The sequence below is a fragment of the Salvia splendens genome, chromosome 14 (assembly GCF_004379255.2).
Source record: "Salvia splendens isolate huo1 chromosome 14, SspV2, whole genome shotgun sequence".
Classification (NCBI taxonomy): Eukaryota; Viridiplantae; Streptophyta; class Magnoliopsida; order Lamiales; family Lamiaceae; genus Salvia; species Salvia splendens.
Genome location: NC_056045.1, coordinates 17,027,214 through 17,099,302, shown reverse-complemented (window position 1 = coordinate 17,099,302; position 72,089 = coordinate 17,027,214). Strand labels below are relative to the sequence as shown.

Here is a 72,089-nt window from a genome sequence, read left to right as displayed (position 1 = left end):
TAATCCCTAAAACATGCTTGCTACGGAGTTAGCCAATTTACCTCATTGATTCACTTAAGAATCGAAGATGGCTTGCGTCTTCTCCACGTGAAAATCTTGAGAACTCGACCTCGGATCTTCTGACTAGTTTCTGGGACTGTAAACTGATATTTGTGTGGGCAAATCTCACCATAATACTAGGACTTGAATAAAGAAGACAGAATCCTGCTCACGGAAGGAGAGCAAATTTCGTTTCTCTCTCTAGGATGAGGGGGACGAAAATTGTGTATGTACACAAGTGTATTTTTTGTCTCCTTTATTCTCCTATTTATATTATGTCGCATAATGGGCACAGTAAGGAATCTAAGGAAGAATTTGGATATGGCGTCACCCAATTAGCTTTTTACTAATTAAATTGAACCCACAATTTAATACCAGCTTATATTGGAATATTACAAGCAGCCACTAAAGAAGTAATATTGCACTGCCTTTCCAAATCCGAAATTACAAGTATTCCGGGTTTCCTTTTTATGTGTGTACTTTATTTCCCGTGCTTAAGTAAAATCCATTAATTAATTAATGTCTGCTATGGACTTAATTAATTAACATATTTTAATCTCCAAGAGTGGACTTAACAAGAAACTCTTATTGATTATTCATAGAATAATCAAACTCCAACTAGCTAGGTTCTGAATAATAAAACCTTGTTTCGAGCTCCTCTTGTGGATGTTATCAAACGAGATTCATCTCGCGCACGATTCAACATAATAGCAATCCTAGCATCGCTAGATATTGATCGCCACTACCGAATATATACCAGGATCGTTGGGTGACGAAAAACCCGCACCTTTTGGTAAGTCAAAGTAGTAGATACTTAATATCGTATGCTCAAGCTAACGTACATTGATTAAGAAATTAATTGTCAAGACCTCATCTTTCAGTAGATAGCATAAAGACTCATCTTGCTGTTTAGATCCAATTCAGTACTATACCACACCAACGTCATCTTATTTCAATAAGGCTTAAAAATAATCGGACTGACATTGCAACCTTTCACGATAGGTAGTATAGGCCTATCTAGGTTGTAAAATTCATATTTTTCTTTATTCAGAACTGACCGTGTTACCTTAAATTGGACGACGCCCACAACCGGTCTACTAAAACAAAGACTTAGACTTTGTTACCTTTGCTTATACATTTAAATATACAATAAACAACCATTAAATGTAAAACATAACAACATTATGACAAAAAATAATCCATTGGAAAATAATAATTAGAGTTTTACAGTATTCAATCACTCGAAAGGTGATTTTTAGTATACAAACCCTAACAATCTCCCACTTATACTCAAAACAGCTTTCAAGTATAAAAAATGTCGTGCACACGTCTAAAATTTCTCCCACTTATACTGAAAGCGAGTTGAGGTCTTGAATGAGTCGAACTCCCATCCATTCAACGTGGCGTTCGAACGGTTTCACCGCCAATGCCTTGTAAAAGGATCTGCCAGGTTGTTCTCTGACGCAATCTTGACCACTTGTATGTCTCCTCTCTGCACTATATCTCTAATGATATGATTCTTCCGCTCTATGTGTTTGCTCGCTTTGTGAGCTCTTGGTTCTTTCGAGTTTGCCACAACACCAGAATTGTCACAATAAATAGTGATGGTCTTGGGCAGATTCGAAACCACACCTAAATCCATAAGGAAGTTCTTGAACCATACTGCCTCTTTTGCAGCCTTAGAAGCGGCCACATACTTGGCTTCCATGGTCGAGTCCGCGATGCATTTCTGCTTCACACTCTTCCAAATTACGGCTCCACCTCCTAAGGTGAACACATATCCTGAAGTAGATTTTCTTGAGTCCTGATCAACTTGAAAATCTGAGTCAGTATATCCCTAAGGACAGAGCTCGGCTGCTTTGTAAATTAGACCATAGTCCTTAGTCCGTTTAAGGTACTTGAGTATGTTCTTTACGGCAGTCCAATGTCCTTAGCCCGGATTCGACTGATATCTTGCTACCATGCCAACAACAAAGCAAATATCAGGTCTCGTACAAAGCATAGTATACATGAGACTTCCAACTGCCGAAGCATATGGAATCCTTCTCATTTTTTGTATCTCAGACGGCGTTTTGGGGCACATCTCTTGAGATAAATGGATGCCGTGTCTAAAAGGTAAGAACCCTTTATTTGCGTCATGCATGCTAAAACGGCTAAGTACTGTGTTGATGTAAGGTTCTTGAGATAAGCACAACATCTTCTTTTCTCGATTCCGAAGAACTTTGATCCCGAGGATGTGTCCCACGTCTCCCATATCCTTCATCTCGAACTGGTTTGATAACCAAGTTCTTACTGATGACAACATCTTTTTATTATTTCCAATTAGAAGAATGTCATCTACATATAAAACTAAGAACACCACATTACCCTTTTCAATCTTCTTATACACGCAGTTTTCATTTGGGCACTTTTCGAATCCAAACTTGTGAATAGTTTGATCGAAACACTGGTTCCACGATCTAGATGCTTGCTTAAGGTCATAGATAGCCTTCTTAAGCTTCCAAACCATGTGTTCCTTTCCCTTTATGGCATATCCCTCAGGTTGTTCCATGTAGATGGTCTCCTCAAGACCGCCGTTCAGAAACGCAGTCTTAACAACCATCTGCCATACATCCCAATCCATATAAGCTGCAATAGACAATAGTATCCGGATCGATTTGAGCATGGCCACCGGGGAGTAAGTCTCGTCGTAATCGACACCTTCCTTTTGGGTATTCCCCTTGGCTACTATTCTTGCCTTGAAGACTTTAGCTCATCCATCGGGGTCCACGTTTGCGTTTATATATCCACTTACTCCCAATGGCAGTACAACCTTCGGGTAGAACGGAAAAATCGTAGACGTCTTTGTCTATCATAGATTGTAGTTCCGAATCCATTTCTTTCACCCATTCGCAATGATCTGCATCTGCCAGCGCCTCCGCAAAGTTCCAGGGATCTAATACATTGCTGTCCGGGGAGTGATCCATAGATTCCCCCAAACCAATGTATCTATCTGGGTCATGAGTGACCCTCCCACTGCGGCGCGACACTACAATGCTTGGAGTAGAAGTTGAAGTTTCTGGAATTGTTTGTACACTAGGTACGGGTTCTTGGTTAATGGAACTTGTGACAGAAGTTAGCTCATCAAGAGCCATCACTGCTGGGTTTATGATTCATTACATAGTCTTCCTCTAAGAATGTCGTGTGAGTACTCACAATAACTTTCTTGTCTCGGAGACTAAAGAATTCATAAGCTTTCGATCCTTTAGGGTACCCTATAAACAAACATACCTCCGTCCTTGATCCTAGCTTAGTTGGATCCTTTTCCAAAACATGAGTCGGGCAACCCCAAATCTTGAGATGTGCTAGATTGGGCTTGCGCCCAGTCCACAACTCATAAGGAGTAGTAGGCACGGATTTTGATGGTGAGTTGTCTAAAATATGGCTTGCAGAAAGCAAGGCATGGCCCCAAAACGAAATAGGTAGCCGTGCAAAACTCATCATCGACCGGACCATGTTTAGCAAGGTCCTGTTCCTTCTTTCAGCCGCGCCGTTCTGCTGGGGCGTGACCGGCGCAGTCAGTTGGGATTCAATTCCTGACTCCGATAAGTAGCCCAAAAACTCGGCACTGAGGTATTCGCCTCCACGATCAAATCGCAGGCTTTTGATACTCTTTCCATGATACTTCTCCACATGAGCATTAAAGTCCTTGAACTTGTCAAAAGACTCTGACTTGTGGCGCATCAAATAGACATATCCAATTTTCGAGAAGTCATCAATAAATGTGATGAAATATCGAAAACCACCTCTTGCTTCTGTAGACATTGGTCCACATACATCGGAATGAACGAGCTCAAGTACTTCCTTGGCCCTATTGCCCTTAGCCTGAAAAGGCCTCTTGGTCATCTTGCCTTCTAAGCATGACTCACACTTATGAAAGGGTTTCTCCTCTAGACCTTTAATAAGGTCTTGTTTCACAAGAGAATGGATCCTCCTTTCATTGGCATGACCAAGTCTATGGTGCCATAAATACGTTTCGTTCATTGAACTTGAAAGTTCTTTTCGTTTCTTTGAAATTTTCGATATTGTATTGAGTTCTGATTTGCGATTATCAAACTGTGTAGAAGTGATTGTGAACAAATTGTTTTCCATGATACCACGACAGATATAAGAACCATCTTTCTTAATAACGCAATTGTGATTAAAAGAAATCAAATATCCATCAAAAACCAATTTAGAAACTGAAATTAAATTTCTTCTAAAAGGAGGTATCAACAAAACATTCTTCAAAATAAAAAATATATCACTACTAAAACGCAAATAAACGTCTCCCACTGTAACGGCCGCCACTTTTGTAGCATCGCCCAGATGGACATCGATCTCACGATCACGTAACCATCTTGTCACCTGCGTTAAGTCAGGATCAAAACAAATATGATTAGTTGCTCCTGTGTCAATAACCCAATAACCCAAGTGCAAGTAGATGTCGAGGCCAAACATGACTTGACTACTAGAGCTTGGTGCATACCTGTAGCCTTGCTCTTTTTAGGACAGTCTGGCTTCCAATACCCCTTTTCCCCACACTTTAAACACTTCCCCGTGGGCTTCTTGTTTGCCCTCTTCTTCTTCTTTCCCTTAGCCATCTTGGCCGCTCCTGAGTTTGGTGCCGTCCTTTTTCCTGTGCTAGGCTTGGAGCCAGAGGAACGAGGCGCCAAAGTCATCATGGCCGCCTTAGCCTAAACCATAAGGTCCTCTTCTGACTGAAGTTCAGTCAATAGCTCGGCCAATGTGTAATTCTTTTTGTTCATCTCGAAATTGAGCTTGAACTACTGGAAGCTAAGGGGAAGACTTTGAAAGATGATAGTTACTTGGGATTCGGGATCGATCGTCCCTCTCAAAACCTCAATCTGGTTGAGGTGACCCATCATCTCAAGGACATGGTCCCTCACAGACGAGCCTTCCTTTATTGTCATCGACATGATACTCCGAAAGGCTTGAGACTTAGCCGTTCGATTCTGAGTACCAAAAATATTCTTGAGATTTTGCATGATCTCGGCGGCTGTTTCCATGGCAGAATGCTGATGCTTGAGTACTGAAGACATAGAAGTCAACATGTAGCACTTAGCCATCTCATTCACCTTATGCCACCGTCTGTGTACATCTCTGACTCATGCCGCAGCATTAGCCGGCGGCACTGGAGGTTGCGGGGTTGTGAGTACAAAGATGTACTCATCTGCTGCAAGAACGATGTCCAAGTTTTATTTCCATTCTATGTAATTTTGGCCCTCGGGTTTGTTTTCTTTAAGAATTGCAGAAAGAGGATTGAATGACATCTTGACGATTTGATTTGCACTGCAAACAAAGTATTTACTATTTGTCATAAACTTATGTAAGAAGTTTGATTAGATTAACCATAAAACTTTTTCAAAATCTTACAACTGTAAAAATTAAAATTTTGTACCCTCCAGAGGAGGTCAATACGCATTGGAATCTTATAATTTTACTGGTCACAACACCGACGAATAGTCCAGAGTCCACATAATGGCATGGCCGCCTAATGTTGCCTGAGCAAGACCATCGAATTTAGCATTACAGAGTCTTATTTCTACAACACACTCCCATGACAATGCTTATGTGATGCTAACAAGATCAAGCTATCTCATAAATCCTGTGTGAACTTCTGAATCTCGTAGTTTCTTAGGATTATTGTCCCCACATTATGGCTGGCGATAATATTGGAAACCACATTCTAGTTCATACTATTTATTTTTGAGAAGTCCGCCCTAATGAACTCGCTATTTCTTAGAATTATTGTCCCTACATTATGGGTGGCGATAATATTGGAAAAAAAACTTCATAAATTGCAGACCAATTGATGGAGACCATATACAAACGTTGAGTTCGTAATTATAGCTTAGATATATGGGTTATGGTTTTTCTTTAATTATCCTTAGCCTTGAGGCAGATTAAGGCTTAATTAAATTCTGTTGGTATTTAATTTACTGGATAATTAAATCTTTTATTTTCATTGGTATCTTCCTTTAGGAAACTATTGTTCTAGAATTTAATTTTTATTCATGTCTACTATAAGATATATCTAAAATAATTAAGTTATTTAATTCCTAATAAGACACCAAAAATTAAATACAAATTATTTCCATGTTCAAAATTAGGAAGAGAAGTTTTATTATTTTAATGTATTCATACATATCTATCCTAATTAGGATTCTAGAAATATAAATATTAGGAAACTATTAAATTATTCTTGTCCATATAATCTAGGAATAAAATAATATTACTTATTTCCATAGATATAGATAATAATAAAAATATTCCCAAAATCTAGGGAAATCTTCCCAAAAGATTTTATTTCCATTAAATAATAATATTTTAATGATATCTTTTAATTTAAAAATTAAATAATCATTAAAATAATCTTTCATCCTTATCTCATCGCACGAGGTTTGCACGAACGATGAACAACGAAGATCCGACGAGTTCAACGCCGGATCATGACGCATCGAGCCTGACCACACCTCGGCCAGCTGCACGCACGTATAGGGCTGCTGCTCTCGGCCCGTCGGTCCCTACTGCTCGTCGTCTCGGCACGTCGGGTGACGCAGCTGCTCGGCCAGCAGCGTGCACGACAGTGCCGCTGCTCTCGGCTGGTGTTCGTCGCCCGTCTCGGCACACCGAGACCTGAAACTCCCACTGCTTCGGCCTGTTACCCGCACGAAGGCGCGTCGCTCTCGGCCAGCGGCTGGAGCCTCATCTCGGCCACTTTCCACCTTGGGTTCGGGGCATGCTGGCTCAGCGTCTCGACGGCTCACGGAGGAGCCACCACGCCACGCCTCTGCTGCGTTTGTCGATGCAGTTCCGGAATCTGCATTGGGATTCCGCGGTCTCGGTCGGCGGTGCGCACGAGCCCTAGCTCGTCTGCGCGTCGCCCCATGATCACCGCCCTCTGCTCCCACTGTCTTGACATCCCTATCCCGATCACGCGTGGTGCGATCCCTCTCGGCGCGTGCGCCGACGAATCGCACGTCTCGTACGATCGAAAAATTCACGTTTTTTGATTCGATAGTTCTTGATTTCATCATGCATAGTAAATAAACAAAACACCAAGAACATGCTTTGCAATCAAATAATACATGCATACATGAATTTCGTGAAATTTAAATCCAAATAATCAGAGCCAAAGACTGGCTCTGATACCAATTAAAGGGGTTGGTAGCGGAAGCGTGCGTTTCTAACGGATCACATAAACTCTATTCGCGTAATTATCACATGTATCATGCTCATAACTTGAATTTTAAACATGTTTTAGCACAAATAATCCCTAAAACATGCTTGCTACGGAGTTAGCCAATTTACCTCGTTGATTCACTTAAGAATCGAAGATGGCTTGCGTCTTCTCCACGTGAAAATCTTGAGAACTCGACCTCGGATCTTCTGACTAGTTTCTCGGACTGTAAACTGATATTTGTGTGGGAAAATCTCACCAGAATACTAGGACTTGAATAAAGAAGACAGAATCCTGCTCACGGAGGAGAGCAAATTTCGTTTCTCTCTCTAGGATGAGGGGGGACGAAAATTGTGTATGTGCACAAGTGTATTTTCTGTCTCCTTTATTCTCCTATTTATATTAAGTCGCATATTGGGCCCAGTCAGGGATCTAAGGAAGAATTTGGATATGGCCTCACCCAATTAGCTTTTTACTAATTAAATTGAACCCACAATTTAATACAAGCTTATATTGGAATATTACAAGCAGCCACTATAGAAGTAATATTGCACTGCCTTTCCAAATCCGAAATTACAAGTATTCCGGGTTTCCTTTTTATGTGTGTACTTTATTTCCCTTGATTAAGATAGAAACATCAATTAATTAATTAATGTCTGCTATGGACTTAATTAATTAACATATTTTAATCTCCAAGTGTGGACTTAACAAGAAACTCTTATTTATTATTCATAGAGTAATCAAACTCCAACTAGCTAGGTTCCGAATAATAAAACCTTGTTTCGAGCTCCTCTTGTGGATGTTATCAAATGAGACTCACCTCGCACACGATTCAACATAATAGCAATCCTAGCATCGCTAGATATTGATCGCCACTACCCAATATACCAGGATCGTTGGGTGACGAAAAACCTGCACCTATTGGTAAGTCAAAGTAGTAGATACTCAATATCGTATGCTCAATGCTAACGTACATTGATTAAGAAATTAATTGTCAAGACCTCATCTTTCAGTAGATAGCATAAAGACTCGTCTTGTTGTTTAGATCTAATTCAGTGCTATTTCACACCAACGTCATCTTATTTATTTCAATAAGGCTTAGAAATAATCGAACTGGCATTGCAACCATTCACGATAGGTAGTCTAGGCCTATCTAGGTTGTGAAATTCTTATTTTTCTTTGTTTAGAACTGACCGTGTTACCTTAAATTGGACGACGCCCACAACTTGTTTACTAAAACAAAGACTTAGACTTTGTTACGTTTGCTTATACATTTAAATATGTAATAAACATCCATTAAATGTAAAACATAACAACATTATGCCAAAAATAATCTGTTGCATTCATTGGAAAATAATAATTAGAGTTTTACAGTATTCAATCACTCGAAAGGTGATTTCTAGTATACAAACCCTAACACCATATAGCTTGATCCATCCGCTTTCTTGTCTTGCGTTTTCCCACCAGGACTAAAGTAAATAAAACCTAAAGGTTGAATCCCTGTAGCCTTGATGAAGTCTTGAATTCTTCTTCAACCCATTGCACAATGAAGCACTCTAACTTTTAAGCTCTGGAAATATTTTTGCAAAGAGAAGATCTCTTTGATGAAGCTTTGGGGAGTATTTATAGGGAGGAAATCACATCTCTTCAAATAAGGAAAAGAGTTGCAAAATATGGTAAATTTTGGAGAGAAAGTAGAGCGAAAATGCTCACCGCTTTTTCCCAGCGGGCCCCTGCAGCTTGGCCAGTGGTCGCTGCGGGTTGGTCCGAGGCTTCTGTCTCTTGGGCAGCGGTCGCTGGCAATCATCCCGCAACTCTCTGGACTCTTTGTAGCGGTCGCCACGAACTTCCTAGCGGTCGCTAAGCGTGTCTTGTCTTTCATGCACAACTTTCCCAGAGCGGGCCGCTACTGAATTAGCGGTCGTTGGGCGCCAGCGGTCGCTGGCTGTGTTGTAGCGGACCGCTGGACATGCAAAACAACTCCAAATTTCTAACTTCGCGTTTTGACTCTCTTTTTAGGCTCAAATATGCACATTTCTCACCAAACATGTCAAAATACCAAAATAGACAAAATATGCAAATAATAGATATGTAATGCAACTTTGACATTAAAAATGAACGAAATAGTGACCTTAAAATAGTGCTAAATCCGAACCTATCACCAACCTTTCCAGATTATCACCACAATCACAATTCGCAATCATCCATCTCGGTGGGATTCGACCCTTGTTCCACTATACTAGCCTGTGGAAGAAGTTTGAGAAAATTGTTGATACTGGGTTGTAGGTAGTCGTGCCAGCGACACAACTAGGTTGGGAATCACCTCCTGAATACATGAGCATGCACCAACCTGCTCTTTCAGGGCCCAATATGTGACTTAATATAAATAGGAGAATAAAGGAGACAGAAAATACACTAATTTTTTTCTCAAATTTTCGTCCTTCTCCTCTCACACATAGTGGATGATTTTTCCTCTTCTTTCCTACTCCGTGAGTGATTTCTATCTTCTTTATTTAAGTCCTAGTCTTCTGACTAGATCAGCTCACACTGATATCAACATATAGTCCGGTAACCAGTCAGAAGATTCGTGATTTAGTACTCAAGATCTTCACGTGGAGAAAGCGAGAGTCATTTTCGATTCTTTGGAGAATCTTCAAGGTAAAATGGTAATCCATAGAAAAGCATGTTTTAGGTTTCAATTAACCTTAAAGCGTGATTTGATTCAAGTTATGAGCATGATACGTGTGATAATTGTGCGAATAATATTTATCTAAATAATCTAGTAAATAGATAAAAATTATTATGTAATTGATTGATGATGCGCTTCCGCTGCCAACCCCTTTAGAAGCAGCTTGCTCGAACTATTGAACTCATGGGCCAACTGTTGTCGTTTTTTGGGGGTAAATTCTAACTGATCAATTAAACAAGGGTTAGAACCGAGCTCATATTCAAAGGAAATCATAAATATTCAATTAAAGAAGTTCATATTCAACAACCCTACTATAAATTAGGAGTAATCCCAAGCTCTAGCCACCCATGTTAGTCACAATAACAAAGAAACAAGATAAATATACCACGGGGGACAATGCTTGGGTGGATGAAGCTTCAATCTTGCTCTCCTTCTTCAAGTGTGGCTTCCAAACTCCAATTCTATATCAAAAATCGTTCCAGCCTCCAAAAGTCGCTTTGGAAGTCATGCCCTAGCTATTTAAATAGTTAGGGCTTGAAAACAGGCCCAGTAACATTTTCCAGATCGGGCGTTGTTTTGCTCAGAAATCACCCGATCGGGCTGTTTTTGCCCGTCCTGTGCGTTTTTCACTACAATGCGCAGTCTTCGTAAATCAGCCATATCTTCTTCTAATGGACTTCGATTGAGGTGTGCGAGGTATCCACGTGAAGCTCTTTCGAAGAAATTCAATGGTGGCCTTGTAGAAGCATTTTAAATTAATCTTGGAGGACTGATTATTGTTCAGACTCGGACCTTTTTTCCTTTCACCTCTCTCTCTTAGAACTTGGTCTTTTGTCCTACAATATATCAAAATGAGTCCATTTTTTGCTTTAAAAGTGTGTTAAGATAATGAAATAAAGGACTTCATTTTGATTCACATCAAATACCCCCAAACTTAAGTCTTGCTCATCCCGAGCAAGTTAAACAATTTAGCACTCTGTAAACCTAGATAATCTTGCTTCTCATATCACGCCAACCCACACGAGTCCTCAAAACTTATTGGATTGACCCTACATTCACTCGCAAGAAGGACTTTGGAACATGCAATGTGCACCAATCAACCGACCAACCACCTAAGAGCTTGTTCCTCCACTACACCAATTTATGCTCGAGTAGCGCCGAAGGAGTCTCAAGCCATCATAATTAGATCATCAAAGGGAGTTCTTCTGGCTATTCTATTATTTTTTTTAAGACACTCATGGCGTCTCCCTCAAACTTAGGCAAAACTTATCACTAACAAGTTATTGTGACATATGAATCAAAAGGACTTTAATCATTGGGATGTTGTGGGCTTTTGGTCAAGGTGAGATCATATTTGGCTAAGTGACTCACTACCAATTTTATAGCACTAGCACATCCATTACAATTCTCACATCTCAGTTACAACACAACACACAAACCCAAACTTAAGATTTTTCATCATCTCAAAATTAACAAACCAACACTTTTATTCTGTTTTCATTTTTCATTCAAATTCCTATTAGCCTGAGGCTTTTTCAATCATGAAAGGCTCTTTTATCACAATTTTTTTCTCTTTTTTTGCTGCACCATTTAACACCTAATATCTCAAACACAAGCCTTCTCTTGTGATACGACCCCACGTGGAGGGCCATGACGAGGTCCATGGCTAGGCTACAACGTGCGGGGCTTTCTACTTTCATTCAAAAGGCCATGCGGGTGGAGTCTATGAAGACCGAGGAGCACGCGACGAGGATCATGCTGAAAAGTGAGGGCTAAGAGCATCCACCCGGCCGAGTGGCTTCGGATGCACTACAACAGGGTACCAAGACAACTACCCGACCAGGTGGCCTGTCAGAGGCATGCGCGAGTCAGGAAGGTCTACCCAAGAGGGTGGCTTTTGGTTGACCAATTCACCCGGCCGAGTGACACGTCGAAGGAAGCAGGGAGTCAGGGTGTTGCACCCGACTGGGTGCCTAGCACCGCTAAGGCCACCTGGCCGGGTGACGTGTCGAAGGAAGCAGAGAATCAGAAAGTTTCACCCGATCGGGTGACTTAGCACCCCTAAGTCCACCCGGGCCAGGTAGAGTGACGCAACACTAGATTTTGTGGGCCTCTTCCTTGAATTTTGGGCCTTACTATAAATAGCACCTTTTATCATTTTATTCATTAGTTGATGATTGAAATTATATGCTTGAGATATTTGTTCCACTTGAAGAGGTTTTTCTATCAAATTCCTAGTTATAGGTTGTTTGAATCCATCAATTCTTAGAGAAGCATGGATCAAGTAGAGGTATACTTTGAGGATTGTGGTTTCCTTGAAGGCTTAGCCATGAATGCTTGTTAGTATAGTGTAAGTGCCTTAGGTTATTCCATCAATGACATTTCATCTTTTATTCCATATTATCTTGTGTTGATCTTCCTTCTCTTAGCTTAGATTCAATAGTTATTGTTGTATCTATGTTTTATCTTTGATTGCTTGAGAAATTGAAAACCATTTCATAAAAGTTAATAGATCAAACATCATCAAAGGATATAAATCTTGGGTTAATGGATCACAATCTATATGGATCTTTATCATTTGGTATCTAGAGCCTAGTACCCACAAGGTGTTTGATCTATTGTTTCTTTGATTTTTTTTAGCCTTTGTATGTTCTTTGTTTTTAGCCTATATTTGATTGTTGATCGGATTGATCTATTGTTGTTGGATTTAGCTTAAATTGTGTGTGAAGATACCTTGATATGTTAGCTACTTGCCTGCAAAAAGTCACCCAAAAATACCTTCGTTTGCCTATGGATCTGATCGATTGAATATAGGCCGCCCGATGCCTTGGGCACGCCATCGTCCGCCACTGTGGGTGCGTCCGCGCCCTATAGATCGTCCGCGGACGATATGCGGATGATAGGGCATCGTCCGCGCCATCGTCCGCCCACTGTGGGCGACGCGGACAATGGTGCGAACGATGCAACGCGTTTTTAATTTTTATTTTTTTAATTCCAAAAATTTATTTATATAAATATCCCCTAGCCCACCTTCATGTAACCTTTCCATTCACTTTTCCCCTCTCAAATTATACTATAAAATAGATTCCGGTGAATACTCAAGTCCGAATAGTCCGATGTTTTTAATCAATGTAGGATTTGTCGTTTTTAATTAATCGTGGTATTTTTTTAATTATTTTGCATTGACAGATTTAAAAACATTTAAATTAATTAACAACAAAACAATAGTGAAACCTATAGGGCAGCCTTTAGGGCGGGGCGCCCCACTGCAGGTGGAAGGGTAGGCGGATAAGATGTTGACGTGGCGATGCATAGGACGGGCTTTAGGGCGCCCCACTGCTGATGATCTTAAAGCTTGAAACCTACTTGCTAATATGGGTTTATGTTTCATGTTAGCTAAGAACATCTCCAATGGCGGCGTCGGCACCGGCACGCCGATTTTTCGCGGACGCCGGTGCTGACGCCGAACCATTGCAGCCGGCGTCGGCGAAATCGGCGTCAAAATCGGCGTGCCCACGCCAATCCGCACGGCGCCATTGTAGGCCCCGGATCGGCGTCATACCGGCGTCAGATTTTAATTATTTTTTTTTATTTTTCGAAACACTATACATACGCGCTTTGGACTTCAGTTTCATTCGCACCACTTGTTTTAACGAGTACTCTCTCTATCTTAATTTCTGTACAAGATCAACAACGAGAAATGAATAATACCGATGGTAGTGGTTGGGATGCTGAAGAGTACGAGCGTATGATGAACAAAGAGCTACATACCTATACGAGCCGTGAGGTTGATCGATGGCGGCAGAGTTATATGCAGCCGGCGGTACCTCGCCCACGACCAGTTGTCCACCGTCGAGAAGTGGTTGATCGTGATCATGTAGCTGCACATCAGCGCCTGTTCACAGATTACTTCGCAGAGCAGCCGCGTTTTAACGCCAACCATTTCAGGCGTCGTTTTAGGATAAGGCGGGACTTGTTTATGCGTATTGTTAACGCTTTGGAGCATCGATATCTGTATTTCCGCTTCAAGCACATGCCGACATGCGTCAAACGGATGCTCATACTCGACTCCAAAAAGATTTAATTGAAGAGTTGTGGGCGCGGAGGATTGCAAGACGTTAGTTTTTATTTAAAATTATGTAATTTTTTTAAATGTACTTTTTAATTTAAATGAAAATAGTATATTTTCGAGTATATGTGTCGTATATTTAATTTCGTATTTTGTGTGATTGTTAATTGTTTGTTTTTCATAATTGAGTGATGTGGCTGGGCTATTGCATATCCAGTTGCATGTCCAGATGATGTGGCAGGAGGATTTTAGTGTTGATGATGTGGCAGTGGCAAAGCTATGGGAGGGCTATTGCATGCCAGAACTACTTTAGATGCTAAGTACCCTAAATACTTAAATGCAACAAGAAATTAATGGAGTTCTTCTACTCAGATTCCAGTAGTTTCTATATTTTGGTCGCTGCCAGATTTGCTGAGGCAGATTTAGCTTTCCTTGGTCAGTTGCCTCTTTCAGCTAACTTTGAAGAATAATTTCGAAAATGAGTCACAAAATAAACTGAATCCAGATAATATATAACAGGTGTAAAAACATTATACAAAAATCTAGATCTAACTAACAAATTTGGTAATCACTCTTGAAAATCAATTTACACAAATTCGTCTTCAAATTGGTATCAGATCCCTCTCCACCATTAGATTTCCTTCCGAATCTCTGATCCAATCTCTTCTTCGCTTCACGCGCGGCATCATCAAGTATATAACCGTCGCATCTCACCGGATTCGTCGTCTCCGCAGATTTTTCAGATCTGAAGTGATATTCCTTGTGATTGGCTGCGTACAGAGAGAATGAAGATGGCCGGGAAGTGGTGCCCGTGTTTATGTGAACCCTTCTTCTTCTTGCGGCCTCAACGCCGGGGAGCATGCCGGACATATTCTCTGAATTTTGGCCGGAAAATGTGTGTTTGTGTATTTGTGAGAGGAGCAAATGTATATATTGAATACGGGAATGGAATATGTTTATGGCACAAGAAATTTCTTTCGTGCTTCCGAAAATTATTTTTTTAAGTATTCGGAACTTTCCTGTTTGTTTCCTAAATCAAGAGGTGGTATCTTGATTCACGTGCCAAAAAAGTTGGTTTCGACTTTCCTGCCTAACTTTTTTTTAAGTCGTTTTTTTATATAGTTTTGGTGAAACTCTACCTCTTGTTCCCTTATCCCTTATTAATTGAAACTGATTGAATTGATATGAATTTTAAAAATTGAAAAATAAGGAAAAATAAGTTATTGTAATATAAATTCTATTTTTATATATTCATGAAATAACAAAATTATTTTCATTGTTTCTGCTCTATTGTCTACTTTCTATATAAATTCTACCATAGTTGGTCAACGAGAAGCCATGTGTGAATTATGCATTATCCAATAACCGAGCCAAAGGCCCTTGATCCCCCCTCCTCCCGGTAACAATGTGTTAGACAATTAATAATGGTGGCCTATCTTCGGAACTCATCTCAGGTCCTATCTCCATTTTCTCCTACCACGTCAACAGACTCATCTCAGAGTCTATCTCCCTACAATGAAAGCCCATCACATAGCCTATCTCAGAGTCTATCTCCCTACAATGAGAGCTCATCACATAGCCTATCTCAGATCTCATCCATTTCCACATTAGTACTATTTTATTTTATTTTTAATATCAATGTCAAAATAATTTAATTGAGTTAAAATACATAATAAATTAATTCTTTGATGTGTTACAATATAGAAAAAGAATACAACGAGAAGTAAATTTCAATATAATGACAATAAAACACCAGTTCCTACGTGACCACAGTTCTTCAATCATATCACGTTGGAGTCCACAATGGGCTTCAACTTGGCACATGTCAACAAATGCCTGAAGACGCCCATCATCGTTGTATGATGGACCCTAACAATGAGACACCCGATGACACTCGATTGGATTTTGAGGTATTTATAATAGGGGAAGAAATTTAATATATTAAAAAAAATTGAAATCCCCCCCCCTCCCCCGGGCAATGGGAGTCGAATGGCAGGGCGATCGCACATCGGCTGAGGCAACGGGGTGGCCGGGGCGTAGGTGATTGGGTGTGTTCATCCGCTCCCTCTCAACAATGGGAGACGGTGGGAGTCGGTGGGCCCCCGTTGCTTCTGCTATCGGCATTCATTGCTAATGCTCTTAGGAGGTGTTTGGTTTGGCAAATAGGAGTATTAAATGTCCAAAAACTAACCCTTTCTCATGTTTTGTTTGGCAAATACCATTTCAGTTGGGCCTCCATTAATGAGTCCGGCCCGTCTCATTATTGCCCATTTCATTAGTTAAGGTATCTCCCAAATTTTGAAACAAACGTTTTTTTGGCTCGGAGTGTTCACTTTATTAGAAACCTGAAATGACCCAAATGTCCTTATCTTCTTCAATCACCTAACAATTTCAATCCTCTTTTTACAATTTCAAGTTGTTGCCTGCTCTCGCCTTCTCTCTGCAGATTCATCAATTAGCATCGGTTTCTTTTGGGACTTCGAATTAAATACCCACGACGACCAAGGTAAGCTTCCACCTGCATATTTGAATCCTAATTTCGTGAGTGAAGCCTACAAATTTATCTTGTGGGTTTCGATTCTACAGTTTCAGATTTGTAACGATAATGGGGTGGCCTTGGGGCGTAGGTGATTGGGTGTGTTCATCCGCTACCTCTCCACAATGGGAGCCGGTGGGACTCAATGGGCCCCATTGCGTCTGCTATCGGCATTAATTGCTAATGCTCTTAGAGAAATATCCCTAACATATATCTAAATATAAAAGACCAACTACCATAGGCCACAAATGATGAAATGAACCACACAAATCAAAATCACACAAATCTAATTAACTGAACTTTCAAAAAATTAACATTGGTAGACAATTAGCTGCTCAAATCCACACTGATATTTGAGTACTTGAATCTTCAACTTTTCTGGAATAAACTAATTCACTAGCGTATATGAGAACTAAAATATGATTTTTAACCTAATATTTGTAAGGTACAAAAGCATATACTTCTTCCATTCAAGATGACCACCTTTCTTTTTTCATTTATTCTAATCAAGATGGTCACTATCCAATTTTGAAAATAACCTCCTTCTCCTCATTAAAATATTCAAATACATTTTTCATCTCTACTTTATTCCACCTAATAACATTTCCTAAAATCCCGTGCCACTCAAGAATGTGGTCATCTTGAGTGGGATGGAGGGAGTATAGATACCCACGGTTCATGAACCGGTAATTATGGTTTGGAACCGCCGGTTTTGGTTTTGGAAATTGTCGAACCGGAACCGAACCGTGAGGGTGTTTCACGGTTTCGGTTCCGGTTCCGGTTCCAAAGCCGACGGTTACAGTTTCGTTTCAGAACCATCGGTTTTTCGCCGTTTTTTTACGGTCCGGAACTGCCGATTTCTGGCGGTTTTTTGCGGTTTCCGGCTAGATTTCACGGTTTTCCGAGGGTTTTTCACTGTTCTGATTTGAAACCATCCGGAACCAGAACCGGCCCGCGGTTCAAAATATGGCGGTTCCGATTCAAGAAAAAAAGTCAGGTTCGGGTTCGAAATCGGAACCGGCGGTTACGATTCTGCGGTTAACCGTCGGAACCGAAAACCTTGGGCATCTCTAGGAGGGAGTACTATTTCTCTTTTGAGTGAATTATGCAAATGGTTCCTGAACTATGCGTTTTGCACATAAATGGTACATAAACTTTAAAAATATCGTGGGTAGTACTTGAACTAAGGTGTAATCACATTTTTTATATTTTTCACTATTCATCACAATTTTGCACCAAAAATGCCCCCAAGGCATGAAGGGCATTTATGAACTTTTATTTCTAGGTACTAGATTTTATATTTTCTTTCTCTCTTTATTAGTACTAAATGTGATATTTTCTTATAGTTTAAATACTTAAAAGGATATTGTTCATTTCATTTTTTTAATCAATTTATGTCAATCATCTTTCTCTCTCTTTCTCTAACACTTTTAGAAACTAAAAAATTAAAATAGAAAATATTGCTATGAATTTATTAAATATGAAATAAAATTTAAATTATAAATTTAATTATCAAAATAACTTGTAGCTAAATTTAATTTTGATTCTGATTAGATTGGTTTTTTAATACTAAATATTAATAAAATTAGTATTAATTAAAAATTAAAAATTTAGTTTTAATTAAAAAATAATAATTTTTAATATTAAAAAAAATAATCAAATCACAATCAAAATTAAATTTTGCTATAAATTATTTTAATAATAAATATAATTTTAATTTTTATAATTATTATATTTAAGAATTTCATACTATTTTTTATTTTAATTTTTTACTTCCTAAAAGTTTTGGAGAAAGAGAGAGAAAGAGGATCTGACATAAAATGAAGTAAATAATACTTCCTCCGTCCCAAAGAAGATGACTCATTCCTTAGGCGGCACGAGATTTTATGTAGTATTATTTTGTATGTTAAGTGGAGAAGTAAAGTAAGAGTGAGGGAATAAAGTAGAAATAAAGGTGTTTCCATTTTTAGTAATAGGTCATCTTGATTGGGATAAACCAAAATGAAAGTGAGTCATCTTCAATGGGACGGAGGGAGTACTATCATTTTAGGTACTCAAACTATAAGAAAATATCATATTTAGTACTAGAGAAAGATAAAGAAAATATCAAATTTAGTACCTATATATGAAAGTCCAAAAATGTCCTTCATGCTTTGGGGACATTTTGGGTGTAAAATTGTGATGAATAGTGAAAAAGTACCATAAATGTGATTACACCTTTGTTCATGGACTACCCACGATATTTTTAAAGTTTAGGTACCATTTGCGTGTAAAATGCATAGTTCGGATATCATGTGCGTAGTTCACTCTTCTCTTTTTTGTGGTAAAGAACAAAAATATTAGTTCTCTTTTGGTAAAGGAGAGAAATACTCCCTTCGTCCTATTGAAGATGACTCACTTTCCTTTTTAATTTGTTCCACTTAAGATGACTCATTACTAAAAATAGAAACTCATTCATTTTTATTTTATTCTCTCTCTTTCACTTTATCCTCTCCACCTAACACACAAAATAAAAGTGTACAAAATTTCATGTCGTCTAAGAAATGAGTCATCTTCTTAAGACGGCCATGCCGTCTGGATCATCTTCCATGGGAGGGGTACTCCACATATCCACATATGATACTTGGTTTGAAATATGATAAAACAATACTTTGACTCAGAGCTATAATACTGCCAAATCGCCCTTCAAATGTTTTGCATCTAAAAGTCTTTTTCTAATTTTCCTATTCAGCCTAAGAGCATCCACAACAAGGGCGGAAGAGCCGGCGTCCGTCCGCGCCACTGGCACAGTGGTGTCTCGCCGCCGCTGCGCTCGCGCCGCGCCAGCGAGCAGGACACGTGGCGTTGGGCGATTGGGCAACGACATAGCCGTTGCCTTTAAATATTTTTTTATTTAAAATCGGTTTTTAATTAAAAAAACCGATAAAAATTAAAAAAAAATTCACTTCCCAAAAAAAATATATCCGTTTATTACCGTTTTTCACACCTTTTTAATTTTTTTTTTATTTTTTTCCCCCAAAAATACACACTTTCATTTATAAATATCCCCACTTTCACACCCAAAAATTCACATTAAACTACACAATTCTCATCTTCATTCTCCAATATCCATTCTCATCTTCATTTTCACATATCCATTTTCATCTTCATTCTCTCATACCCTACAACATAACAATGTCCGGCCAAGGCGATGACTACCCTCCCTCTCACGGTTGGAACCCCGAATGGTTTGGTGGACAACCGTTTCCTAGTCCGAAAATGGAATATTTTGCCCCTCCTCAAACCCAAGATTCGGCCGTTACGGATGGCTACCGGCCATACCCTATCGACGACCAAGGTGTATCCCAAGGGCGATACGGGTGGACACCGGAGCCTAGGCCGACCGCCCCCTCCCAAACTCCGCCAGCTCCTACTCGTAGGGGTGTCCGAACACCGTACACTCCGGCGGAGATGGATAAATTGTTCAAGGCGTACTTCGAAATCTCCGAAGATGCGGCGGTTGGCACGAACCAATCCGACGATCACTTTTGGTAGCGCTTCTCTCGCCGGTACAATGCAAACCGGCCGCCGGGAACGATTGAGCGCAACGAGAGTATGGTGTGCAACTGCATCGGCCGAGCCAATGAAGAAATTGGCAAGTTTAATGGCTATTTCCTCCAGGAGACGCGGAATGCCGAGACCGGCCAGAGCGAGGTCGACATCATCACTGCCGCGCTGAGCACCTACCAATCCATGAACGACAAGTCGTTCAAGTACCTCAACGTTTGGCAGGAAACGCGGTTGCACCCGAAGTATATGGGAGGCGTAACATCCTCCTCTAGCGGCTCCTCCAAACGGTCAAGGTCGGTATCCCTATCCGACGCCGGCTCCTAAGAAGTGGCTAGCCAACTTGCCGGAGCTAACTTGGGTAGCCCCGACGCCGAACCAAGCGGTTCCCGACGCCGACCGCAAGGAAGGAAGAAGGCGGCGGCCGACCGCCGTCGGGCCGCGACTCCATCTGCCCCCGCTCCCTATGTGCCACCTCCACCCTCGAACAACTTGTTGTGGATGCTCTTACACCAACTCAATATGACCGATAGGTCAACTATGACCCCCACGCAACTTCAAACGCACGAGACCATGATATTGGGTCTCCAAAAACAATTGGGGTTAGTGCCGCCGGATGAGTAGTCTTCCTCGGGTAATATTAGCCAATAATTATGTAATTTTTAATTTTTAGGAGTTTACTTATGTAATTTTTAATTTTTATTATTTTAATTATGTAATTTTTAATTTTTAGGATTTTAATTATGTCTTTTTTATTTTATTTGTAATTTGTAATATTTATTGTGGTTTTTTAATGAATTTTAGTATTATGGAAATGCTTTTGTTTAATTGAATTTTAAATTAATTGTGCTCGTCCTTGCGGAAGAGCACAGTTGTGGGTGTTGTGCTCTTGCCAGAGAGCTGGCTGAAAAAGTGGGACCGGGCCCACAACCGTGCCGCTGGCAAGAGCACGGTTGTGGATGCTCTAACCGTTTTAAATCCTCGGTCAGTTGTCTTACTTTCGTCCATTTAGTATCTTTTGTCATCAATTGGTATAAAACTGACAAAATTATATCCCCGATTAAAAGTAATATTTATTTTTAGAATAAATTTTAAGAAATATTAAAAATTAATGGAAAAAAATTAATGATATATGAGTTTCATTTATGTATATTAGTTTTAAATGAAATGTGAGTATGATGAGTTAGGGAATTTAAAGCCTATTACAATTTATAGTGGAGTAAAAAGATACCGGGACACTTATTCGCGGACAAATCGAAATGAAAAAATAGAACTTCTATTCACGGACAGAGAAAGTATTACGAAATGTTATAGTCAATTGTGTCATCTTTGTATAATACTCTAATTAAACATAAAAATAATCTAAACACATAGTCATAGATGCAAATAATACTCCCCCGTCCTTTAATATAGAAACTCTTTCCTTTTTGTCTTGTCTTCTAAAAATAAAAACTTTACATTTAAGGAAATTTTGTTTCTTCTTAATAAAATGTGACCCATTTTCTAATAACACATTATTCTTTTTCTCTCTGTTACCATATCAATTTTGTATAAAAATATGTGTTGTTTTATAAGTTTCTATTTTTATCTCTATTATATAATGAGCTTTCATCAATATTTGATCCTGATCTACATCTACAAGAATTTATATGTATGTATTTAGCAAAAATAACCCGTTTCCTCGTAGTAAGTGATACTCCCTTCGTCCCCAAAGAGGATGAACATTTGGTTCAGCATGAGTTTTAATATATAGTTGGAAAAATAAGATAGATCTACAAAGAAAAAGTTTTAAAGTATTATTAGTGGAGAATGGGTCCACCTCATTAGAGAGAAATGAGTTTCCAAAATTAGAAAATGAGTTTCAGGGACAGACTAAAAAGAAAATAGTTCATACTCTTCAGGGATAGTGGAAGTATGATGGTATTAAAAACATCTAAATCTCCGCACTGTGTGTGCAAGTATTGAACCCACGAACATGACCATTGCGCAAGGATGACACGTATTAATCAAGTATGCTATGTGGCTATAAATTTCCTAAAATAATTAATAAAATATGTATACTCCGTTCGTGCATGAAAAATAATCTCATTTTTTCATTTTTGGATGTCCACAAAAAATAATTTCATTTCTAAAAATTGAAAGTTAATCTCATACTTTTTTGATGCATTTAGAAAGGCTCAAAACCAAAAATGGCGAGTAGATGCCCAACGTATAAAAGAGATTCAACATGCTACCAAAACAGCAAAGTAACAACTGACAAAAGGCCTACAGAACCACAAAAAAAGTAGACACCACAACAACCAAGCAACAAGATGCAACCAAAGAAAGAAGAGAGAGAAAAGTCTACAAATAGTGGGTTAGAAAATTTATTGGAATATGTGGTTCGTCCGCGATTAAAAGTCCCGATTCACTTTTACTATAAATTGTAGGTAGATCCTAGATTCCACTAACTCATTCCACTCACATTTTATTTTTTCCTACGTCCTCGAAAAATAGAAACTTTTGAAATGACACGGGTTTAAATATATAATTGGTAAAATAAGAGAGACGAGGAGAAATGTAGAGAAAAAATGGTGGAAGTACTCATAAAAAAAGGTTGAAACTCCAACCCAAAGGCACCCCACATCCCGACTGACAGTATTGTGAGGGGTGTTCAATCAGGGTACACAGTGGCCCGCCAAGTGGGAGAGCCGTTAACCCACTGTCATATCATAAACCCACCTCCCAAGCCTCACACTTGTGCCTGAGAGATGGTGCAACTACACGATAGTAGTGGGAATCAGACTACCTCAGCCTCTCCCCTAAAGTCTTTGGTTGCACCGTCTACGCCCACATTCCTAAACATGAAAGAACGAAACTCTCTCCATGCGCAATAAACGGTGTCTTTGTAGGGTATGGGGTGAACCAAAAGGGGTACAGATGCTACGATCCCAACACCAAAAAAGTCATTACCACCATGGTTTTTCTTGGAAACCGAGTTTTTCTACCACACCCACCTTAGTAGTCAGGGGGAGAGTGATCTAGATAGTACCATAGACTATCTAAGTTGGGTTGTGCCAGTTCCAAGCTCCTCGATTGAGGAACCAACAGATCCAGTGGTCACTTCTGCCGAGCCAGTCTTACCACGAGAGTCTCCTCAACCATGCCCCAATGATCCTTCTCCGACGATATCCGAATCCGAGGTAATATTTGAACCGAGTACAATTGAGATTCAAGTTTCCACTGACCTTCCTGAAACAGAGGAACAAGACAATACAGTTGATGGAGACACAGGAAGATATGTGCTCCCCTGTCGGAGTACAAGGGGAGTTTCTCCGAAACGATATTCCCCAGAGAAGATTGGAAAAAGGAGCCGTTATGTCGTGGCAAACTTTGTGCAAGGGAATCTAACCAAAATGGCTCGGGCATTTGAGGCTGCACTATATGAAGAAGAAGAAATCCCACAGACGGCCGAAGAGGCAATGAAACATAAACGATGGAAGGACGCAATGATGGTGGAAATGAAGGCGTTGATGAAGAACAGTACATGGGTAAGGAGCAAGCTACCCAACGGAGCAAAAACAGTTGGATGCAGATGGGTATTCACGATAAAGAGGAAACCGGATGGCACCATCGACAGATACAAAGCCCGCCTCGTGGCGAAAGGATATACCCAGACTCATGGTGTAGATTATGATGAGACATTCTCACCAGTGGCAAAAATCAACACTGTCAGAGTACTATTCTCTATTGCAGCTAACAAGGATTGGCCACTTCATCAGTTTGATGTGACCAACGCGTTTCTCCATGGAGAATTGCCAAAACCTGTGTACATGGAACCTCCACCTGGTTTCTCCGAGGACTTTCTAGATGGAGAAGTATGCCAGCTAAAGAAGACATTGTATGGGTTAAAACAATCCCCAAGGGCATGGTTTGGCAGGTTTACAGAAGTGATGAAGAAGTACGACTACGAACAGAGCAACTCAAACCATACGTTGTTTATCAAGAAGAAGAATGGCAAGATCACGTGTTTGATTATATACGTGGATGACATGATCATTACCGGAGATGACGAGGGAGAGATAGCCGAGCTAAGGAAGAATCTGTTTCATGAATTCGAGATGAAGGATCTCGGCCTTCTCAAATATTTCTTGGGAATTGAGGTACTAAGGTAAAAAAAGGGGAAATTCATAAATCAGAAGAAGTATGTACTCGATCTGTTGGCAGAAGTTGGGATGGTCGATTACAAACCCGCAGATACCCTGATAGTACATAATCATGGACTACAGATAAGGGAAGGAGCAAGACAAGCCGACAGGGGGAGATACCAACGACTGGTTGGGAAGCTCATCTATCTATCCCACACGAGGCCCGATATTGCATATGCAGTCGGTGTGGTAAGCCAATTCATGCATGCACCCCAAGAGGAACATTAGGAAGCAGTCTTGAGGTTTGTCCGATATTTGAAGGGAACGGCGGAACATGGGCTTATGTTTGCAAAACATGGACATATGGAGATACATGGCTTTACTGACGCAGATTGGGCAGGAAATCCAAATGACAGAAAATCCACTGCCGGGTACTTCACCTTTGTGGGAGGGAATCTTGTAACATGGAGGAGTAAGAAGCAGACGGTAGTAGCTCTATCCAGCGCAGAGGCAGAATTTAGAGGAATCAAGAGTGGACTGACAGAGATATTGTGGTTACGAAAACGGATGACAGAATTGGATCTCCGAACAGCTCTTCCATGCAGGCTGTTCTGCGATAATAAGGCGGCCATAAGTATCTCCGGAAACCCAGTACAACATGATCGAACCAAACATGTGGAGGTGGACAGACACTTCATCAAAGAGAACATTGAAGCCAAGGTAGTAGAAATGCCCTATGTCAAGTCGGAAGATCAACTGGCAGACATCTTGACAAAGGCAGTGAACTCGAAGTCGTTCCATGAAGTACTGTGCAAGCTAAGTATTGGGAATCCCATTACCTAGCTTGAGGGGGAGTGTTAGAAGAAGATCACACAGCATAATTAGAAGATCACAAGAGATCACCACAAATCAAGGGAGATTATTTGGAGGAATATTGAACCATAAATAGAACATAGCAATAATGCTAATATAGGTTTACCTTATTTGTAAATATCATAGCTTATATAACATTGTATGATCTGTGTTCACAAGTACGATAAATAAGAAAACCTTTTCCCTATATTGAGTTTCAACAGTCCTCTTCTTGTTTTAATGGTTCGCCCTATTGCAAAGATGAAGGCGAATCAGGGTTTAATGTTTAGGGCAAATATGCTCATCTTAAACGTGGGACAACAAATTTAAGCTAAACCTGAATACATAGATAGTAAACAAAACTGAATCATTGAACTTGACATGCTCAAAATAGATTATAAATAATACTCCTCCGTCACATATAAATAGACCATATTTCCTTTTTCGATATGTACAAATTAAAAATATCATTTTCTCCTTCTCTTTTACTTTAGTATTATTTATGGGTCCTACTATTCACTACACAATTTCAACTATTTTTTATCTTTCTCTCTTACTTTACCAATTATGCATTAAAACTCGTGCTAATACTAAATGGCCTATTTCTATAGGACGGAGGGAGTAATAGATCGATACACATGTATGTCAACATCCACAACACCCCACTTCACCCACATCTTCTACAACAATCTCATGACTTTCCCACATCTTCAAGACTTCAACAAGGCTAAGGGAATCAACAACATGACTTGTTGCTAGCTCGGACTCGTCTCTCCCAGACGAGCCTGCATCGAACCAGCGATGCGGCCATCTTGTCTCGCAGAAAGTAAGTTGGTAGACTGCGCATCTTCTATAACATTTTGTGATTCAAACATAAAATTAAAATTTAATCTAGTGGTAAATATGTCTTGAAAAATCATTGAGGTTTTAGGGTTCAAACCCAAACCCAACATTTTATTTTTAACTTTTACTCTTATTATAATCTCTCATTTTATTGCATTCTTTGTTTTTTTATGCTTATGCTTTTTCTTTTCTAATTCTAGCATGTTTATACTTTTGTTATTATGTGAATTTAATTTGAATAATATTTGCATTTATGATTTAATGTGAATTTAATTTGAATATTATATTAAATATTTTATTAAAATTGATTTTCATGTGAATATTTTATTTTTATTGAATCTTACTGTATTTTAATTAAATTAAAATATCATTTAATTAAGTTCCATAATAAATAAATTAAAATATAAATTGAATAGAATCTAAATATTGAGACCCATAAATAATGAAGGAAAGAAATGGTTATGAGATGGAGGGCTGCAGATGTTGTCTCTTGATTAAGAGTTGAAGTAAAAAGTGGTGTAAGACTCATGAATAAATTTAGGGATGTCATTGGGCTAACCCGCTCGGGTTCGGGCCAATCCTTCGGGTTGTCGGGCTATTAGGGTGTGGGTTATTCGGGTTGTAAATTTTTGGGTTATAAATTTTCGGCCCTAACCCTAAATCTTCGGGTTTCGAGCTAACCCACGGGCTATTCGGGTCAGAAGTGATCTTATGTGTTACTTTCTATCCAATCCAATATTCCAACTTATAAAAAAACAGATTGTTGCAAATAATAAAGTACTATCAGAGTGATCAAGAGAAAGAAAATAATAGCAATTGAAAATTAAAACAAAATACATAAACATATCGCTAATTAGTAGCACGCGTGAATCTGACTAAAATTAAATGAAAATTATGCATTTCAAAGGAATTGAATGACATTCTTAAGAATTGAATACCCGAAAAATTAAATTCAAAGAAGTTAAAAAAGATAGTGTTGATGGTAGTAGGCCAAAAAATAAACTACATGGAGGCGAGTAGGACCATTTTCCGACTCTCGTTAGTATTTATTTTTCTTAATAATGATTAATGGAAATTAGTCGGCTAAATCTGTGGAATTTGAGCTGGATTACATTATTAAAAAGAAAAAAAATTATAATTATAATCAAAAAAATCCAGCCCAATTATAACTAGTTTTCACTATTTTTTACCCAATAAAATAGAGTAAATTTGGGTGATTTATTTTGAATTTTATATTTATGTTACCACGGTGTTTTACTTTCTTTTTTTTTCCATTTGGAGGTGGTGGCATATTGGACATTGCACTCTCTTATGTCAGTGACTTTTGACAAAAAGAACTAGCAAGAATATTATTTAATCTTATTTCTCTCATGAATTTCTTCGTGGATTTTGATCAGTATTTTCCATCTTAATAATGGAAGTGGGGACTAGAATTTACAAATTCATGTTATAGTATTTTATCAGTCCCACGCCTCTATATATCTCTACATAATGCATAAAAATAGAGACAGGCAAAGCTACATGTATAGAAAAAAAGGGGGATTACAAAATAAATAAAGATTCTTAAACATCAAGTGTTAACTAAAACATTTATAGTTTGTTTTGTTCTATCCTAGTTTCTCCGTATAAAAACTATTACAAAATTAAACTAAACATATTGTATGAATATACTATCATATAAGTAGTGATCTAGGGCAAGAGCCCCTTACGTCTATAACTAGAGAACAAATCATAGCCACAAGATCAAGAAAATCAAGAGCTAGTATTAATACGTGTAATTTTCTAATTTAAGGAGAAATTAATTCCCTCAATCACAAATTTACTCCATAATAACAAGGAGGGGGTATTATGGTAATTTTGTAAAAGCTTGATACCAAAATCAGGTTAGGTCGCCCAGCAGAAGCTTCTAATCCCCTTCCTCTGCATCTTCCGCAACGGCACCGGCGTCTCCAACGGCCGCCCCGTCTACACCGTGGTCTCTGGCACATCGCCGCCGAGGTCTAATGCGAATCTAATGCGAAGGAGCTTGACCCGGCGGAGTTGAGAAAGATGCTCATCCGGAGCAAGAACAATGCTAAATGAACCCATGGAGACGGCGCGGTCTCGTTCGGCCCGGCCTGGCCCGATATGAACACGAAGAATGCATTAGCTAGTGGAATTTGATTTAATTTTAGCAGAAATTGCCTGCTCATGTTGTTCGTCGTTCCTACTATTATTATTTTCGTTGCTATCTTATTATTATTAAAATATAGTACTAGTATTAAAATTCAATATTTTGATCAATTTTACTTTTCATGTTCTAGAAGTTTCCGTATTAAAGTGAGTTACTTTGCCTTTGGTTTCAATTGTTTTTCGTGTGAAACGTTTAGGTTTAAATGAGTTACTTTGCCTTCGGTATGGAGTTGATTATGATTTTCAATTTTATTGAAAGAGTGATGTGTTTTGTAAACAAGAGTGAAGTAAAATCATGCTAAGAGTGATGTGTTTTGTACACAAGAGTGAAGTAAAATCATACTAAGAGTGATGTGTTTTGTAAACAAGAGTGAAGTAAAATCAGGTTAAGAGTGATGTGTTTTGTAAACAAGAGCGAAGTAAAATCATTCTAAGAGTGAAATTTAGGGGAAATTATTTGTACAATCTGAAGCAACGAGGAATTGTGTCGAAGCTGTTGTGCAAAATAATTTGCAACAAAATCGAAACCTAGCAAGAGAAGAGTCCGAAGAAAAAACATTGATGCTCCAGGGAAATCCAAAGCCCTCAATGAACGAGAAAGATGAAATATTTAGTAAGGGTAAATGTGAAGAATGAGAAGACCGGTAGGAAGAATCAATCTATTGGAAACATGAATCTATATAATCTATGGATTGTTAAAACAAATTGTTGAATGACGAGAGAGAAAGTTAAGAAGTGTTGAATTTGGGGGAGAAGAGAAGTCAAGTCTTAAGAACATGTGAGTCAAAAGTTGAAGTAAAAGTTTGTTCCTCACCTCCTTCGCCCGCGTAACTGATTCAAATTTAATAATGTAATTTCCAAAAATACCCTTGATCACTAGTTATACATTTAAAATTAGTTATATCTTGATCACTAACCTACGATCATAACACAAGATGATATTTCAAGACCTGTCTAGCAAGATCAAATGCCCCACTTTGCTTATATATCAGGTGGAGATTGTAAGCTGCTTCGAGACAAAGATCATAGTAGCCTGGCATTTTGATCTTGGTGGCATTTTGATTCTCATACGGGAGCGTTGGAACGGGATAATCCATTTCGCGGGCGGTCAGTGCCTTCTCGTAGTATTGAGCAGCCAAAGAAACAAGGCCAACATGATGGTACGACCGAGCAATGTTGTACAATGCCTCCTGCAAGAGAATTTAGAATGTAAAGTCATACTTCGATGGATTCAATAATCTTAACTCGTTCTATCTTATCATCCTTCAATTGTATCATATGTCATTGCCAATCTAAACTACCACCCAAAAAGTAAACTCCCCCTAACATGGGAATTAGAATCTAAAAAGATAGTAGACTGAGAGAGAACTTATAAGAAACAAACCTGACTGTCTCCACAAAGGCGCAAGTTGTTATAGAGGAAAGTCTGGTGCTTGTTTTGAAGTCGGAGGCCAAGGGACTAATTTATCAAGGCGGTTCCTAAAAAAATATTAAGAACATAAATGAATTTCACCTTTTTCTGAAGCAAGCATAATAAAAACTATAATTTATACTGATCTTTAATTCTAGGAGTTTGTTGCGTCTTGATAATCGATTCATTCTGAATATGTGATGAACAGACTTGAGGAAGCAAAATAAAAATTGTATCTTGCATGAAATTCAATAATCTAATTTGCACCGACTATTACCTGAGTATTACTTTGTAGCAGTGATTCCAAGCAGAAAAACTGTAAGGGTCTCGACTAACAAAGTCACTTACTAAATCCCACCCGTGTGCAGGATCAGCAATTAAAGCTTCTAATTCTACAAGCGAAACAGGTCACGAAACACATTAGACCTTTTAAGAGTTATTGTTATTTTATGAAAACATAACAAAATTTGTACAGGCAAAGATGAGCATAGCCTATAAAAGCGGAAAATTTCAACAAACAAAACTTACGAGCTCCAATAGTTCGAACCTCCTTCTTTATTTGAACAGGTAATGCATCCAGTTTTAAGCTGATTTTTACAATCCCTAGTGCACTCGAATACCTTCTCAATGAAGATAATGACTTGCATAACTACAAAAATACAAATTACAAAGAATATCAGACTGTAATCAAGAAGTTTGATTCGTTTAATAAAATGCGGTTCCTGTGCAATGTCATGGGATCACGGATAGGTGTTGTGTTCGTTTGTACACGGTCGTGGATGGGTTAACGGGAACTTGACTGGTCGATAAGATAACAGGTATACAAAATCATACAGACATGCAAAGAGGGGGAGACAAACAATAAGAAAAGGATTGCAAAGAGACTTACATCTACAATCAACAGATGTTATGGAGTGATAAGGCAGTAAGAACCAATGGATAAACAACTCAAAGATAAAGAACAGAAAATGACTCTCAAGCTTTTGTAAACAAGAACCAACAGAACTTGGAAATAAAATAGATATTAATCCTCTCACCGAGGCCTCGGTTTTCACCGCCTAATAGCTTTGATCTCTCTGGATACATTCTTCAAGCTCCCCTATGAAATATATAGGAGTGCAGTAGACAATAATCCCACCAAATTTGCTCTAATTAATTCAATTATTCAATCAATCCCTAATTTATTCAAATCCCATGAAATCCTAACTTTCTTAATTTAAAACTAAATCAAAGATAATGCAATAGGCCTAGAAATCAGCAATCACTTGGATCCAATCACCATCATTTCCATTCCTAGTAATCGATATCAATTGCCTCCCGGATTAAAACAGCCTTGTCCACAAGGCTGAGGGCCGAGATTCTCGTCCATCCCTGCTTCGAAGCTCTCATCCGCATCATTATCATCATCATTGAGCACAATTACTTGGAGAGTTTTGGGTGGACAGCGATGCGTTGGGCTGTACTTGAGGCCGCATTGGAAACATGTGCCTGCGGCCCTATGTTTGTTGTATTCCTCCTGAGACATGTTTCTGAACCGGTGATTGGGATGCTGCCCTGAGGACAACGGGAATGATGAGGCTGAGTCCGAGTGTGAGAAAGTGGAATTGGGGGTACCAGAGTTGGGCACTGCGGTGGAATTGGGCGAGTAGGTTGCTGGATGTTGGGGTGGCCGAGGGTGTGCCTGAGGGTGACTCGAACGCTGTATAGAGGAACGTTGAGTGGAGAAATTACCTGAGTCATTCTTAATCGGACAGGTTAGAGGCGTCGACATACGCTCGATACGTTTGGCCATCTTAACTGCATCCGAATAAGTTGTTGGATCACTTAACTGTAGCCGAATATCAGAATATGTGGTTTAAGCTTTGCTAAAAAGAAACCCAGGAATTGGTTGTCGGTAAGATTGGGCAGCTGGGCTAAGTGTGACTCAAATGAAGCAATGTAATCTGCCACAGACCCATCTTGTTTGGTAGCAGCTAAGGCTTCATAACTATCACAAGCCGAATCGTCGCCAAAGCGAAGGAGAAGTTCACGTGAAAACTGGTCCCAAGAGAGGGAAGGGAACCTACGACGGAGAATCTGAATCTAGGGGAGAGCTGGTCCAGATAAGGCAATGAGGGCAAGGTCCATACGACTGGCATCAGGCGTTTTATTGACCATGAAGTATCACCATTGCTGGTGGAGTACCGCTTGTGGGAATCGGGCTGGAGGCGTCTGGATCAGAGACTGGATCCCGGGACATGTCTGGATGAGTCTCCGGTATAGTCTCCCCAATGCGAGGCCCACGGAGCTCGCGTAGAACAGGTTCGAGGCAGCGAAGAATTCTTTCATCAAGTGACATATCTAAAGAGCGGACATGAGCAGTAAGTTCTGCCACTGCCTTCTCCAAACCCTCGACACGTGAGAGCATGTCATCCGAGCGTGATACAGAGGAACGTGTATCGACCATTGTTCACGGCACCAAATTGTTATGGACTGATAAGGCAGTAAGAACTAATGGATAAACAACTCAAAGATAAAGAACAGAAAATGACTCTCAAGCTTTTGTAAACAAGAACCAACAGAACTTATAAATAAAATAGATAATAATCCTCTCATCGAGGCCTCGATTTTCACCGCCTAATAGCTTTGATCTCTCTGGATACATTCTTCAAGCTACCCTATGAAATATATAGGAGTGCACTAGACAATAATCCCACCAAATTTGCTCTAATTAATTCAATTATTCAATCAAACCCTAATTTATTCAAATCCCATGAAATCCTAACTTTCTTAATTTAAAACTAAATCAAAGATAATGCAATAGGCCTACAAATCAGCAATCACTTGGATCCAATCACCATCATTTCCATTCCTAGTAATCGATATCAACAGATGATTCCTCTCTTCATTCAGAAAGCCTGGCAAAGGAGACTCCATAGAAACTTCCTGCACCGTGCATGAGACATCATATTCAAAGGCCCAGGCCATTAAAATATGTGAGCCAGTAACAGCAAGGAGTGCACACTTGAAATTACATCACAATTACGCATTTCTTACCTGAGATTCATCGTCTGAATCATCACTGTTATAATCACAGCCAGCAGCCAATGCTTCAGCTCGTTTCGCTTCCTCAAGTGCAGCCTTTTTCTGGAGCTCCTTTTTTGCTCTGGCAGCTTTGGCCCTAACCAGGAGATGGAAGGCAAAAATGTTTAAAAGGGCACATACTATCAAAACATATACATGTTTCTATCCGAAATTATTATTCCAGTACAAATAAACAAAACTTATGTGTGTTAGATAAGGAATGACAACCATCGTAGTAATCCATTTTAAGATTTTGAAAATCCAGATGTATGAGAGGTATTATGAATGCTCACAAAGCTGCAGAAGAAGCTAAAGGAGGAAGTCTAAGAAGCACTCTGTCGGAGTTGGAATCTTTCAGAACTTCTGTCCTTTCTGAAAGAACACTACCAGTCAGCCGTGGACGGGATCTGGCCTTATTCCATGAAAAAAGTTTGGGATGCCAATAAGATTCAGAAATTGGGAAATGAATTAGAGAGTAGAGGATGTTTTGGGATGACACAGAGCAGGTTACCTTCCGTTGGTTTTGTTCGACAAGCAATGTCTCATGAATTACTGGAAAAAGCACGTCTACAAAAACCTCAATCAACCCTTTAGATTTATAGATTTGAGAAAGCTTTAACTTGATCTTTCCACTATGGTGCCACAATTTTCCGTTGTTCTGATTTTGAGTCAGGATCTGCTATGATGAATGAAACCCTTACTAGAAACAACTAGAACAAGGATATTTTATTAAAAAAAATTGCAACAAGTATGGTTACCTGATTCTACTGGAGGAGAAAGCACAGAAATTGCTTCATCATCTCTGCCTTCTTCAAGAAGCATAGACAATAGTGTCATCCGTGCATCAACACTATCATCGAGTTTCCGAATAGCTGCAAGAGACAAACATGGTGAGAGATTTGATAGAACTCATAAAAAGGAGAGTAAAAAAAAGGATAACATTTTAAAACACAATCAAGAATTGAATTAGGTAACCTGTTTCCACACACTTTCAAACATGTGTATATATCTGAATCCGATATTCACGTTTTTTATAATATTCAATTGCTTGTCCTCTTTGATTTAGAGAAACACAGCACCTCGCAATTTTCAAGTGTAGGTAGCCCTGAATATCGATATCACACCATAAATCACTGGGAGTATTCTGGAAATATAAAGTACTTGTATGAAGTAAGAATACTATATTCTTTTTTGCATCCATACATTATACTTTTCCGAGTCTTCCTCTAACATCAAATAATACGTTAATGCAGACTCAGGATGCCCTACGCTCATGAGTGAGTCTGCGACATCGATGATTAAGTGAGGATTATTAGCTGCAGCCTCTTGTTTCAAAACATTGAAGCAAGCCTGTCGATTTAGTAAACAGTGAGTTCATTGGAGGAGCCAATACTAAATCAAAAGTTGTAAACAGATCCAAATCACGAAAGTTTGAGAAATCAATAGAAGGAAAGGAATGTGTGGCACTGTGGCTCGTAACTAGTCCAAAATATTGGCGGATATATTATGCCAAAACACCCCTTAACTGCCCAAAAATCTTTACTCCAAATGAAAAGGTGAAGAAGAGCAGCCCAACAACTCCAAACTAGATGTAGTAGGCACACAGACTAGCTCGTGCAGAACTTGAGTTCACCAAATGATAGGAGTGAAAGGCCGATTGACGTAACGAAAGAGAACGAGCACTTTTTATTGAAAGGAAATTAAGGGAATAACAATCCTCCGCAGAGGCCTACGACCAAGTCGTCCAAAACAATTGATCTTCCACGATATCCTGGACTCCCTAGCTTACACTTATTTATACTGTAAAATAAATACTAGAATGCATAAAATTAGGAATCCCATGATTTGCTCCATTTACTCCTTTGCAGCCTTGATTTAGGAATCCCATGATTTGCTTCATTTACTCATTCGCAACCTTGATTTTCTCACTTCCAGCTAACTGCCCCTTATGATCTGCTTCCTTGATTCTCTCACTTCCACTAACTGCCTTCCCACTTCCTCGGCGGCTGTAAACCTTCCAGCCGTTGATCGTATCAACTGCCCCGGTCGTCGAAACAGCCTTGTCCGCAAGGCTGAAGAATGGAAATTGACCCTTGACATCTGCCACATCCATCCAAGTAGCTTCATCTTCCTCCAACCCGTCCCATTTGATGAGGACTTGGTCAACTGTTTCGCCCTCCCGTAGATCAGTACGCCTTGACAACACCTTCTCGGGTAGAATTGGAGGGTCAGCGCTGACGAGCCCGTACGGCAGCGTGGCCTCCACCGGTGCATCCCCGATGGCACGTTTGAGGAGAGAAACGTGGAATACCAGGTGGATGCGGGACAAGGCGGGAAGCTGCAAACGATAAGCCGTCGCGCCAATGCGAGCCTCGACCCGAAATGGCCCGAAAAAACGCGGAGCTAACTTCCTGTTGCGGGCCGTGAAGAGGGTGGACTGGCGATGGGGGCGGAACCTCAAATAGACCATGTCGCCCACGCTGAACTCGACATCCCGTCGCCGCTTGTTTGCTGAAGCTGTTATACGGTCTTGCGCTCGCCGGAGATGATGGCGTAGCAGTTCCAACACCTCATCGCGAGAGCGAAGAGTGTCTATGACGGCTTGGGCTCGAATCTCCCCCGGAAGGAAGGTATGCAAGGTGGGCGGAGCTCGACCATAGACCACCTCGAAAGGAGTCATGCCCGACGCCGAATGGGTGCTGGTGCTATTACAGAACTCTGCCCATGCTAGCCACTTATTCCAATGCTTCGGTCGATCAGATGAAAAACAACACAGGTACGTCGGCAAACACCGGTTCAAAACCTCCGTCTGCCCATCTGTTTCGGGGTGATAGGCGGAACTCATCTTCAATGTTGTTCCCGTGGCCCGAAACAATTCCTTCCAAAATGAGCCGAGGAAAATAGGGTCACGATCAGACACGATCGACCTTGAAATGCCATGAAGACGAACCACCTCGTTCGTGAACAGCTCCGCCACCTGCCGGGCTGTGAATGGGTGTCGAAGGCCTATGAAATGACCATACTTGGAAAGCAGTGTTGTTAGGGTCGCGGGGCGCCCCGGGGCGATGAGGGGGGACCCCGGGTCGCGGGGCGATGGGGCGACGGGACGAGAGACCCACGAATCGGGGCGCCAGAATAGCCGAATGATGATTATATTTGTGTCTCTTTTATAAGTTTATTGTTTGAATGTTTATAACATCAAATAAATCTACATACATCATTACTCCATATTAAAAAAAGAAGATTAGACGAAAAATATAAATTTTTAAGCAACATAACATAACTAAATAACTGAATTTTATTATAAAAAATCATCAAAGTTCCAAAAAAAGTTGCAAAACATAAAATAATTAACTAAATAATATCATCATCACTCAGAGGTAAGTCCTCTTCTCCTCCATCGGATACAACCAAATTAATATCTTCATTGTCATCTTCATTATTCACAAGAGTATAAGCACGCATAGAGCTTGAGGCTTGTTCTCTTGTGCTTGTGCTACCTCTAGTATGGTACACTGCTTCCGACGCTCCAGAAGCTCTACCATTGTTTAATTTTGGGAAATTGTTTATAATTCCTATGTTCAAAATTTTAGTAAAAAAAAAGATGAATAGCAAAAGTAAAAAAAATGAGAAAAAATGATTAAAAGTTCATTGATTTGAAATAATATTGTAGAAAGTGAAAAAAATGAGAAAAAATGATTTCTACAATTTAAATTTATTTCAAACACCGCATCACAATATATCCACACTACTAAATTTTATTACTGCAATAAACACTGTGAATGTAATAACTATTTTATTTATATTGCATAGGTAATGTTTATGTTATTAGTAAAGCGTACTAACGGAAGAAGTATTTATTTACTTTTAAAAATTGAAAAAATAGACAATTTACTAACATTATTTCTATTATCAGGAATTTTCAATTCCATAACATAGATAAAAGAATTGATTATTTTGATTAGTCCTTCTCATTTCCATAACATAGATAAAAGAATTAATTACTTGTGTTAAATAAGTATACTAAATCAGTGGAGCCGAGTGATTGACGGAGACCGTGAAATAATTATCCACTGCAAAGCGGTGTAGGTGAGCCATTTCCCAATCAGCTCTGTATATAGGTGAAAGCGCCCAACATTTATCCACTCACATCAATTTCTCGTTTCCATCAAACCGCCAATTGTTTCTGCTTCTCCCTCCTCTCTTCCCGTAAAAAAAAGTGAATGGATGCCTTTGTTTCTCAATTAGGCTCCACGGCGACCCAGCCGACCCAGCCGCTCCACGGCGACCCAGCCGACCCAGGCGCACCCCACCGTCGCTCCACAGATCTCGCACGACCCCGCCACATCAGGGCGATGTCGGTCTCGACCCTTGCGACCCGCGACCCAAGCGCGCTCGGGGCGCGATTTTAACAACACTGTTGGAAAGGCGGTCAACGACGACAAAAATGCAGTCGAACCCCCCTGCCTTCGGTAGACCGGAAACGAAGTCCATGCTAATATCCTCCCAAATACGGTCCGGAATTGGTAGGGGCTGCAAGAGACCGGCGGGAGACTGTGTTTCGGTTTTATGCCTCTGACACGTTGCACAAGCCGCGACGAAATTTGTGACCTGCCTCATCATTCCAGGCCATAAAACGTTTGAAGCAATCCTGCTGTTTGTTCGGTAGGCACCAGAATGTCCACCGGTAGGCGTGACATGGAACTCTGCCAGCAGCCTCGGTATCCATGGGAATGGGGGGGGGACCACGATCCTCCCTTTGTAAAACAGAGTGCCGTGCACCAGCTCGTAATGAGGGGAGGTTGGCTGTCCGGCCTCCAGCGCAGATTTGATTTTTGATAGGGCCGAGTCCGAGGACAAAGTTGCCTGAATCATTGACCATTCCGGCCATGACGGAGTTGAGATGGCCGAGAGTTCCTGCACGTCCTCATCTCGACGGGAGAGGGCGTCGGCCGCCCTATTCAGCTTTCCTTCCTTGTATACGATAGTGAAATCGTAACCCAATAACTTTGTCGCCCAATTTTGTTGCGCTGGAGTTGCTAGTGGATGAGCCAACAGTTGACGCAGACTGCGCTGATCCGTGTGAATGACAAAGCGGCGGCCCAACAAGTAGGGGCGCCAATGATGGATCGCGAGGACAAGGGCCATGAGCTCCTTCTCATAAGCTGATTTTGCTAAACTGCGAGAGGACAAGGTTTTGCTGAAGTAGGCCACCGGTTGACGTTCCTGCATTAATACCGCCCCTAGGCCTCGGCCCGAGGCGTCACATTCAATCACAAATTCCTTAGTGAAATCTGGCATACGGAGTAAAGGTGCGGAAGTCGGTGCTTTTTTAAGAGCGTCGAAAGCGGAGGCTGCCGCCGTCTGCCAGATCCAGGTGGCTTTGGCGTGGGGCGTCAGTGGTTTCTTTAAGAGCTCCGTAAGGGGGGCTGCAATCTTGTCGTAGTCGCGGATAAAGCGGCGATAATACCCTGTTAAGCTGAGAAATCCGCGAACAATCTTTAAAGAAGTCGGAGTCGGCCAGCGGAGGACCGCCGAGATCTTGGCGGGGTCCATTTTAACACCCTTAAAGGACACGATATGCCCAAGATACTCGACGTTGTCCCGCCCAAGAAGGCACTTTTTGGAGTTGACGACGAGGGCGTGAGCGTGGAAGGCTTCAAAAACACGTCGAAGGTGGCGCATATGGTCTGGTCGTGTGCTATAGACGAGGATGTCGTCAAAGAAAACCAAGACGAACTTGCGTAGCGCCGGTCTGAAGATGTCGTTCATCAAGCTCTGGAACGTTGTCGGGGCGTTGGTGAGGCCGAACGGCATAACCAGGAACTCATAATGACCAGAATGTGTGCGAAACGCCGTCTTGGGTATGTCGTTAGGGGCTACCCGGATTTGCTGATAGCCGGCTTTCAGGTCGATCTTGCTGGACCACTTGGCCCCATGTAGTTCGTCAAGTAATTCCTGTATCACTGGAATAGGGTATTTGTCGGGAATGGTCCGCTTTGTTCAGTTCCCTGTAATCGACGCAAAATCTCCAAGAGCCGTCCTTACGCACGAGTACCGGGCTAGAAAAAGGGCTAGTACTTGGCTGAATCACCCCGGAAGTCAACATCTCGGCGACGAGCTTCTCCATTTCATCTTTATGTAAATGATTATACCGATATGGAACTCCTCTATCAGTTTCAGCAGTTGCGATTGGGCTTCCTGCGACAGGGACGAGCTGATCCTGAAAGGCTCCGCCACGACCTCTTTCTGTACCGAATGGAGGACCCAGCAGCAGTCCCCTTCCTCGAGGCAGCGGAGGTCCTGGGAGGAGCAGGCCCGCCGCATTAGATTTGGATCGCCTTTGAGCGAAACCGGCCGACCGTCGATTGAAAAATCCATGGAAGAGTGCTGCCAATTTGCCCAGACGTATCCGAGAGAAGCGAGCCACGATACCCCCAAAATTACGTCGATGTTCCGGAGGGGAAAGATATAGCATGAAACCACAAACTTCTCCTTCTCTAATGTAAGAAGAACGCCCCTGTAGAGCCGTGCTGCTCGTCGTGTGGTCCCGTCGCCCAACACCACCGAGTAAGGCGATGTGGGAGTAATCGGCAGCTGCAGCCGCTGGGCACACTGTTCTGAAATGAAACAGTAAGCGCCGCTAACCACCATCACCTTGACCTATTGTGAGTCGATTTCCCCAAATAATTTCATTGTATTGGTCGTGTCCAGCCCATTCAGGGATAGGACGGAGAGCTGCGGCTCCACGTCGTCGTCCAAAAGTTCTGACTCCTCGGGATCTGAATCAGCGGCTGATCATTCTTCCTCCTCGCAGATCAGGACGTTGAGCGTCTTGGGGGGGCATCTATGAGTCGGCCCGAACTTCAGGCCGCACTTGACACAGGTCCCTGCTGCTATGTGCCGCCTATATTCCTCTGGAGACACGTTCCGGAAGCGTTTGGATATGGGTTTTGATGAGCCAGAGGAGTGAGAGGGGGATTGGGAGTACCAGTTTGAGAAAGAGCGAGCTGGCTGGTTTGCATATGCGTGTGCCTGGGTGGACGATTTGGTGGGCGCTGATCGCAGGGGCTGGGCGGATGCCATCATGTCAATGTCCAACGCCAATTCGACCGCGTCCTCATACGTAGTGATTTTGGCGGCCTTCATTTGTAGATGGACCTCAGGGCGAAGTGCAGCCATAAAAAATCCCAGGTATTGATGACAAGAGATATCTGGAACCTGTGCGAGTCGCGCCTCAAAAGCAGCCACAAAGTCCGTTAGGGAGCCGGTGTGACGGACTGCGGCAAATGCTTCATATTCATTCAAAGCTCCATTGCCTCCAAAACGTTTCATCAATTCCCTTGCAAATCGAGCCCACGTCAGATCTGGGACTCGTTGTCGTAACAACTGGTACCAAGGGAGGGCAGCGCCTGCCAGAGCTACCATGGCGACGCCAACCCGGTGCTCGGGAAGGGTTTCCGAGATCAGAAAAAACTGCTCTGCCCTTGCAAGCCACGCGAGGGACTCTGAGCCGTCAAAGGTAGGCATGGGTGACGTCGATACACCACCCGCAGATGTCGACTTTGACTCCCGATTCGCTGAGGTGGCCTCGTCCTCAGGTCCGGACTTATCCTTCAGCTTGAGTGAAGCGAACCCCGCGCGCATCTCCTCGCGCATGGCGTTCAGATTTGAACGCACCTCCATTACTTGGTCGTCGGTGCGGCAGAATTGGGCATTCAGTTCAGTCACCGCCAGAGTCCAACAAGATCCTGCCTTGTTCCAGATTTTCTGCAGCCTTCTCCAAATCTTCCAGGCGCGCGTCCGATCGAGAGCTAACCATCGTTCACCGCACCAATTGATAGGAGTGAAAGGCCGATTGACGTAATGAAAGAGAACGAGCACTTTTTATTCAAGGAAATTAAGGGAATAACAATCCTCCGCAGAGGCCTACGACCAAGTCGTCCAAAACAATTGATCTTCCACGATATCTTGGACTCCCTAGCTTCACTTATTTATACTGTAAAATAAATACTAGAATGCATAAAATTAGGAATCCCATGATTTGCTCCACTTACTCCTTTGCAGCCTTGGTTTAGGAATCCCATGATTTGCTTCATTTACTCCTTCGCAGCCTTGATTTTCTCACTTCCAGCTAACTGCCCCTTAATGATCTGCTTCCTTGATTCTCTCACTTCCACTAACTGTCTTCCCACTTCCTCGGCGGCTGTAAACCTTCAGCCGTTGATCGTATCACCAAAGGTGTGATATTGTTTAGAATCATAAACAGACAATCAAACACATTACCAGAAATCGACCATATAATCCAAAACCAGTAGCAACTTTAAATTAGCAAGTACATCAACAGATCAAAATCAAGCACATAAATCATAAGTACCTCATGATTAGTTCTTATGTTATGCGTTTATAGTAGATCCATTCAAGTAATTCAAAAGAATTCTCAAACTATATTTGTTCAGCATAAGCATAGGTAAAAATTATCAATTTACAACACCAACCTCTGCTTTGTCTTTATGACCAAGATGAATGTGGCATATTCCAACTTTTGTTATTAAATCTAGTGACATCTGTTCTCCAGTAGTATACACCTTTTGTGTGTGTTCAATATGCTCAAGAGCCCTAGCATACTTATCGTTCTCCATCAGAACTGACACCAAGAGATCAACTACACCTATATTAGCAGCATCCTTATGGCGCTTAAGACTTTCTTCCAGCATACTAACCGCTTGCTCATGTTGTTTGCATTTTTGGTACAGCTGAAACCGAGAATGAAGAATTAAGCAAAGTGTTTCAGTTAATAGAAGGAAAAAAAAAACAGAACATAACAGTTTATAGGATATAACAGGATAGTTAAGGAGAGATGAAAATTATCGAAAGTGGATAGTAAAAATATTAATTAACCCTAATCTTTCAAGTTGTTACCAAAAGTGAATCTAAGAATGTGTACTGTGCTGATCCTAAGGAGATCAGTCTCATAAGCCAAAACAAGTGACATGTACATCAACGAGACACGTCTAAACATATTAGGTTTCCCAGCAGATGAGACACAGATATTACTGAGGATGATACACTATTATTGTGGTTCATCATTGCATCATGGTACCCATCAATGTTATCAATCTCGTATGGCGGCTTATGGCGGTTTGCCTAAAAACCGCCACAGAGATATGGCGTATTAGTATGGCGGATATGGCGGTCAATAATTAAATAAATAAAATAATACTTATATATTTATATATAATTCAAAAATTAGAAAATAATAAAAATATAGCATCTAAAACTCTTAAAACAATTAATAAAGCATAAAATACAACTCTAACCTCCATGTTTCTAGCATAATGCCCCATTCCTAAATGGGGTACACACGCAATGTTGTCAAATGGTGGATATGGCGGTGCTATGGCAGCGCCATGGTGCTATGCCGTTTCCACCACCAAACGCCATGCCATAGAGTCATGGCGCCGCCATATCCGCTATTTGATAACACTGGTACCCATTGGCAAGATTTTCTAGTTCTCTACTTTGATGTTTTGTTTATCAAGGAATCGTATGCAATGAGCGCATACAAGAGCAGGATAAAAAACCTAATCACCACACAAATTCAACTGCAAATTGGTGAGTAATATACTCCATGCTTCATTTATTAATCAAAACATGCACTACAAGGGGACAGAAAACAATCTAAAGGACATTATGTAACCTGTGCCGCTTTCTGCAGAAATTCAATATTATCGGGACAGAGGCGAGCAATTTGTTCATAGGACTCAGCTGCTTTTTTATACTTTTTGAGCTCAACATAGAGCGAAGCATGGGTTGAATGAAGATTAATATCTTCTGGATCTGCTACTATTGCTTTGTTGAGGCAGTAATAGGCCTGCTTTTTGTCCTCGTACTCTCTACAAATGATAACAAGTGTAGAATATTATTCTGGTATCATTTTAGTCCATCAAATTAGTGTAATGATGACACATTATGAACACGTTCTAAACATGGAAGTAATTAGTAATCAGGTGATGGTTCTATCAAGTTCAAACAATTAAATTTAGCTCTCTTCAACATGAATATGATATTTTTTTATATCACTAAGCATTAAAAGCCACCTTAACAAAAGTCTGACTTCTAAACTAAGAGCCATCTTGATTCTTATGATTGAAAAAAAAGTTATGCAATGGGACGGAGCTAATACAGGACGGATAGCTTTGCTTAAACACATGAGTTCCAGGTCTAATGCAAATTTAAATTTATTAGTATAAGATAATCAGAAGTACGTCAAAAGGGCAGCATTTCAGTCCAATTCAAGAAAAAAACAGACAAACAACAAGCAAACAAAGAGTTTTCTCGAAAAAAAACAAGCAAACAAAGGGGACTGACATCATAAGGATATGCCATAAGATAAAAGTGAATGTTTTACAAGTTACAACTAACCTAAAAATATAATGATACATGTCCAATCAAGTGGTATTACCTAATAACATAATGAAGAGAACAAAGAGGCATCATACATTGATTTTCGCAAGAAGAAGTTTCCACAAAGAAGCATCCTTCGGATTCAAATGCGCAGCAATCATGTAGAAAATCATTGCTCTCTTATTATCATCTATCGCAGAATATATCAGACCAAGTGTATGATATGGATCTGATAGATTTGGGGCAAGACGAATTACTTCATGCAACAGACAAATGCCCTACATTTTAAAACATGACTGGTTAGAAAAAACATTTGCAGTACTTTTTAATTGAAATAGAGCATCAAAAGTATTATATAAAAACATAGAGTTGATGTTCCACATGTCAAAAAATAGAAATGACAATAGGCATGGAAAGATTCATTGCTCATACAAAACTCTTTTTATTGCATATGCCATCTGAAGAGTGAAGACAAATGAGAAAAAATTGTTTGTGACGTAGACATACCTTGTCAAAGTAACCTTGTGCATAATGAAGTGTAGCATCACCAAGTTTTCTAGTCACTTCAGGGTTCAATTTGTTTTTTGTTCCCTTCCTCCTTCCTCTTCGCCTCTCCTAAGTTTGGCACCAACCACAGTGTGTAAATAACGCATCTAATTAAATGACCTCAAACAACTAAAATGCATATTACAAAGAAAAAGGTCATAATTAACAAATGATAGATAAAAAAAATTCCAACAAAATTACTACTACACCTTAAAAAAGCTATTTAATTGAACACAACCATCAAAGTTCCAAATGCATAAGAGAAACGTTTTCTACATAATAGTCCTTGATAATTTCACATTTAATTAAATTCACCCAGACTTTAAATTAACTTGAACCTCCAACATATCGTAATTACCAGTAACCATATATACAACTCCAGACTAAGGAATTACCACAGGAAAATGAATCAAAGAACACTAAAATCAAGATACCAAATTAGAACCCATAACAAACGACGCATACTAACCTTCCTCGACCTCCTCCTCCTCCTCCTCTTCCTAACACCAAAGTTCATAGCCTCCTCAATTTCCTCACGGGTCGCTCCAGCATTCTCCTCCTCTTGTCTCAATCTCTTAGCCGGTGTTTCACTGCAATCCCGGTGTAAATACAAAAGTCAATAAATACATCAATTTTGCTGAGTTTTACAAAGTATAAAATTACACAAAAGCAGAAAAAAGCAACGAAATACCTCTCATTCTCGTGAGGAGCTGGGTGTTTCTTCGCTGCCAAAGCCTTGTATTGGTCCTCAATCTGCTGGAAAACCTCGCAAAAGCGGCACACGCGAGGAGTCTTCGCCCTCGACGAAAGAGAGGGGGTCCATTTCGCCTTCAAATTGAAAATTGTAGTCTTCTTCTCTCTCCGATTCTCCATCTTCAGAAACCTTGGTGGTTTCTCCATCTTCCTCTTTCCCTTCATCCTCTCGCAAATCTAGCTCCTCTATCATGTCCAGAGCCGAACAACTTTCAGCCCCCTTACCTGCCGAAGGAGGAGTTCCGCTGCTCTGAACCTAACTGCTTCAATTATATATACTACCTGATTAATAAGCCCAAATTGATTGAGATTATTTCATAAATCGTAAATGAATTCAAATACATCATCGCAAGCTCTAACTATGTCGTCCCAGCTCCTTACAGTGTCATTTTGGATCAGCCGAATAGGTTAAAATAAATCAAAGACTGGATTTTATTTCTTAATCCTGTGAGTGTTTGGATAATAATCCATAAATAGGCTAGCATATAAACCAAAGTGCTAACTAAACAAATAAATATTGGTTAAATGGGTGCCTCTTTGGCAGTTGCAAATTCAGAATCAGCATATTCATTCATAGAAAGATGTGAAACGCACATGAGAGAGAGAGAGAGCTGGATTACGACGGCGAGGGTACCCAAGTATTAAAAAATCAAGCCAGCAAATACTAAATACTCCTAGTAAATACAAATCAAGCCAGCAGCTGCAAAACAATAACACATAGCCTAAACACATGTACTACAAATCAATAATGGAACAGAAATGATAATCAATAATCCATATATAGCAAAATGGAACACAAATATGACGATTGAAGACATCTGTGCTAAAAATCAATATCTTATACCTTGAAGTGGGCGAGCAGGTGGCCGGGAGCGGCAGCAACCCGGCGTCTGGCAGTAGTAAGCAGCACGACCGGCGATCTCCGGACTCAGATGATTGAGAAATTGTATAATCCCAAACTCAAACTGACTTCAAATTTAAATCAAACGCTCAATACTGGTTTCTAAAAATTCGATTAACAATGGTTAATTTTTTTGTTTTATATTGTATTTTCCGGAACACATTTTCTTTTTAAATATTTTATTAAGAAAAGATAAATGTACATAAATATTAATAATATATAGAGTAAAGGTCAAAATTGGTCCTGAACATATAGTCATTTTATGTTTTTAGTCATAAACATTATATTTTAAATTTTTTGATCCTGAACATATGAAAATTTGATGATTTTGGTCCTGAACTAACTATTACGTTAAAAAATCCATACATTACTTAACTCCACATTCAAAATACATACCTTACTACCAAGAAATTCAAACATTACTAAATCTATTGATGTCAAATAAAGCTTTTACATCATGATTCCACTCCACATTCATGCCAAAATACATACATTACTTCAACTAATCAGTTAGGATTTAAGAGTAAATGCCAAAATTGATCTTGAACATGTGGTCATTTTACGTTGACCGTTAGTTTTTAACGGAACAGTTAGTCCAGGACTAAAATGATCAAATTTTCATATGTTTAGGACCAAAAAATCCAAAAGATAATGTTTATGACCAAAAACGTAAAATGACCATATGTTCAGGACCAATTTTGGCCATTACTCTAATATATATAATAATAATAACATGTTCTTTAAATATTTAAAATTTATTGAATTTAACTAAAGTTAGTTTTGTTATTTAATTGTACTCCTATAATATATAGTAATAATAAAAAAGAAATGATATAAAAATTCTATGGTAAATCGTAACATGATTTTGAACTTGATTTGAATCAATGTTTTAAAAATCTGACCGGCCGGTTCGATCGGTCGGACCGCGAACCGGTAGGTAGTCCGGTCCGGTTCACCCCTTTAAACCACCACTGCATTGAACCGTCGTGAACCGGTTGGACCGTGAACCGGAAACCGGTTTTCTATTATTTTTTTTCAAATTTTTTTAAAATTTGTTGTTGGTAGAGGTTGAACTCATGACCTCTCTTCTAGTTAAGAAGACCTCTACCACTCCACCACATGGACTCATTGAACAATTTGAACATTAAATATTTTTATACATTAACCATTAATTTTATCTACAAAAACTAATAATTCATTTTAATTTTATTATTCTTTAATATAATTGTTAATTATAATATATAATTATCATCCTTTATATTTTAATGATGCTATACTTACCACCTATATTATTATTAGTACCATATAAGAATCATTATTTACTATAAATAAATTTTTCATATTACATACTTAATTTATATACCCTAGCTATTGACATTAATGAATAATGTTATCTAAACTAATTAATAAGTACTTAATTCGTATTTAATTATATATTATTTTACGAAATAAATTTTCTTAAATTAATATAAACATTATCTATTTTAATACATGAAATATTAAATTTTTTATCTAGACTAACTAATATTAAATATATATATCTGAATATATTTACTAAATTTTAATATTATTTATATTTATACATCACTAATTATCTATAAAGTTTAATGTTTTGTGATATATTATTAATTGTAAATCATTTACTAAATTTAATATATTTTTATATATATTTGCAACAGTAAAACGGTTAGACCGGTGGTTCGACCGGTTGGACCGGTTGAACCGTGAACCAGTAACGTCGTCGGTTCGCTTGCCGGTCCGATTTTTAAATCATTGATTTGAATTAGTTATACAAATGTTTTTTGAAATGTTGCAAAATGATTAGTATGAAATTTATTTTAAATAGTTAATGTTTATAAATTGATTTTCAATGTGAAATGTTAATCCCATCGAATAATACTTTATCGGGTTTTGGGTAAAAAGATACCCAATAATTGTGAAATATCGGAACCTCAATCCGATATCCTAAAAATTGGGTATCATCCTATCAGGTATTCATTATCTGAAAATTTTTAGATCAGGGTATATTATCCGATGTCTGATATCCAAATTATCAGTCATAAATATATTTCTGTTTGGATAAAATAAATGGGCTGCATTTGTTGGTGCCCCAGTGAATTAATTCTGATTAACTATAATCATATACAATTGTATTTTGTCTATAATTCTTATTGTGCAAGAAGCCAATTTAATTTTTTATGCTGGACTTTATTTTCTGTTTTAGAAAATTGTGTTTTATATGGTGGTTGGCTTGGGATCTTTTATGCACTTTTTTTTATTGTATGTTGGCAGTTTATATCCCGGCAATAGAAAATCTAAGTCATTATTAAATTATAGTTCTATTTCCGTTCAAAAATAATTAAAATCAGAACTAGTAAGTAAAGATAAATAAAAAGTGATTGTTAATAATAGGAAATGGGTCTCAACTCAACAAATAGAAAAAAAAAACTTACTAAAAATAGATAAAAATAATTTTGATGGACGATCAAAAAATAATTATTTTTCATAGTCAGAACTAGTAAGTAAAGATAGAATATATTATTGGTTCAAACAATTTATAAGTAGACAAGCAAAATTAAGAATGATTCATTTTAGAGTACAACAATTGGACAACATAATTTGAAGTGAGTAGAATTTAGAGAAGGCCAATTTGTTTGCAATTCTCGATAGAATCAACAAGAGTTTCTCTCAACGTCCTATATTCCCAACCAAGTCCATGTAGTTTCTCTGAACTCACTTGTGGCACGCCCCTGCCTTGTTTGAAACTGCCAAAACACATGCAATTAAGTTGTTAATTAGCATTTGGCAATTAACACACTGAAAGAATTTTAGTATAATTACCTTTTGGGATAGTTATGGTGTGGATAAATCTCCTTTAAGTCTTGCACCAAATCCTCATTTTTTATCATATGAGAAGTGCATATGTATCGACCTTGGGCATTAGGTCTCTCGTATACTAATTTCATAGCTTCGGCTACATCACGTACATCTACTATTACACGCAAATTGTTTTCCATTGCTTCGTCGTCCCCTCCTACCAAAAAAGAAATATATTAATTAGTAAGATAACAACATTTTGAATTTTTGACTCAACCAGCAGTAAAATACTATATACCTTTGAACAAGTCAAGCAAGATGAAAGTGCTAGTGTTTGGAGTATGTTGGAGCATGGGGCCGAGGATGATGCCAGGGCAAACGGAAACCAAGTCGAGCCCATTTGTCTCTGCATAGGCCCACGCCTCAGCCTCAGCTGCTATTTTCGAGAAACAATACCAATTCTATATGGAGTACAAAAGTTTAAGGGATGATCGGTTAAGTTAGATCGTAAAACAAGGCATAGAATTCTCACATTAGTGTTCCGACAGAATTCCTTGTCGGACCAACAAGCCTCGTCCAACACCTTGTCCTTAGGGAAACTAGGGTTTATCACGACCGCAACAAACGACGAGACGAGCACCACTCGTCCAGCCTTGGCTTCGGAGCATGCTTTGAGCACATTCAGAGTGCCTTTCACGGCAGGCTCAACTATATCAACCTATCACCAATTATATATATATATATTGTCAAGTTTTAAGCTTATCCTAATTAACTAAGCAACTTACCAACTTCGTATTCAATCGATTATTTGAATTTTGGTTATTAAAATCTACTAATTTATCTGAAATACCCTTGGTCAAAATCAAATCGAAATGTTTAAATTAACATAATCCTTTTATGAATTTATTTAAAGTAGAAAATCACCAATTTATTCAAAGATTAATTTTGGAAATCCGAATTAGCGATCCAATTAAAAATTGAAAGAATTCCTAATTAAAGAAAGCAGATAAAAATAAAGAAACCTCGGGGTTGGGGCCGGAAGTAGTAGAAGGGCTAGCAACATGGAAAACACCATCACACCCTTTAACAGCTGCAAGAATTGAATCAAAATCGAACAAATCTGCCTTGAAGAGTTTGAGCTTTTCAGCTGCATTTTCAAGCTTCCACAAATGCCCATTTTTCTCATCGCCTAATTACACCATTATTATATAGTATATACTTAAATCATCACATTATAGTAGTACATATATATATATATATATGACAGATCTAGAGAGAGAGAGTACCTGGATTTCTGCCAGTGCCGTGAACGGTGTAGCCGTTAGAGAGAAGAAGCTTGATGAGCCACGATGCCACGTAGCCTCCAGCTCCGGTCACACAAACACTCTTCTTCTTACCATTTTCTGCCATTTTCACAGTTAGATCAAACTACCACAGCTCACTGCTTCTGTTTCAAGTTTGAACTAGGAGTATTAATTTATCAATCATTTATAATGGTGCACACTATAACTGCTTATTAATACGTAGAACTAATATTTTTTTATGTCTCAGCACCCCTCCGTTGACTTTATGTTGGCATGCCTAGTCTGACCCTCTTTTCCACGTGTCTATGTCTGATTTTGGGCCAACTTTTAAGTTATGGAAAGCTTAAGTTATTCTAGCCCAAAACCTTAAACAAATATAATACTTTGGCCCAATAATAAAATAGGCAGACTTCAAGAGCCAAGTAAGACTTATTAGTAATGTTCATCACCTGCTTCTTGTTTATGAGTTCATGGAGAACAAAAGCCTCACATATTCTTATACGGTATGTTTCAACTCAGATGTACGTCAGTTAATGGTAAAATATACTCTCGTCGTCTCTCTGTAGTAGACACATTTCTTTTGGACACGAAATTTAAGAAAATCGTGTTAAGTGAGTTAAATGGAAAGAAAGTAAAGTAGGAAATAAAATAAAGTTGAGAGAATAAAGTAAGAGAAAAAGAGATGTGTTTCTTTTTGCCAAAAATAAAAACGACTCAACTACAAATGGACGAGGGAAGTATGAGTTTCCATCTTAAAACTTATTGATAATAAGTGAAATAGCCAATGAGACTTGTATAATACTGGATCACTTTGTGATCTTAAAAATTGAAGTTGTACGTAAAACTTATATAGTTACTCCCTCCGTCCCACCATAAGCGACTCATATTCCTCCCCACCTAATGTGAGATATATTTATTTTTGGCAAAATATAATACAATTAATCTCTTTTACTTTATTCTCTTTCAACTTAACTATCTAAACATCATTTTCTTAAATTTCATGCCAAAAAAAATGTGATGAAGTATTTTAATTCTCTCTTTACACTAACTTGATCTATTTTCTGTTTACGGAAAAAACAACGGATGGATATAATATTTGGGACAACAAAGGGGATTGCATTTTTGCAGGAGGAGTCCCACACAACCATCATACATCGATACATCAACAATCACTTCCAAGCTAAGATTGCTGATTTTGGTTTGGCGAGGCTTCTTCTCCCTGAGAATCAGACACATACAAGCACTAACTTTGCAGGCACATTGTAAGTGTTGCCTCATGCTCATCACTCTATCTGATTTATTTGTGTACATAATATATATACATGAACATGATTAGGGAGGGGGTATACAGCACCGGAATACGCCATCGGCGGGCATTTGTCTGAGAAGGTCGACATCTATGGCTTCGGAATTGTGATGCTCGAAATCATCCCAGATTCCACCTTTGATTACTTACTTAAAGAGGAAAAATACTCAAATTGATCATGGTCCTAATTAATTATGTATGCAGGCATGGAAGATATACGAGAGAGACATGCACCAAAACCTAGCTGACGTGGCGTTGAACTCGAACGAATATCAAGTGGAAGAAGTGAAAAAATTGGTGGAAATTGCTATGTTGTACTTACTTAATCATCCAAAGGAAAGACAAAGCGTTGTACACAGTCAAAACACACCATTTAACGAACAAAATTTGTAATGACCTCAAATCGAAGAACTACCACATACCAATATAAACCGCACACATTTAACAAAAGAGTGTAATAGTAAACATATATATACCTATACTCTCCAAAATCTAAAATCTCATAGTTGTAAGAACCACTGCATTATCTAGAATGTATTTTTGTTGACATGTTGTTTGCCATGCAAATACTTGATATACAAGTCAATGCAAGTACAATTATTCAAACCAAGCGTACAACGTGTTTAAACCGCACAATTTCTTATTGGTCATGAACAGAATCAGCAAGAGCTTCTTTCAATGGATTATATTTCCATCCAAGTCCCTGCAGTTTTCCCGAACTCAAATGCGGCAGCTCCTTACCTTCTTGGAACCTACAATAAATGGAAAAATTATTCAAATATTTATCGTGCTTTACCATAATTTAAGCGTGATAAGTGAAGTTTATTACCTCTTGGGATAGTCATAGTTAGGGTAGATTTCCTTAACTGTTTGGACCAAATCCTCAGTGTTGATCATGTGAGAAGTGCATAGGTATCGACCTTGAGCTTGAGGTGTCTCGTATAATAGTTTGATTGCTTCAGCCACGTCGCGTACATCTACTATTGCACGTACGTGGTTCTCTGTTACCTCATACCTCTCTATCGAATCAAATTGTAGTCATATAAGATTATGGTAAAATTAGAATAAGTTGGTTCATACTTGCCATTAAGTAATATTGAAGTTAAATACATCTAAATATTGTGGCTCCCTTTCCATAGACTAGTATGGTTCAGCAATGGCAAGTCAACAAAATAGATTCCTACATGATTGCTGGTTTTGTTTAGGTTGGCCAATTATATTATGGAACAAATATTTCTTAGCATAGTCAAACAAAACGTGTAAAAATTGTATGAAAAATATGTAATACCTTTCAATAACTTTAGGAGGAATAAACTGCTGGAATTTGGTGTACGCTGCAGCATTGGGCCAAGGACGAGGCTTGGGCACACGGTGATCAAGTCGAGCCCGTTGGACTCTGCATATTTTCGAGCCTCAGACTCGGCTGCTGTTTTTGAGTAGTAATACCAATTCTGCACGCAAAAAGTAATTCAATAGAATATAATAATATAGGATTATTAATAATCATAAAAGGAGTATATGCTGAGTGAGTAGATCAAAACTGAATGAAATTCAAAAAAAGAGGGAGGCTTGAAATTAAAGTTTTTACATTAGTTCTCCTGCAGTATTCTGTATCCGACAAACTACTCTCATCCAAAACTTTACCCTTAGGCCAATTGGGGTTCATGACAACCGCAACACACGACGACACGACACGACACGACACACGTTTGCCTCCAAGCATGCTTTTAGGACATTGAGAGTGCCGGCTCAACAATTTCCACCTAATAATATATATGTATTCGTAATTAAGATGCCTTTAAATTTAAGGTTGCAAATAATAATACGGAGTAATCAAGATTTTTAGTGGAGTAGTAGTAGTATTAATGAGTGTCAGGAGAGACCTCCGGATTGGGTACCGATGCAGAAGGAGCAGGGCTGGAAAAGACCATTACAACCTTTTCAGGACTGCGGCGAGAATGGAGTCAAAATCCAGTAAGTCTGCTTTGAAGAGTCTCAGCTGCATTCTCAAAGCTCAGCAAATGGGCATTTTTCTCATCATCCTCTGCATTAGATATAGATATAAATATGACTCTTACAACTTTTTAAATTAGGGTTCCATTAAAAGTATATGTAGAGAGAGAAGTAACCGGGATTTCTGACGGTGTAGCCTTGAGAGAGAAGAAGCTTGATGAGCCAAGATGCCACGTAACCTCCGGCGCCGGTTACACAAACACTCATACCTTTCTCTGCCATTTTGTTTCTCTCTATCTCTCAGATCTAGCTAATCTATGTATGTATAGATTGCATTGAACTATATCTACTTGGAATTATTACTTTATTTATTCACTTTAGTAGTGGGAGTTTAATTTAATCAAACGAATCTTCAAAATTTATTTGGACAAGAAAATGATTCCAATTTCCAACTGCACATGCTTAGCACATTACGTCAACACGTAGCTTGGTTGTAATTATTATTTGGTGCTAGTATAGCCATAGAGGCTCGTGGAAAATGGGTAACATGTGAAATTCAAAAAATGGACCGGCAGCTGCAAAGTGATAATAATAAAACAGTCATCAGGTATTCTCTTTTTAAGGATTTATTCAGACAGAGATAGATCCTACTTATTTGTTTCATCTCCAAGTTTTTAATCATCAATATATAGTACACAATAAGCCTAGAATCTAAAATGCAATTAATATTGAAATCGAGCCATTATCGTTAAAAATAGATATACCTTGCTTGTATTTGAAATTGGAAAGAACTGGGCGTTTTGGCCCATTTATATTAGAATATTTACTATTGGCATGTGATGCTGTTTTGAAGCCCAACACAATTGCACACTGGTTCGAAGCCCAAACATAAATACCCATCTTTGTCATAAAAACTCACTACATTGAAAAATAATACTAATAAAAATTTATCTTAAATGGAAATGGATTGTATTTCAAATATCAAGGATTCCCCCATGCATAAATACAACCCAATTATTATGAAATTTTGGCTTAAATATGGGTTGTCGCATCCGAATTATTGCAAAAACACAGTCATCCCAGTGATGTGAATCCGGGTATTCACCATCATAGAATACAACGATGTCGAGGGCCATGGGTTGATTGGGGTCCGAGAAGAGGGTGGAGACATGTCAAGGTGCCAAGCCAAATTCAGAGGTCTGATTCAAACTGGAATTTCACCGTGAAGATAAAATCCAAATGCACTCTTCAGACCATCATTGTCTTCGTCGTCAAAAGAGCTTCGCGTGGGTATCTTGCATGCCTCAATCGGAGCCCGGATGAGGAAGTTATGATCGTTTTTAGAAAGCCGCACAATGTAGAACAAAACGCGCGATCGGGGCGATATTCCTCATGCAAAACGCCCGGTCGGGCGTCTTTGTCGAAAGATCAGTTTTTGTCCAGAAACTTCACGCAGCCGGGCGAAATGAGCCTAGGGAAACGCCCGGTCGGGCGTTTTGTTCGGGATGTGACTTTTTGACCAAAATTTATTTTATTTTGCTCCTTTTCACTCCTAGTATAAATAGACATATTAGGGTTTTTCTATGGAGACTTTGAACATTATTGAAGAACAAAAACTCCATTGTGAGCACCAGGGACGGAACCAGAAACCTGAATAAGCCGGTGCTAAAATTATAAAAAATACTATGTATATAATATTTAAAATTATGGAGCATTTTATTATTCTTGCCCCCTTTATTTATTTTACATATTTATGAACGGATGAAGACACAAATACATAATCAATTAAATGCAAAGTATATTCGTTCAGATTATAAAGTCTTTAACTTTTTGTTAGTCTTATAGTAGTAATATTTAAAATTAGAATATTAAATAATAAATTTAAATTATTTTTATATAATTTATACTCACATCCAGATACAGTTTGTCGTTTTTTAATGGTGTTTAAAACAATAGTGTTTTGTTAAAACAAGAAAAAAATACTACTAAAAAGAAAAAATATGTATTCTAATAAAAAATTAAAATTCATATTAATTTTATATATTATTTTCAAATAAATTAACTAGATTTTAACTAAATTTTAAAGGACTACTAACATTTTTATAATAAAATAGATTACATAAATTATGAGATTATGAAGATATGCAAAATAATCTTTTTAAAATAAATTCAGTAACAGACTATAAATGCAAGAAGATAAGCCTACATTATTATTCCAAAAATAAAAAGAGTTCAAATTCTATTACAATCATAACTAGGAGTATTAATAATGTTAATGTATTTCAAAATCTCTCGATAAGTATTATTCCCAACATAACTTAGACACAGAAAAAATAAAATAAAAATTAATAGTGTACCCCATACAGCTGTAAATTAAAGGATCATAATTAATTCTCTTCTCTTCCCCTTCCTCATTCCTAACCAACCTTCCTTCTGAAGAAGAAACGTAAAAAATATATGTAGTGCAGCGGGGCTGCCATGGTTGAAGTACGAGGACCAGCACCGGCCAAGCCCCCGCTGGAGCGGCGGCTTGGCCCTTGCTAGGTCCGTCCCTGGTGAGCACCCATCTTCATCATTGAAGATTTATCCAAAATCCCTTGTGGTTGCATTTAATCTATTGCCGGGCTTAGATTATTTGTTAAGGTATGCTTGCTAGTTCTTGTGTTGCTAGTTGGTGGAGCCATTAGGTTTTTGTTTGTGAAAGTAGCCATTGAGTTTTCTTTCTTGAGCTTGAATCTAAATCATAACACTTATCTTCTTCTTCTTTTCCATCTTTCTATTGTCATATTTCTTGTTTGGGTTATTGGATATTATTGCAAGAACAAATCCGGGCAACATATGTTTCTTGAATTCTTAAGATTCACATTACCCAGCCAATTAATTTCGCCTACTATCAAATTCATCAATGTTTCATTCCTCATGCGAGCTTCAGTATTAAGCTCTGAGCCAACCAAGATAGACCAATATACATAACATGAATATCCACAACTTCTTATCGAAAAATGGTTCCCAACCAAAATAGAAAAAATATGTTGTTGGTTCCTTAGATAAGCATAGAGAAATGCTTCATTAGTAATCACAATAATACCAAAAACTACCCGAGATTATGTGCCCTTAATTTTCTTCTTATATGCATTGTGGATTTCCTGAGTGTTGTTTTGTTGGCTTGTGGGGATGTTTTTTCTTTCTTCGGTCCATCTGCTGGTTTCAACTTTGCACCCAACCCAAACAAAACCCCCAAGTTATTGTCAATTGGTTGTTTTGACAAGTTGTGTTGAGTTTTGAAAGAATTCCGGGGTAAAACATGAGTTTTGATCACTCTTTACAAGCCACCATTCTCTTACCTCTTGAAAGACCACATCACATTCAAAGCAGAGCTATGAAGAAAAAGTTATGTTCGTCTTACAAAAATGGTAAGAAGTAGAACAAAACCCGCGAAGTTCATCACACAAACCCCGCAGTTTGAGGTGGAATTTCACGATATTTGAGGATTTACTTGCCTTTCCAAGCTTATACTTCCCAATATAGTGAGAGGGACATAGGGTTGTGATATTATTATTTAGTTGTACTTTATTATTTATGGTTTGTTAAGAGCGATCGTCCTAACGAGGATTAATACACTTGCAAGAAACACGACCGGGAATTATCCGGCGCCCAGGAGGTCTGGGTCGGCGGCGATTTCCAGCGAGAAAGGGCTGTAAGCGAGAGAGATTCTCGTCGTCAGCAATTAGGGTAGCGTTTCTTGTTGCACAATATTGGGCCAGAATAATATGATTTGATTGATGGCTCAAATAATGAAAGAGCTATATATACTAAGACCCTAGGGTTAGTTCGACTTAACCTATACGTTCGGGAAAGAACCAACTAAGAAAACCCGAACGAGGCTTATAAAACGCCCGAATCAATTACAATAACATAATTAATAATCCATAACTCAATAAATATGAAAAGGAAAAGAAAAAAAAAAGAAAGGAAAAATGAACGACTCCTACTTAATTACGTCGCTACATGGCGACGTAATTTGCCAGCTTCTGCGGTGGCTTGATTCGATCCCTCGGCCTCAACGATCTTGCCTTCGCATTATTCGCGTTCTTCTTCTGTTGCCTCTGCTTCCTTGTCTTCTTTGCCGTCGCCGGCGCTACCTCTTTTGCGGGCGGTTCCTCATCCTGTATTCTCGGGGTGTCCTTATCAACTCCCCCCGGTTATCAGCCTCCTTGACCCCAAGGGGAAGATTCGGGAAACGCCGTCTGATCACATCGATTGGCTCCCACGACGGTGAGTCTGTCCCGTCAGACCACCGCACCAGCACGTGTTCCGTCGGTTTGCCGTCATGCCACATCACCTGTGAATCCACAAAGGCTACAGGAGTCACCACTGGCCTGCCACCTACGAAGGCCGCCGGCAACTCCCTGCGCGGAATCGATCTCTTATCACCCGCCACGAATTAACGAAGTAGACTGACGTGAAAAAAGTCGTGAATTCTGCTCCCTTCCGGCAGGCGCAGACGGTACGCCACTGGCCGCACGCGCTGCAACACCTTATAAGGGCCGTAGAAACGTCTGGCTAACTTGGCCGAAAACGGCTTGGCCACGGAGTGTTTGCGGTAAGGCTGGAGTTTCAGCCACACCATGCCCCCAACCTCAAATTCCACGTGCCTCTTGTGCTTATTCGCCGCCTCGCACATTCGTTGCTGAGCACGGTCAAGATTCGCACGCAATTCCGTAAGCCACTTTCCTCTCTGTTGTATCAAATATGCCACATTAGGTGGCGTCCCCACTGACGGTGGGGACGCCACCAGCAGTGGAGGGTCCCTCCCATACAACGCTCGGAATGGCGAAGTGCCCAAAGCCGCGTGGTAGAAACAGTTGAGGGCGAGTTCAGCCCACGGAAGAAAATTATACCATTTGGACGGACGATCCGCAGTAAATGCCCGATGGTACTGTTCGAGGCCACGATTCCGAACCTCCGTTTGGCCATCCGATTGTGGGTGATAAGCTATGGAAAAATGCAGCTTAGTTCTGCTCAAATGTAGCATTTCCTCCCAAGTAGCGTTCAAGAATACCGAATACCTGTCCGAGACTAAGGTTTTTGGAAATCCATGATGGTGGACCACCGTATTGATGAAGAGATGGGCGACCCGTAAGGCGTCAAACTTAGCAGGTAACGGGGCGAAATGCGCATACTTGGAAAGGCGATCGACTACCACCATAATCGTGGTCTATCCTCTGGACGGGGGAAGACCTGTAATAAAGTCCATAGAAACGTCCTCCCAAACTTGTGACGGGATGGGTAGGGGTTGTAACAAACCTGCAAGCTTTTGTGTTGAGTAGTTAGTGGATTGACACACTGCACAGGATTCGATAAACTTTTTGACATCCTTGCGCATCCGGGGCCAATAAAAACCGGCTGATAGCAGACGAAAGGTTCGATCATGCCCTGGGTGTCCCGCAATCGGCGTGCAGTGATGCTCAGTTAACAACAAACGCTTTAGCTTCGAATCGGGACTGAGAAGGATCCGACGATTGAAATAGACCAGGCCGTCGACAAAAGATAGATGTGCTGATGCTGTGCCCGCGGCGATCTGGCCTACCAACGCTCGCAGATCTGGCAGAGCCTCGGTCTCATCCCGCAACCGCTGTAACACCTCGGGAATGGGCTGGGCGACTGTAGCGAAAAACGCTGCCTCTGCCTGCGGCACCTGCTCTGGCTCCGGGCTGGAGTCGTTCGGTCCCAGATCAGTAGGGTGATCAACGCCTTTCTCGCGTCGCGACAGGGCGTCAGCCGCCTTGTTGGTGCTCCCTTTCTTATACTCGATACAGAATTTATACCCCATTAAATTTCTGATGTAAAGATGTTGATCCGGGGTTTGCACAACCTGTTGAAGGAGATCCTTTAAACTCTTCTGGTCACTGCGTATGATAAACTCCTGCCCGAGGAGATATTGCCGCCATTTCTACACTGCTTCCACTATGGCGTAAAGCTCCTTATGATACGTCGAGGCGACTCGGCGACCTGGGCCTAGCTTCTTACTAAAATAAGCGATGGGATGCTTATCCTGGATCAACACCGCCCTAATTCCTACATCCGAGGCATCCATCTCGATGCAAAATTGCTTCTCAAAATCCGGCAAACTCAAAACCGGTGCAATTGTCATGGCTTCTTTGAGAGCCGCGAACGCGGCGTCCCCTGCTTCGGACCAGACAAAGGCTTCCTTTTTTAACAGATCAGTGAGTGGTGCTGCGATCATGGAGTAATTAGCAATAAAGCGTCGGTAATATCCTGTTAAGCCCAAAAACCCACGCAATTGTTTCACCGTCTTGGGCGTTGGCCCCGATGTCATAGCCTCGATCTTAGCATGGTCGGCTTTAAGGCTGCCATCCGAAACCAAATGGCCCAAGTACTCAACAGTCGTGCTGCAGAACGAACACTTGGAAAGCTTGACGAAGAACTGATGGGTCTGTAACAACTCCAACACCTGTTCTAAGGGAGAGCAGTGGTCGTCCAACGTTGGGCTGTATACGAGGATGTCATCGAAAAAGACGATTACACACTTCCACAATAACGGCTGAAAAATCCCGTTCATGGCAGCTTGATACGTCGACGGGGCATTGGTAAGGCCGAACGGCATCACTAAGAACTCAAAATGGCCGTCATGTGTCCTGAATGCCGTCTTAAACACGTCCACATCGTCCATGCGAATCTGATGGTAACCGGACCTCAAATCCAATTTGGTGAAGAATTTCGCACGGCCCAGCTCGTCAAAGAGTTCATCTGTTGTTGGGATTGGAATGAGCCATCTTTGTTTCTAATTAACAAGACCGGGGATGAGAGAGGACTCTGACTCCGTTGAATAATTCCTAGCGCGAGCATGTCTCACACCTGCCTTTCGATCTCATTTTTTTGAAAATAAGGGTATCTATAGGGCCGCACATTGATTGGTTTAGAGTTGGGAAGTAGGTGGATCCGATGATCATACTCCCGCCGCGGGGGCATCCCTATCGGTACATCAAAGACCGGACGAAACCTGTTCAACACAGCCTGGACCGCCGGCGGTGTATCCTGGGGAAAGTCATCGACGCTGGCTGTGCGTGATTCTTGTACACCAGAATCTATCCGAACTATCTCGTAAAACTCGTTGGCCGTTGAATGGGCAGCCAGCATTGCTAATGACTGTAAGGAAATAATGCGCGGAGAAGGTTGCACTCCGTGTAGCGCCACAGGTACTCCATTTTGGTAAAATTCCAAGGTCTTCCCCACAAAATCAGCCGAGATCTTTCCCAATGATTCCAGCCAATCCATACCGAGCACAATATCTGGGCCATGAATTTCCATGATGTGCAAATCCATAAGGAAGTCCACGCCCTGAATAGAGAGCTTGGTCTTGTGTGTTGTTTGTGAACAAATCAATGACGCACCGTTGCCCACATAGACTCTAAATGGTCGGATCGGAGTCAAGGATAAGTGCAACTATTCCGCCACTCTTAGATGGAGGAAATCATGATTGCTCCATGTATCAATAAGTATACTGACTGTAGTCGTCCCGATTGTGCCAATGACGTTAAAAGGACGGGACTTGCTGGTCCCCGTCAATGTATGGAGATGTGAGAGGTCAGCCGTGATAACTGTTTCTGGGTCGTCGCCGTCGTCTGACCCGTCCCGATCATCGGTGGTATCGTCCTCGCCTATATAACATAGAATCTTCAGTTTACACACATGGCCCGACACCCATTTTTCTGGACAATGGTAGCATAATCCCTTCCGCGAACGCTCAGCCTTTTCAGAGTTCGAGACCTGGATGGGTCGAAATCCAGGTTTCAATGTCTCTTTAGGCTCTGCGGCTGCTTGCTGACTGGTAGGAGCGGTCGCGGTTGCTTGCTGGGGATGGCGCTCTTCGTGCGACGATGCAAGCCGCAATGCCATTACTTTTGCCAACGATGCTGGCTGCTGTAACTCAACTTTTTCTTGGATAGGCTCCTTGAGACCCGTGATGAAGATCGGAATTAAGGCCTCCTCGGAAATTCCCTGCACCCTATTAAGGTATCGATCAAACGCATCATGATACTCTACCACACTGCCCGTCTGCACTAGCTAAGATAAGGGCTCTGCGCAATTACGGAAGCTCTGGGGGTCAAACCTATGGCGGACATCTTCCAGAAACTCGAGCCATGTTACGAAAGGATTATTAGCTCTGTAATTAAAAATCCATTCTGCTGCCGGCGGCTGAAACAACATTACCACGTAGTGTAGGCGATCTTCATCAGCCATCTGTAAATGGTCGAAATAGTATTCGACTCGAGAAATCCAATTCGAAGCGTCCGAGCCGTCGAAACGGGGCGCTTTCATGTCCAAATCCCTCGGCTTCTCCATTCTGCCCGCGCTGTGGGTAGGGCGGTTTAAGGAAGAGTCCCATGATGTAGGTTGGCGATAACCGTTAAAACCTCGATCCAATTACTGTGGAAAATGACCCGACGGTCTATCCCACGCCGACCGTTGTCTGCAATAAGGGCGGGCGCGATGAAGGACAGGCCCCTGGTGCTGGGAAGCTAGACGCTCTTCCCGCCGCGGTTGATTGCGAAAAACCACTCGTCATCGGCGGACGTCCCCACCACGAGCATGCAGGTTGTGGTTGAAAAACTCGGGGACATCCCCATCGGAAACCATAACCTCGCGATGAGTAAGATGTGGAATCACATCCGTATCGTTCCGGATCAGGAATGATTGGAGTCTCCAAATCGTCAACCCTTCTATCAGTGGCCTCCAATCGAAACTCCAGTTTATCAAAGCGCGCCATGATTTTCTCGAACCCTAGAGATAACGGATCAGTGGGACCTGAATCGTCGATCTGTTGAGTACTGGTTTGCGGGTCGCCCCGTGGTGGGGGGAGGGGGCCACCGTTGCCGCGGAGAGCGGTTGACGTATCGCGATGAGGCTGATTCATCTTCATCACAATCTCTTGGGCGTTGCCGCCGGTCAAAAGGCCGGCTGGTGGGAAAACAACATCGGATCCATCCATGGTGAGTACGCAATGAAAGACACCAGTTGTTAAGAGCGATCCTCCTAACGAGGATTAATACACTTGCAAGAAACACGACCGGGAATTATCCAGCGCCCAGGAGGTCTGGGTCGGCGGTGATTTCCAGCGAGAAAGGGCTGTACGCGAGATTCTCGTCGTCAGCAATTAGGGTAGCGTTTCTTGTTGCACAATAATTGGGCCAAAATAATATGCTTTGATTGATGGCTCAAATAATGAAAGAGTGGCCCTATTTATACTAAGACCCTAGGGTTGGTTCGACTTAACCTATAAGTTCGGGAAAAAACCAACTAAGAAAACCTGAACGGGGCTTTTAAAACACCCGACTCAATTACAGTAACATAATTAATAATCCATAACTCAATAAATATGAAAAGGAAAAGAAAAGAAAAAAAAGAAAGGAAAAATGAACGACTCCTACTTAATTACATTGCTACTTGGCGACGTAATTTGCCAGCTTCTGCGGTGGCTTGATTCTACCCCTCGGCCTCAACGATCTTGCCTCTGCATTGTTCGCGTTCTTCTTCTGTTGCCTATGCTTCCCTGTCTTTTTGGCCGTCGCCGGCACTACCTCTTCTGCGGGCGGTTCATCATCCTGTATTCTCAGGGTGTCCTTATAATGGTTGTACTCTTTAGAATTAGATTTGATTTGTTTATTTTCTTAGTTGATTTGATTCACATCTATAAATGTTAGGATTTGATTGAATTTGAGAGGGAAATTTAATTAGAGTAAGAATGAAGAAATATACTCTCCCTCCGTTTCCCAAAAATTGTCAAAGTTATATATGTCATAAGTTTTAATGTGCAATTGGTAAAGTAAGAGAGAGATAGGAAAAAAGTCGTGAAAGTATAATTAGTAGATTGTGGGGTTCACGTTAGTAGTATTTTAAACTTTCCTTATTTATACATTTTCTAATTTTGGAGGATGACCCAAAATAGAAAAATTAGTACTCCATCTGTCCCACAATAAGAGTCCTATTTTACTTTTACAAAAAATGGTAAGTAGACTCCATATTTCACCAACTTATTCCACTCACATTTTATTATAAAACTAAGTGAGACTCATATTCTACTAACTTATTCAATCAACTTTTCTTTATATTTCTTAAAACCCATGTCATAACCAAATATCACTCCTAATATGAGACGGGGGGAGAATATTTTTTAGGGACAGAGGGAGTAATGTTTATTCTAATTTTGATTCTAGTGTGAAACACCTCCATTAGAACTTCACTAGGGTTTTGTTTGTTTTTCCCATAAAATTAAAGTCACTCTACTTTTAGAACAAAAGTGTTCGATGAACTATTTTTTGATTGCTCATTCTCATGGACAACTCATCGGGAACTCCATTAGCCAATTATCCCCATTCGTAACATCCACAAAGTCAAAAAGAGTTTCCAAGAACGAAGGTTTCTTTAGGATTTGTCTTTCTCCCTTGAATCCATTTTCATCTCATGTATGGCTTTGGATAGAGCTAAGTTTATGTTCGCTAATTTGTCATCCCGGTGAACTCCATCTCTTGTTTTCATTACTAAAATGCTTTGGATGAAGTTTTAATATGGGATGTCGTATCGGAGCGTCCAAAGATCGTTACCGAATGGGGAGGTTCGTTCGCGGAGATTATTTTTGTCGAGCAGCCGCCGTCCACAAGGGTTGATCGATCATAGAAAAGTAACTTGCAGGAAAAGTAAACAAAGCGGCGGAAAAATAGGGTAAATTCTGGTTTATTCATCATGATTTAATGTTCAGAACCCCTATTTATATCTAAGGACTCTATGTTTGTTTCGACTCGATAATTCCCGAAAAGAACCAACATGAAAATCCAAACCAAAGCTTATAACTACGGCTCGACTCTAATTAATGTTTAATAAAAAATAATCAAAAAAATAAAACAACGTCTAGCATAGAAAATAAGTAATACTCTAAATTAACGTGACACGAAGTGTCTGGTTCCCAGGATACTTCTTGGGCTTCTGCGGCTGCCTGTTGGACTTGTCACTCTTGGAATCTTCACAACTAGGTCTTGTTCGCTGCGCATGTCTGGTTCTTCATCGAGCACGTCTTGCTTACTTCGCGTGTCAACCGGTTATGCCGCGGAGTCTGCCGGAGGTGTTGGAGGTATAAACTATCCCCCCTCCCGGTTAAAGGCTCGTTGTCCTCAAGGAGAAAGGAAACTTCCATGAGATCTCCTCAAACGATTCCCAGGAAGCAAGCGTGAATCCCGTCATCTGTCAATTCCACTAACGCCCTTCCCTTGCTTCACCATCTTGTAGCGCAACTCGGAGCTCCAGTATGTGCGCCGATTTGAAGACGGGGTTAACACCCAAGAATTCGACCGGGAATTGGGCTATAGGCGGGCCTACCGCGCCTTCCACGAAAGGTTTCAAGAGACTAACGTGAAGGCGATAAACGACATGTCCAATTTTATCCGTCACCACAAACAGACCATAAAAATGGCAGGCTAACTTGGCAGAAATAGGGCATGCCACGGAGTACTGGCGATAATGTTGTAACTTCAAGACGACCTTATCGCCGACGTCGAAGTGTACATCATGACGGTGTTTATTAGCCGTGTCCCTCATCCTGTGTTGCGTCTGTTCCAAATTCCTTCGTAAGGTTACTAATAACTCCCCATGCTGTGATATAAGGTCGGCCACCGCGGGAAGCGGACGATTGGGCAGCCACAAATGGAGGCGGCTCTCGGTCGTATAAAGTCTGAAAAGGCGACGTGCCTAGAGCTTCATGATGGAAGCAATTAAGGGCGAGTTCTGCCCATGGTAGAAAGTTCGCCCACTTCGCGTCATTTCTGAACCACCTCCATGATGGCGTACAACTCCTTGTGATAGGTCGACCCACTCCGGCGTCGTGGGCCCAGCTTCTTACTGAAAAAAGGCCAGGGGGTGGCCTCCTGCATCAAAACTGTACCAATGCCAAAATCAGATGCGTCAGTTTCCAAGTAGAATGTTTTTGAAAAATCCGGTAAACGCAAGATCGGGGCGACTGTCATCACCTGCTTCAAAGCCACAAAGCTGTCCGATGCCTCATTTGACCAGCAGAAAGGCGTCCTTCATGAGCAAATATGTGAAAGGCGACCCTATCACTATATAATGGGATATAAATTGCCGGTAGTAACCGGTTAACCCCAAAAAGCTGCAAGTTGCTTGACGGAGGTCGGAGTAGGTCAGGCTACCATTACCTCAATTTTAGAAGGACCGGCCTTTGATGATGTGACCCAAATGATCAATTGTAGTACGGGAAAATGAGCATTTGGAAAGCTTGACAAAAAAAATTTGATCCTGTAGAATAGCAAGAACTTGGCCGAGATGATCAACATGTTCTTCCAACGAAGGGCTGTAAATTAAGATGTCATCAAAGAAAACAATGACCAATTTCTGCAAGAATGGCCGAAAAATACAGTTTATCGCAGAATGAAAAGTAGACGGGTCATTGGTAAGGCCGACCGTCATCACCACAAACTCGAAATGCTTGTCATGTGTGCGGAATGCCGTCTTATAAACATCACTTTCATGCATCCTAATTTGATGGTAACCTGAATGGAGATCTAACTTTGTAAAGAAACTAGTTGCGCCAAGCTCATCAAACAACTCATCCGCAGTAGGGATTTGGAAGTGGTTGGGAATAGTCGCCTTGTTCAAGGCACGATAACCAATACAGAAATGGAATGTGCCATCCTTTTTGTGAACAAGGAGAACGGGGTGGAAAACGGACTCTGACTGCGTTGTATGACGCCTTGGTTCAACATTTCCTACACTTGCGACTCAATTTCAGTCTTCTGAAAATATGAGTCCTATATGGGCGAACATTTACCGGTTTGGAGTTCGGTAATAGGTGTATCCGGTGGTCAAACTGGCGCACTGGTGGCTGGCCAGTAGGCAATCGTCTTAATCGCGTCGGGAACTCCAGGCTAGCGACCGAAATGAGGGAGTCCTTCTCAGGCGGTGCCTAGACCAGTTCTTATAACTCAAATAGGGATGCTCGAGACACCAATGATGCCAGTGAAAGGCCGCCACCAACATCAGTGGCTAGTGCAGAATAACCTCGTCTTCGAGTGGTTGTTTAGTCCCACAAAATATTAATCCAAAAGAACATGGTCAGGCACACCCACAACATTATTCTATAACTTCTCAAAAGCTAATTGGTAGTCGGAAACAATACCTATCTGTTGGAGCTTCTTCATGAGTCCAATGTGGCTGGTATAACATTGTGGGTTGAAGCAACGTCTAGCATCATCCAAAAGTTCAACCGATGTGACGTACTCATGACTCGAGCAATAATTCTATATCTAATCCGTCACCACAGGCTCGAAGAACATAATAACATAGTGCAAGCGTTTTGCTTCTGGGTGCCAACATAATCGAAGTAGAATTGAACACCGTGTATCCAATTATTCACCTTGGTTCCGTCGAAGCGTGATATGGCCTATTTCATGCATCGGTTTACGGGTAAAATGTATGCTACTTGATAAGTTTATCGTGCAAAGCGAGTGTTAATGGTGCAGGAATGCCGCTTGACCAAGGGCAATAAGGCCAAGCTGATCAAGCTGGGACATAAGGCGAAAAAGGCCAAATACCGGGTGGGTTGATCAAAAGAGTAATCAAGCAGTTAGCCGGGGGACCACTACATTCTAGAAGAAGGACACGTAAGGCTGATGCGCTGGATGGGTATCATCAATAAGTTATCAAGGACGACATTCTAGAAGGGGACACTTGCTGATACGTAAGACGCAAGGACGAGGCCGATCCTCATTCTGTTATGAAGGAACGACGACATTCTAGAAGAAGGACAAGTATCAATCGATGAGGCGCTCAATCCCAGCAAGGACGAATATTCGCTGCCAAACACGTTACCCCAACTGGAGCTTGTTGCGACGAGCTTATAAATAGAGGATGCATCATCCTAATTCAGATCTTCTTCCTTCCACTTCTAGCTTAGTTTTCATTTTCCTTTAGTTTAGATTTCCAGTTCCAAAGATAGCTTAGCTAGAGAGATGGTCAGTTAGCGAGAGAGAGACCGAAGGGAGCGCGACAGAGTAATCAATATCTGTTCGGCGTTGTCTCAAGTTTCCGACTGAGAGTTTCTCGGCTTTACTCGTTTTCTTACTTTCCGAAGTTGTTAGCTTAGTTAAATTCCATGTAGTTCCGTAGTTAAAGAATTGATCTTTTTGTATTCCGCATGTTCACAGTACTGTTCTGAGCTTTAAATATAAAAATCGGAGTTATTTGGTTTTCGTCATCTTGTTCACTTTCCAGCTTAGTTTCACTTTAAAGTTTCTGATCCAGTGTTTCGTTATGTTTAATATTTAGGTATTTTCACAGTTTCATGGCATGCCTAGGTAGTTAAGTCGTTATTCCGGCCTGTCTTTTACTTAATCCATATTTGTTGTCAGCATGATGAGTTACTTGATCCAGTAGTTAGTTTACATTCTGCCTAGGGTAACCCAGTAGTTTTTAAACTCCCAACTTAAAGCATGGCAGCAGCCGACCCCTGTTTACTATTCACACACTCAATGCATCGGTTTCTCTGTGGGATCGACCCCGTACTTGCCGCTTTACTGTTAAAGTAGTGCGAGTTTGGGAGTTAAAAATTATATTTGCGGTAGGAACCAGAGAGAACGCCTTGATCAAGTGACAACGACATTTGCTAACTGATCCACCTGGTCAGTTATCTTATATATAACTTGATCCACGCGCACTCTTTAGCTCACACCAAAATGGCGCCGTTGCATGGTGTTATTTTATGGATGTGTGTAGTGCATAGGTGTAAATAGTTTTGTTTCTTTCTTTTCTAATTTGTTTTTCTTTCTGTTCATGAGAAGGTACCACCGCGGAGGACACTGGAATCATCCTCTCGTATACAGAGATACAAACGATGATTGGAGAGTCCAGGAAGCTAGTGTTGTTACCACTCGATACAGAGCCGCGCTAGCAGCAGCAGCCGCTGAGCAACTGACCATCGAGGAAGAAGGAGAACAGAACGCACCACCAAAGCTACCACCACTTGAGCGAGCAAAAGCAGAGATGTCTCTCATCGACAACGATTCAGGAATTGGATCCCTGCACGCTCATCATGAGAAGGAGCCCACCCATGCTATCGCTATCACTCCAGGGATGCGATCGATCGCGATCAAATCAGGGGTGCTTGCCGTGTTGTCGAATTTCTATGGCCTTTCGAAGGAATGTCCTTACGCTTTCCTTGAAGAATTTTGTAGATACTATGATATTCAGCCCGTGCCGGCTGGATCCACTTCGGAGGATTATAGGCTAAAGGCTATACCCTTCGTCTTGAAGGGCGACGCAGGATTCTGGCTGTCGAGTTCCGCATGATATTCTTAGACCGCTTCTTCCCAGCGTCGAAGACGAGTGCCCTGAAACGGGAGATTACAGAGGCCAGGCAAGAGTATGATGAGCCCCTGGGCCAATACTGGGATAGATTTCAGGGGCTGCTTCAAGCATGCCCCAACCACAAGATGGGAGAGATGGAGATCTACTCAACCTTCTATGTCGGACTTGCAGTGGACAGCAAGAACGATCTCAACCTAGCAGCCCAAGGGGATTTCTCAAAAACCCCATTCAGTCAAGCAAAGAGTATCCTGGAAAGGCTAATCGAAGCCAAGCGATCGTATGAGACCTCCAGTGGCCAGTACAAAAGAGGTGTCGTGCACGCAGCGGAGGCAAGAAGTGATGAGAAGCTGGAGACTCGATTCGAGCAAATGGAGAAGAAGCTGCTAGAGGCAGTAGAGAAGTCCAAAGCACCTCCGCCGCCTGCACCCAAGGAGAAGCAATATGTGCCGCCACCACCAGAAGAACACCATTACTATTATTGCGAGTTCCCCCTGAAGCGGAGCCGCAAACTCAAGTGAATGGCGTCGGCCATTGGAGCCCAAATGGCAACTGGATCTAGGGGAAGCAAAGGGATGCTCCGTGGCGAGACCAACCCAGCTTCATGTGGAGTGACCAAAGCCAAAGCAAACCGCCTCAACCAGCGACACAGCAAATATAACCCTCCGAGGGGCAGCCCAATTGGCCCACTCGAAATCAAGAGAGACCACATAATGGAGGGAACAGGATGCAAGGTGGTCAGGCGAATTGGTCATGTGGCCCTCAAGGGAACTGGTCCAGTGGAGGACAACCCAACTGGTCAAGTAGACAACAGGAAGGAAACTGGGGGTACAAATATCAAGGCCCCCAGTCAAGTAGCCAAGGGAGGCAACCGAACAACCAGGTGGTGAGCTATGTCCCGCCACACCAAAGAGGCAACCAACCGTACCCAGGGAACCAAAAACACAATCAGCGACAGTACCAGCAAGAGCGCTGTGGGCAGTCCGACTACCCGCAGCCCAACCACGGTGGGTGCCCCTCAAATCAAAGATATAACCGGCACCCCAACGAAGGTCAAGGAGAGATGATAGTTCCGTACCATCCTAATGATGTGATGCGAGAAATTTAGGAGGCTCGGAAGGGGCAAAGGGCAGCGCTTGACATGCTTAAGAAGCAACTGTCTCAAGTTGCAATGTCGCTGGGAGAGCTGAGAGGCAACGACAGAAAGATCCCTACCACTGTGCAGCCGCCTGGGCGGGAGAACATAAGAGAAGTCTCCCTGATGTCAGGGAAAGTATACCAGAGCCCCAGCCCACATGCGGTGTCTCCAGCGTCTATGCCTGGACAGAGCTACCAAGAAGAAGGAGGGTCTAGTGGAGCAGATCAAGCGAAAGGGAGAGAGAAAGGCAAAGCGAAGATGGGAGGTGAGACCTCAGGAGAGAGTCAAGGAGAAGAAGCCGAGAAGGTCAAGCTATATCCATACCGCGGAATGGTAACCAGGAAGAGAGACGCCACAATCGATGTGGCCAGTATGTTCAATGATGTGGAAGTCAAGGTGCCACTCTTGACGACGTTAAAGATGCCCTCGATCAGTAAATTCATCAAGGACTACCTGGCGGGAAAGGTCAATGAGGACGGGAGAATGATTACAGAGGAGAATGTCTCTGCCGTGATCCATCGGACCGACCTCCCTTCAAAGAAGACCGATCCAGGAATGTTCACACTCCCAAATTCTATCGGTGATATTCAAGTGGAGCACACCATGTGTGATTTGGGGGCGTCTATCAACGTTCTGCCATACTCCATTTATAGGAAGCTGGGAGAGGCCAAGCTCGTCGATACCGATATAATGGTACAATTGGCCGACAGATCTTGTATTCACCCGGAGGGAATTCTGGAAGACGTAATCGTGAAGGTGAACAACTTTCTGTACCCAGCCGACTTCTTCGTCATCAAGATGACAGAGCCAGCGGCGAAGGAGTCCAGTGGAGTTCTACTGGGAAGACCATTCCTGTCCACGGCCAGCACTATTACTGACGTCCGTAATGGGACGATCAACTTGGATTTTAACGGAGAACAGTTCACGTTCAATATCGACGAAGCAATGAAGAGGCCGTCGGACAGTGAAAATGTGTACTTAGTGGATGTGACTGAGCCGTTAGTGCAGGAGTATCTGGAGGAAGAGTTCTTACAAAGGCAGTTCACCGACTCCACCATGGATGAAGAAGTTGAGAGAGAAGTGGCCGAATGGTATGAAGCCATGAACATCGGTGAAATGGATGATCAAGCCCTAGCAAAGGCAGTGATGGATTTCTGCGAGCGGCCGCGACTAGCTGGGTCAAGCAGAATCGCTCAAGTGTCTAGCCTGGAGAAGCTGCCTGATCAAGGCAAGCCACTGAAAAGAGAAGCGGAAGACAACCCTCTGCCTACTGAAGAGCCGAAACCCGCGAAGGAGTTGAAGCCGCTTCCAGCACATTTAAAGTATGCCTATCTGTGTGAGAATGAGACAATGCCAGTTATCATCAACAGCCAGTTGACCCAGGGGCAGGAAGACAGATTGCTGGAAGTGTTAAGGCAAAATCAGAAGGCCATCGAATGGAAGCTAACAGATCTGGTGGGCATTAGCCCAGATTTATGCATGCATCACATCAGACTGGAAGAAGGAGCTAAGCAACATCATGACCAGCAACACAAACTCAACCCTAACATGAGGGAATAGATGCTCAAAGAGATAGTAAAGCTGGTCTCAATAGGAATTATCTACTCCATCCTTGATAGCAACGGGATTAGCCCAGTTCATATGGTGCCGAAGAAGAGAGGAATCCAGGTTGTAAAGAACGAGAAGAATGAGCCGATTTTGACAAGGCCAGTCGCTGGGTGGAGGATGTGCATCGATTACAGGAAGTTAAATGCTGCCACAAAGATGGATCACTTCCCTCTGCCATTCATTGACCAGATGCTTGAGAAATTGGCGGGGAAACAATATTTCAGTTTCCTCGATGGGTACAGTGGCTACTTCCAGATCGCGGTGAATCCGGAACACAAAGAGAAGACCACTTTCACCTGCCCTTTCGGCACCTACGCCTACAGGAGGATTCCATTTGGCCTTTGCAATGCCCCGGGCACTTTCCAAAGATGCATGATGAGCATCTTCTCTGATTTGTTGGAGGACTGCATAGAAATCTTCATGGACGATTTTACCGTCTATGGGGACACATTTGATCAGGGGCTAGATAGCCTAAACATAGTATTTGAAAGGTGTCGGCAGAAGGACTTCGTTTTAAATTTTGAAAAGTGCCATTTTATGGTAACTGAGGGAATAGTCCTAGGCCACGGGTGTCCAGCAGAGGGATAGAAGTGGATTAAGCCAAGGTAACAGTCATAGCGAAACTCCTGTACCCGACAAATCAAAAGAAGATCAGAGCCTTCTTGGGTCATGCGGGCTTTTATAGAAGATTTATTAAATATTTTGCGAAGATAGCCCAACCCTTGACGAGGCTACTCCAGAATGAGGTGGAGTTCGAGTTCTCTGAAGATTGCAAAGCCGCGTTCCAGTTATTGAAGGACAGACTGATCAACTATCCAATCATACGCGCCCCCGACTGGAGTCAGCCCTTCGAGGTGATGTGCGATGCAAGCAATTATGCAGTAGGGGCGGTCTTGGGTCAAAATATCGACGGGAAGAGTTATGTTATCTTCTACGCTTCAAAGACTCTAAATCAAGCGCAGAAGAATTACGATACGACCGAGAAGGAGATGCTATCTGTAGTCTACGCCTTCGAGAAGTTCAGGCCTTACCTGCTGGGTGCAAAGCTGATTGTCTATACCGATCATGCGGCCATCAAATACCTCCTGGCAAAGAAGGAGTCAAAACCGCGTCTGATCAGATGGGTACTCTTGCTACAAGAGTTTGACTGGGAGGCGGTTGACAAGAAGGGACGCGAGAACAGAGTGGCGGATCATTTAAGCCGAATTTTGCAAGAAGATAATGGGGAAGCCATCTCTGACTCTTTCCCCGAGGAACACTTGTACCTGATCAAGTTAACGACCAGTCTCTAGTGGATCAACCGAGCTGAGAGGATTGATCAAGCTGATCGAGGAAAGGAAACCCACAAGCAGAAAGAGTCAGGGTTTGCGGACATCGCTAACTATTTGGTGACATGC

The 72,089-nt window shown here is 40.9% G+C and overlaps 2 protein-coding genes and 1 pseudogene across 10 annotated transcripts; all 3 read right to left on the bottom strand.

Moving 5' to 3' along the window:
* Positions 1-33,105: 33,105 nt before the first annotated feature.
* LOC121763256 (general transcription factor 3C polypeptide 3-like) lies at positions 33,106-45,257 on the bottom strand. Of its 9 annotated transcripts, XM_042159223.1 has the most exons (9): positions 44,214-44,860; positions 43,992-44,112; positions 43,484-43,591; positions 43,072-43,254; positions 42,270-42,465; positions 41,068-41,325; positions 40,627-40,783; positions 33,328-33,441; positions 33,106-33,245 (listed from the first exon to the last, which is right to left on the bottom strand). In XM_042159223.1, exons 1-5 carry the CDS (start codon positions 44,438-44,440, stop codon positions 42,394-42,396), a joined length of 711 nt encoding a protein of 236 aa, XP_042015157.1. In that variant the 5' UTR covers positions 44,441-44,860; the 3' UTR covers positions 33,106-33,245; positions 33,328-33,441; positions 40,627-40,783; positions 41,068-41,325; positions 42,270-42,393. The 9 variants fall into 9 exon arrangements, with proteins under 9 accessions (XP_042015157.1, XP_042015158.1, XP_042015161.1 ...); XM_042159224.1 differs by lacking the exon at positions 40,627-40,783; XM_042159227.1 differs by lacking the exons at positions 33,106-33,245; positions 33,328-33,441; positions 40,627-40,783 and adding an exon at positions 45,120-45,257 and having other exon boundaries at positions 40,988-41,325; positions 44,214-44,535.
* A 2,435-nt stretch (positions 45,258-47,692) lies between these two features.
* Positions 47,693-49,462, bottom strand: LOC121763908 (cinnamoyl-CoA reductase 1-like). The gene is made up of 6 exons (XM_042160000.1): positions 49,280-49,462; positions 49,016-49,182; positions 48,526-48,711; positions 48,292-48,454; positions 48,018-48,210; positions 47,693-47,941 (listed from the first exon to the last, which is right to left on the bottom strand). Exons 1-6 carry the CDS (start codon positions 49,401-49,403, stop codon positions 47,812-47,814), a joined length of 963 nt encoding a protein of 320 aa, XP_042015934.1. The 5' UTR covers positions 49,404-49,462; the 3' UTR covers positions 47,693-47,811.
* A 1,633-nt stretch (positions 49,463-51,095) lies between these two features.
* LOC121764759 lies at positions 51,096-52,860 on the bottom strand (annotated as a pseudogene).
* Between the last annotated feature and the right edge of the window lie 19,229 nt (positions 52,861-72,089).

What these genes read in the sequence shown, in the direction of transcription:
- LOC121763256 (XM_042159227.1), bottom strand. Translation starts at nt 44,440, where the DNA reads ATGAAGGGAAAGAGGAAGATGGAGAAACCACCAAGGTTTCTGAAGATG. An exon ending in CACAAGGTTACTTTGACAAG is followed by an intron (nt 43,255 to 43,483) that starts GTATGTCTACGT and finishes TTTAAAATGTAG; the next exon opens with GGCATTTGTCTGTTGCATGA. An exon ending in TTCTTCTTGCGAAAATCAAT is followed by an intron (nt 42,466 to 43,071) that starts GTATGATGCCTC and finishes TATCATTTGTAG; the next exon opens with AGAGTACGAGGACAAAAAGC.
- LOC121763908 (XM_042160000.1), bottom strand. Translation starts at nt 49,403, where the DNA reads ATGGCAGAAAATGGTAAGAAGAAGAGTGTTTGTGTGACCGGAGCTGGA. An exon ending in CGGCACTGGCAGAAATCCAG is followed by an intron (nt 49,183 to 49,279) that starts GTACTCTCTCTC and finishes TGGTGTAATTAG; the next exon opens with GCGATGAGAAAAATGGGCAT. An exon ending in CACCATAACTATCCCAAAAG is followed by an intron (nt 47,942 to 48,017) that starts GTAATTATACTA and finishes GTGTTTTGGCAG; the next exon opens with TTTCAAACAAGGCAGGGGCG.